Source organism: Rhipicephalus microplus, chromosome 4 (genome assembly GCF_043290135.1).
Source record: "Rhipicephalus microplus isolate Deutch F79 chromosome 4, USDA_Rmic, whole genome shotgun sequence".
NCBI classification, from domain to species: Eukaryota; Metazoa; Arthropoda; class Arachnida; order Ixodida; family Ixodidae; genus Rhipicephalus; species Rhipicephalus microplus.
In genome coordinates this window covers 77,793,478-77,865,566 of record NC_134703.1, presented here as the reverse complement: position 1 = coordinate 77,865,566, position 72,089 = coordinate 77,793,478, and the positions used below count along the sequence as shown (strand labels likewise).

At 43.2% G+C, this 72,089-nt stretch overlaps 2 protein-coding genes across 4 annotated transcripts; both read right to left on the bottom strand.

The window, feature by feature from the left end:
- Nucleotides 1-13,972: 13,972 nt before the first annotated feature.
- GPHR (Golgi pH regulator) lies at nucleotides 13,973-49,640 on the bottom strand. Of its 3 annotated transcripts, none has more exons than XM_037423177.2 (16): nucleotides 49,461-49,640; nucleotides 48,691-48,750; nucleotides 47,412-47,515; nucleotides 44,310-44,416; nucleotides 43,654-43,758; nucleotides 38,480-38,600; nucleotides 37,336-37,416; nucleotides 36,114-36,226; nucleotides 31,697-31,785; nucleotides 29,560-29,652; nucleotides 28,429-28,524; nucleotides 24,079-24,168; nucleotides 22,692-22,757; nucleotides 21,021-21,079; nucleotides 18,288-18,483; nucleotides 13,973-14,180 (listed from the first exon to the last, which is right to left on the bottom strand). In XM_037423177.2, the coding sequence occupies exons 1-15, from the start codon at nucleotides 49,500-49,502 to the stop codon at nucleotides 18,336-18,338; spliced, it is 1,374 nt and encodes a 457-aa protein (XP_037279074.1). In that variant the 5' UTR covers nucleotides 49,503-49,640; the 3' UTR covers nucleotides 13,973-14,180; nucleotides 18,288-18,335. The 3 variants fall into 3 exon arrangements, with proteins under 3 accessions (XP_037279074.1, XP_037279075.1, XP_075749100.1); XM_037423178.2 differs by having other exon boundaries at nucleotides 13,973-14,176; XM_075892985.1 differs by lacking the exon at nucleotides 13,973-14,180 and adding an exon at nucleotides 14,339-14,458.
- A 1,264-nt stretch (nucleotides 49,641-50,904) lies between these two features.
- or (AP-3 complex subunit sigma-2 or) lies at nucleotides 50,905-64,914 on the bottom strand. Its single transcript, XM_037423179.2, has 7 exons — nucleotides 64,725-64,914; nucleotides 64,337-64,428; nucleotides 63,923-64,034; nucleotides 62,127-62,198; nucleotides 58,037-58,144; nucleotides 57,030-57,161; nucleotides 50,905-51,042 (listed from the first exon to the last, which is right to left on the bottom strand). The coding sequence occupies exons 1-6, from the start codon at nucleotides 64,791-64,793 to the stop codon at nucleotides 57,042-57,044; spliced, it is 573 nt and encodes a 190-aa protein (XP_037279076.2). The 5' UTR covers nucleotides 64,794-64,914; the 3' UTR covers nucleotides 50,905-51,042; nucleotides 57,030-57,041.
- Between the last annotated feature and the right edge of the window lie 7,175 nt (nucleotides 64,915-72,089).

The following is a 72,089-nucleotide window of genomic DNA, read 5'->3' as shown; positions in this document are numbered from 1 at the left end:
TATATATATATATATATATATATATATATATATATATATATATATATATATATATATATATATATATATCGCTTTTAAGACGCTGTCATTCACACCTGCGACTTTCGTCCGGGAGAAGTGAAACGTACCGTATGGAATGACAGCATACTCGACGACGGTTGCATTAAACAGGCGCTGCACGGCAAGCGCAAATGTGAATGCATGCATATGCTAAATTCACACCGTCTCACTTTCTCACGTGACCCTTTCTAGATGTGTCAATTAAGTTTGTCTTTTTATATAGACTGTTTTGTATGGCTTTGCATGAAAAGGTCTTTGATTTATAAGGCGAGCATTGATTTTAAGTGTCCTGAAGCGGCAAAGTGTTAGAACAGAGCGTGCATGTTTTATCGTTTCGTGTAGCCTGTATCGACAGTTTAGAAAACAAGAGAATGCACTTATGCACCCGGTGTTCGCCTACACCTCTAATGCGCTAAGGTCCCTTCATAGAAGTTTTCAGTTTAAAGGCACCGAGGTTGCAAAAAGGCCATCACTGAGTATAGTGTCGGATAACGAGATTGATTCGATCACGATGCGAGGTGCACATAAATGCGTCCATGCAACACTGCAATGGTTTCTTCCAGAAAAGCACGAGGGCCGTAGAAGTGGCGTCAGCTTGAATATTACCAGAAATACTCATGCTGGTGTTTTAATACCTGGGGTTGAACGTCCCAAAACCACAATGTGGTTATGAGAGACACCTATGCTGGAGAGATTCATAGTCTTTATCAATTGTCGGCAGATTGCTGGGCTGGGCTCCCACCTATAGGAGCTGACGGAGAGACCGTGTTTCCCGGCAGCTTCCTTGGCCTGCTGGATCGCCCAGAATTACTTGTCCAGGCCCGAACTGAGCAGCGCAGTCCGCCCACGCAACCGAAGGTCTTCATTGGAGGCCGCGACTCCAGAATGCCTTACCAATGCTGGACATGCCCATATGTGGTATGGTCAAGAGTGGCTGTGGTGCTACAGTACCGGCCTAAATTAGTGGTATAGACCTCGGAATATATGTGGTATATGATGACGGGTTTCGTGTATGTGCGTATTTGGAGCTGCCGCCATTGAACGGACTGGCCCCGATTTATCTTGGGGTGAGGCGGAGGTTACTCCTGCCTCTGCATTCAACAGTGTTGAGTTATTCTCCGGAAAATCTCTACTATCTGGTGTTCTGTCACGTGCACTGACATTGCACAGCACACGAACCTCAAACTTTTAGCCTCCATCGGGTGTTTGTAAAAATAATCATACTAATGGCTCAATTTACAAGCACTCAACTATATCCGGCGATTATCTACGGAGATAATATAGGCGTGGCAAGTTATAAGCTAATACTTGTGGGCAGCAAAGGCAGACATAATATTGCCAGAGCTTAAAAAAAAACAAAAAATGTCGTCATAAAGACCTGCATGTTTCTTTATATAAAAAGCCGTTTCTTTATTTTCATCATCACTATCATAATTTATTTCAAATTCACTTATTTTCCTTTGGCTATTCGTCATATCTATTACAAATATACATAACATTGGGCCAAATAGTTGTGGAATTTTTGCAAAATGACTTGATATATTTCATAGCGACATTACCAATGATCAATTAATAAGTGGTACGTCACATGAATAATTATTCACTTTCTAACAGACTGGAGTCAATATGCCATCACAGAAAACAATCGCAATGCTCTTTGATGCGCTTCCTTACGTATTCATCCCCATGTATCTTGTGTCTGTTTATCGTGAGCGTGGCCACTTAATGACATACCCGAGAGAGATCCTTAGCGAGTAGCCCACTCATTTTCAATGCTTTTCTTTCCATTAAAGGCCAAATATTTCAAATACCTTTTCTTCTAGGCTACAAACAACATTACATGAGGTAATTCATCACTTTCAGCAACTTACTTTTAGCTGAGAGAAAAAAGTTTTTCTTTACTCTGCCACACCATAAAAAAAAAATGGCAGCATTTCCACGGAGTGAATGATGGAGAGTGGGGCGAAGCATTCGTCCGTCCATTCGTTCTTGCTTCCGTCTGTCCATGCGTCCGTCTGTGTGACCGTCCATGCGTCCATCCGCCCGTCCGTGCGTGCGTCTGTTCGTGCGTCCGTCCCCGCGTTCATCCATCCATCTGACACTGCGTCCGTTCATGCGTCCATCCATGCATCTGTCTGTGTGTCTGTTCGTCCACCTATTCAACACTCCAAGTACCACTATCTCGCATCTTTTCATCATATATTCCTCATATAGAAGCACCAACATCCAGCGGACATTCCAAGGACTAAACGAGAGGTGGCCCACGCACACTTTCTTACGGCTTGCGCTTCGGGTTTACTTCCCACCTTTAACCACCTCGAGTTCATGGTATTGTTATGACCGGCACAGCAAGGAGGTGGCTTGCGAGGGACGCTCATCGGCGTGACGGTCAAACGCTGTCCGCGTCCTGCAGGAACGCGGGAGGCGTCTGTGTGCGCCGCAGGAAACGCACATCAGCGTCGCTGGGACACACAGCCTGCGTCTGAGAAGATGCACGTGCACGGACGAGGAATATAAAAAGGGCGTCGCGTGTGCGGTCGGGGCTCTCTCTCTGGACTTCGCTGGCCGCTCGTCTCGAGTGCGCTCTGGGCCCTTGTGATGGAAAGACGCGTCTGTACGCTCTCGCTGCAATGTACTTCTCTTGCAAACATGTAAATTAAACGCATCTTTCACTTGTTCGTGAGACGCGTCGCAAGAGTCGTCCTTCGCCGGATCCTGGGTGGCAGCCTCAACCCCTCCCCGGGCATATCATATACTAGTTCACTGTATTCATGGAACTGCGGCTCAACGCTCGCTAAACCTTTCTAAAACCAAGGAGGTTACGCCCAGCGAGTATAACGTAGCAACCTTTTCCTGTCAGATAGTGCTCAATGTACATGCAAGTGGCTGCTAATGTGAAATGAGAGACAGGAAAATTCAGCTTGTAATTTCTTACGGCTTGCGCTTCGTATCTGCTTCCCCCCTTTCACCACATCGAATTCATTCATGGTATATACAAGTTCACTGTATTCATGGCACTGCGGCTCAACGCTCGCTAAACCTTTCTAAAACTAAGGAGGTTACACCCAGCGAGTATAACGTAGCAACCCTTTCTTGTCAGATAGTGCTCAATGTACATGCCAATGGCTGCTAATGGGGATCGCAGCGTGCGCGTTAACTAAAAGTCGAATGCTCCTGTCTCTCATTTCCCATGAGCAGCCATTGGCATGTACATTAAGCACTATTTTTTTATTGTTCAACAACGCACAGAAGAAATCTCTCACCGGCACCATTAAAAGTCAAATGTTATACTTGTTACACACTACAACGGCTACGAGGGACGAACGGGTGCCGCTATAAGGGGCTTCGCCCCTAAATTGTACTGACTTGTACAGAATACTCCAATATTCTTAGCGGGACGGCTCAGTGCTCTCCCATAGTTGAGTACGAAGTACTCAAAATCGTTAAACATTTTTTCTAAACACAACAACCCTCTTTGCTCACATCTGCTCCTTGTGTCACGAAATACCAGCACATGATCGTCAGTACCTACACTAACATGGACGTTCGGGATCTGAGCGTAATGTCGCAACAGCTGTAGAAGACAAGGTGTCTAAAGAATATAAATATTTCGGGGGCGACTCGAACGAAGTGACCTATATTCTACATCCTCAGTTCCTGCTGCTATGGAGGAGGTCGACGAACGGTAAATCGAGTGCGCGTCTTCCGTGTACGAATGAGCTTACGGTGTACGAGCAAACGCGCACAATAGAGGGCCGACGGGGTAGAAGGGAGGCCATTTGGCTCACCTTTCTTCCACAAAGGGGGAGCAACGCAGTGCGTGCGAAGACCCCGCACAAAGGACGCTGCCGTATATCCCGTGTCCAGGTCACGGTAACAAAGAACTACACAGCCTCAGTGGCGCAAGCTGCTGCTCCCTTTACGGTCACACCTTCTCTACAGACACCGTTACCCGGCCCACTCCCACAGAAATCTTCCTCCGCTCTTTTAAATGTATGTTCGTGTGGTGCACATACATTGACGCGCATGCCATTGTTGGCGCGCAAGCCGTCAGCTTTTCCTTCGAGTTTCGTTTCATCTTCCAAGCGCGTTAGCTTACGTCCTCCCGTGGCACCCTCTGAGCCCGGTGCATCGAAATCGGGAGAAGCACAGTCTCTAAAAATAAGAAAACCATAATCGCATACGCATCTCCTCCCGCTTCCGCTTACCGAACAAAGATATGAAGCGTACACTCCATATGCGCGGTCATCACGGAATCTTAAGGCTTGACACAACAGGAGATACTGCACTGATGCATAGGTAAATAAATACTCACACAAAATACCGAAGATGAGGTAAGTAGTAGGATATATTTGTGTGGGCACACACGTACGCATGCATCGTCTACGAAATATCAACGGCTGTGACAGCCTTATCTTAATGCCGGTGCCATGCAACTATAAGCGCAAACCACTGCACTTCTGACCAACTTTGTTCTATTGTAAGCAACCAACAGCCACCTGAAAGAAAGGCAAAAAGGCGAAGATAATAATTTGCTAGCACGTAAAAAGAGTTTGTAATGGAGCAACAACATGAACTCATGCTGGCTCCTTTGTGGACTTGCACCTGCTTTCAGGGCCTGCAGGAATGTGCAAAGGTTCACGTCCTCGCTTCGGGAGTGCTTTTTTTTTGGAGGGGGGGAATGGAGGGAAGGGGGTCACACATATTCACATTCCAGAGTGAAATATTGCGGCACTGCATGTAACCTGCGTTAAAAAGACTGTCAAAGCGATGTTCACGACCACGCGGTTTTGTGTACCCACGTGGTACAGTATTCTAGGCACAGTAAACGTAGTCAGCTATGTTTACAGGAAAATCACTCTGGATCTCGGCTTACTCGGCACGCTTTGAAAGCGGAACTGCAACTGCTCTCCGTAAAACCACCTGCAAATAATTATAACCACCGCGCGATCATGCAAGTGAGGTATCCAGCCGTAATAAGTGAGCCGTCACAACATGCAGAATTTTTGTGTCTGGAATCTTAACATTGTTACATTATTTAAAAAACAAAAAAACTACAACTTCGCTCTAGAGGTACCAAGCTTGAAGGAAGGGTGGAACTGGGTGTCCTTCCCTGTCACTTTTTTTTTTCTTTAGGAGCTTGCTTGTCAACCTCCGATGCTCGCGCCTTGTGCGTTTTCTTCGGCGTGAGCGCTTGTTCTCATTGGTCCCGTTAGAGGCGCTGCTGTGAGCAAGCCGCTCACATCAACTTGCTCACGGACCGAGGTTCGCTCACATCGGCTTGCTCACTGAACCGATGTTCGGTTCGGACTGTCACGGTGAATGGACGTGTTTTTTGAGCACTCCCGATCGACTGCGCAGAGAAGTAGTTTTGCATGTTTTGAGCTTGTATTTATAATTATAAGGCAGTAGTTGAAATCTCTGTAGCACTTGTTTTATTGTACGGCTTTTTCGGGGGTCAGTCACCAGGTATTAGTTTGTGCACGTGTGTTAGACTTTTTTGTTTTTTTTTTTCTTTCACCACCTCATGGGGGAGGCGCATGTACATTGAGCACGCAAATTTTCGTAGTAGAGCTTAGACTTTCTCTTCTTTGTAGGGCAGGGCTCGAGTTTTGTAATTATCGAGTGAGACATGTCATAGGGACAATCGGTGTGAGAAAGACGTGGTTAAAAAGACCGTAAAGTGTTCAGGAAGTGGGGTGGGTTTGAAGGTGGACCCAAGTGTAGAAGCGGATGGAGAAGAGGCTGACGCGAAGTGTAGGCATTGTGAGGTCGAGGAAAAAATGGAGAAAATTATGGTTGCCCAGAGTGACCTGCTGATGAGAATCACCGAGCTCGAGACTGCGTTGGCGACAGAGCAAGAGAAAACGAGGGCTATAGGAAAAAGGCTGAAGTCTGCCGAGGAAGCACTAGCCAAGGTGAACAGAGGAGCGGCCTACGGAGAGACCAGTAGGGAACCGGCAACCAGAACGGCGGAGAAGAAAGAGCTAGCAAGGTTGGAAAAAACAGGTTCAGCCGGTTCAAATGTCGCAACGCCCAGCTTCAGCGAAGTAGTGGTGGGGCTGGGAGGGGACAAAGCAGCCGGCGTCACAGGTGCAAGTAACCCCCAGGTGCAGGACGCTCCAGCTCAAAAGTCACAGCATGTGATAATCACCGGGAACTCGAATTTATATCGATGCACAGAAGCCACCAAAGAGAGGGTAAGAGGTGACAAGAGGGTTGCAGTGTTCCCAGGACGCAAGCTGGAAGCAGTCATGAGGCAAGCGAGCGCAAAACTCAAAACTACAGCTGATAGACGAAACCTCGTGATAATTTCAGGCGGTTTAAACGATGTCTTAAATGAAGATACAGCAGGACTGGCAACCACACTGGCGAAAGGCGTCAATGACATGCCCGCCACTTCTCAGGTACAGGTAGTGATGCACGATACCGGAGGTATGTCAAAGCAAACCAAGAGATATGGCGGATGAGTCGAGAGAAAGGCTTTGAGGTGGTCGAAATACACAGAGAGGTGCATAGGTGGGGTGGTTTTCAACGAGACAGAATTCACTTCGATGGGCGGCTAGGTCATGAGGTGGGTTGCCGATACGCAGGACGCGCAGCAGCTTTTTTGGAGGGCAAGCGGGCCCTTCGGTGTGCAGGATAGCTAGTAACGAGGAAAACAATTGAGGAGACTCTTTGACAGGTGGTATGGACAGATACGATTCCAAAGTGGCACCAGTATCTAAGATAGGTAGAGTCTGGTGCAGAAATAGACGTAGCCACAAGCGCCGAGCCAATTCAGACATAAGGTATATTAACATGCAGGGTGGTAGGAACAGGCTGAAGTGCGAAAAGATAGAACAGCTAATGGAGGAGAGGCCGATGATATACGGTTTTGTAGAAACACATCTCAGGGACATGGAACAACCTCCTAACAATCCGGACTACGCGTGGGAATATTGTAATAGAACAGAAGGCAGCGGAAAAGGGGGTGGTATTGGGGCATTCATTCATAAAAGTACAGACTGGCAAAGGGTCAAGCAGGAGTGCAAGGAACATTTATGACTAAAAGGGAAAGGGGCAGGGCAAATGACACTCTTTGGTTTCGTGTACTTGAGGACGGCAGCAAAGACCAGAGAGGAAAACCAGGCCATGGTAGAGTGTATATCAAAGGACATTCAGGAGTTAGGAGGAGAGTGCGAGATAATTATACTAGGAGATATGAATGCGCACATGGAAGATATAGATAGGTATATCGACCCGACAGGCAAAATGATCATGGATATGTGTGAAAGGCTTGATTTGATCATTTGCAACAGTACCGAGAAATGTGAAGGGCAAATAACATGGGAGGTAGGAAGGCAGCAGTCGATGATAGATTACCTACTGATGTCACATAGGATGTATGATAAGCTCAGGGGAATGTACATAGATGAAGGTGGCTCCAGAAGTCTGGGTAGTGATCAAAAACGTATCAAGCTAAGTTTTGAAAGAGCAGTAAAAGTGGGAAAGAGACAAGATGAGCAACTACAGGAAAATTTTCATTCACAAAGGCAATTTGAAATAGCCACTAAACAAATTGAGAAATTAATCACTGAGGATATTACTGAGGATAATAAAACAGTGTGGACATGCACGAATCTAATTAGACTGTTTGAGCTAGAGCTTGCTAAGGCACGTGACAAGTCACCCCAGAAAAAAAGACACAAACACAAAAGTTGGTGGGATGAGGAAGTTAAGAGAGCCATAACAAAACGTCAGGAAGCTTCTAGGGAACACAGACATGCTAAGCAGCAGGGTGAACCGACAGATGATGTTGAAAGAAAATGGGAAATCTTCCTAAGCTGTAGAAGGGATGCATCCCTTCTGATCAATGAAAAGATTAGAAGAAAGGGAGCTCAGTGGCTGGCAGAACTACATAAACAAGATAGAAAGGCAGCTGCGAAATTATGGAACCATTTAAACTCCCTAAGAAATGACACAAGCCTAGAGCAGAGGTTTATAACTACAGCTCAAGGATCTAGGCTAGAAGGGGACGAAGCTACTGAATATATAAGAACAAGGGTGAAAGGAAAATTTCAACAAAGAAGTACTTTATGCACCACAATAGACAAGGATGAATCAAGTGGTGCAATAGCTCTATTTTCACAATGAGAGTGGGAAAGGGCTGAGAAAAGGGTTCCTAGTAGTACATCAACAGGCCCAGATGGCATTCCAATTATGCTGATGAAGACATTAGGTCCGAAGTCTAAGCAGGCTTTGATAGAGGCAGTGAGAAAATAATAATCGATGGTGAAGTTCCCGATGGATGGAAACTTAGCAGGATGAGCATGATCTATATAAGAAAGGGGGACAAAGCTGACATAAACAACTACCATCCTATAACAGTGACATCAGGGGTCTACAGGCTGGCGATGCAGATTATAAAGGAAAGACTGCAGGCATGGATAGAGGATGAGGGGGTGCTGGGAGAACTGCAGAATGGGTTTCGGAAACACGGGAGGTTCGAAGACAATCTCAGTGCATGGAAATGGCAGAAAAGGAACACAGGCCCCTGTGGCTAGCATTCTTGAATATCAAGGAAGCATATGATAGCGTGGTTCAAGAGGAATTATGGGGAATACTGGAGACACTAAGCGTGGAGAATGTAGTCACTAATCTCTTAAAGGATATCTATTAAGGTAACAAGGTAGTTCTAAATTGGGAAAGACAGGTACCCAAGCCTGCAGAGGTAAAATAGGGGCTTAGGCAGTGGTGTCCCCTGTCACCCTTATTATTCATGATGTACCTACAAGGATTAGATGCCAAATTAGAGGAAAGTGGACTGGGCTTCAACCTCTCTTTCTTCAAACAAGGAAAACTCATTGAACAGGCACTACCAGCATTGATGTTCGCAGATGATATAAAGCTAATGGCCGACAACAAGGAAGATTTGCAGAGATTGGTGGACATCTGCGGTAATGAGGGAGATAGGTTAGATTTCAGATTCAGTAAGGAATAATCAGCAGTCATAATTTTTAATGACAATGAAGGTAGATAGCTTAGAATACAGGAGGTTACGCTAGAGATAACAGATAAATACAAATATCTGGGCGTATGGATAAGCAATGGGGCCGAGTACCTAGGGAACACGAAATATACGAGACGACTAAAGGTAACAGGAATGCAGCGGTAATGAAAAACAGGGCGCTGTGGAATTACAATAGGTATAATGTTGTGAGAGGAATATGGAAAGGGGTCATGGTTCCTGGTCTGATGTTCGGCAATGCAGTCTTGTGCATGAGATCAGAAGTTCAAGCAAGATTAGAAATTAAGCAACATGGAATAGGTAGGCTTGCCTTAGGAGCTCACGGGAATACACCAAGTCAGGGAGTACAAGGTGATATGGGATGGACATCACTTGAGGGCAGGGAAGCTAGCAGCAAGATAAAATTTGAGAAGCGTTTGAGAGGAATGGGGGAAGAGCGTGGGGCTAGGAAGGTATTCAGCTACTTGTACATGAAGAGTGTCAATACAACATGGAGGAAGCGAACCAAAAAATTGACTGGTAAATACTTAGAAAACAGCAGGGGCCCAAACCAAAAAGAATTATCGGTTAAGAAGAAGGTGAAGGAAGCTGAGACCGATATATGAAGAATTGGCATGATTAAGAAGTCCGCACTAGAGATCTATCGAACATTTAAGCAGGAAATTTCCAAGGAAAGAATCTATGATAATACTCGGGGTAGTTCTCTACTGTTTGAGCCAAGACGGGAGTATTGCGAACCAAGACATATCGGGCCAAATACGAAGGGGTAGACACGGTAAGCAGTGCGTGTGGAGAGAAAGAAACTGCCGCACACTTGATAATGTTCTGTAAAGGGCTTCACCCTATAGTTCAGGATGATGGCGCAGAGTTTTTCAAAGCAATGGGGTTTAGAGACAGGGAGGGAAAAATAGACTTTAAGCGTGTAGAATTAACTAGAAAGAGGTTATTTGATTGGTGGCTAAAGTCAAGGCACGAGTGAAAACTAAATTCTTCACTGAAAAGTACGAGTCCTCAACCTCACTATTTAAAGGAGAAAAAAATAAATCTAGTTTTTGGTTCTTAAGTATTTTGGCTTGGTGGCGTTAGCCATCGCCCGATCTAAAGGGTACAGCCGTAGCAATCTATCCATCTATCCGTCCTAAAAATTTCTACATCCTGATAGATATAACTTGGCTGTCATAGATATAGTGTATATGGTCGTGCCACGCATGAACGTGATATATGAGGCGGCAAAGTTCAACAGCCGGAAGCAAGAAGCACATGCACCCGTCGACATGTTTGTAACCGAACTCTACAGACCTGCCGAAACTGCGAGTTCGGAGATCTGAAAGAAGAATTTATCCGCGATTGGCTCGCCGTCGGTCTGTAAGACACGCAACTAAGCGAGAAGCTGCAACTCAATGCCGAGCTGACTCGAAGCTGCCGTCACCGCTGCACGCAACTCGGAAACAATCAAGCAGCAACAAAAGGACCTATGGCACCAGCAACAGACACCTGCAGCTATAGACACTACGTGTGGATTGTCAAAAAGCAAAGGAAAGCCAAATAAACACTCTCAGAAAACACAGCGCGACCAAACTGCAAGTGGTGTGGCTCCACAACGCACCCACCATCACACACCATGTGCCCTGCGAACGGGAAAATATGCAGTGCCTGCGGCAAAAAGGGACATTATGCCGCCATGTGTTTATCTGCCTCTACAAAGATGAAAAACAGCGCCCACCAAGCCGTTTTTGAAGAAGTATACTCGGGTCAACTCACTGACCAACAGGACTCTAGGCTCTGGAGAGCAGATGTTACAGTAAATGGCTCGCCAATGAAGTTTAAGGTAGACACCGGTGCGGATGTAATTGCTATACCTACAAGTCTATACAACAAACAAGCCATGGGCAACCTGAAGGAGGCCGAGAAACAACTGCTGGGACTTAGTCGGACCAAAATCGCAACTGCAGGACTGTTTAGGGCAACGCTGTGCTGGAATGGCCTTGTGTGCCAGGAAGATGTCTACATGATTGACAAGTTACTCGATGCACTTCTCAGCCGGCCAGCAATCAAAACATTGGATATCCTCCCAAGCCTCCTCGAGGTAACAGCGCCAACAGGCAAGCAGGCAAGGTCAGTGATCCAGCTAACATTCTCTGCCAATACCCCAACTTCACAACAGGCCTGCGCTTTCTCAAAACAGTATACACGATAACATTACTGCCCGATGCCAAGCCCAGTGCTATTACGTATCCATGGCGAGTACCCCTGCCCATGCTGCCCAGCATCAAGCGCGAGTTAAAATGGAGAAACTTGGTGTCATCAGAAAGGTCGACGGAGCCATAGAGTGGTGCGCACCTATGGTAGTCGCCAAAAAAGAGAGGAGGTGAGCTTCGAATCTGCGTCGACTTTGGAGGGTTGAACAAGAACATCCTGGGGGAACGAGTCGTAATGCCCCCCGTCGACGAATGTTCGGCCAGACTGGCTGGAGCTACATGGCTCAACAAGTTCGATGAAAGAGCTGGTTATTGGCAAGCTCCGCTAGCACCAGAATCCCAGAAGTACACAACTTTCCTGATGCCATTCGGCTGGTTTCAGTTTCTCCGATGGCCTTACAGAATTTCGGCAGCACTTGAGTTTTTCCAGAGAGAAGTGCTAAGGGTTCTAGAAGGCCTTAAGGGCCAAGCGTGTCTACAGGATGACATTATAGTGTTCGGCTCCTCAAGGAAAGAACATCATGCAGGGCTGCACAATATACTCCAGCGCCTGAAAGAAGCTGGCATGACCTTGAATGCAGAAAAATGTGTGCTACACCAGCAGTCAGTGAGGTTTCTGGGACACATCGTGTCAGCTAACAGTATCAGTGCCAACCCTGAAAAGGTCAACGCACTGTGTCACCTAGCAGAGCCAACAGATGTAACAGAAGTGAGGTCCTTCTTGGGAATGGCCAGTCACTTGGCCAAGTTTCTCCCTGGGTTCTCACAGCTAACAAAACCGTTACATGACCTGCTTCACAGGGACGCTGAATTGTGTTAGGACAAGCTTCAGCAAGTAAGCTTCAACGCTGTCAAGAAAGCTTTCACTGCAATTCTTGTGCTGACTCACTGTGACCCCTGTAGTCATCACACTGTGTCGGTGAACGGATCGTCGTACGGTCTCGGAGCAGTTCTTCTTCAAGAGACAGATGGTCGGAGATTTCCAGTTGCCTATGCCTCAAGGTCCCTCTCCAAAACGGAGACGCGATATGCACAAATAGAGAAAGAAGCACTGGCAGTAATACGGGCCTGCGAGCGTCTCCGCTCCTATCTGCTTGGTCTCCAGTTTGATATGGAAACTGATCACAAGCCACTGGTGCCAGTGTTGTCATCAAGCCACCTGGACAACTCAGTGGAGATCAAGTCACATAACTAGCAGCAGCCTTCCCTCAGAGTAACGGCGCAGCATAAAGAACAGTTCAGACCGCTAAACAGCTGGTCATGAAATCGCCAAACATCTACAAGGCTCTGCTTGCGCACAGAGACAACCCAGGAAAAGAAGGATTTATACCAGCGGAACTCCTCATGGGCAGGCGCCGACGAACCAACGTGCCCGTGGCACCACACAGGCTGAAGCCATGGTGGAGCACGGTAGAATTTAGGAAACTAAACAAAGGCTATAAGGCCAAACAGGGCCAACGGTGTAACCGGAGACAGAGGACCTTGGCAAGAGATCCCATTCAACTGCAAACAGCTGTCTGCATTCTGTCAGGTACTCCAACAACAGAGACTGTCATCGGGCCGGCTCACACGCCTCACTCATACATTGTGAGCACAGCTGTTGGAGGTCTCACGAAATGTACTAGCAAGCATCTGCAGCCTCTACAACCAGTGGCGACGACAAGAAGTGGGCGATTGGCTAAAGCACCAAGTACGCTCAACCTGCGACGAGCAGGAGGGCTACTTCAAACAACAGGAGGTGTCGTGGGTGCTACGAGAGGACGGCAAGTGTACGGCGTCACGTGGACATCAATCGGCAGGACTGTGAGCGAGAGACCAGGTTCCTTGTCGTTGAGATAATGTAGCCACGCGAGCCTGTGTGCTTACAACTCACAGTGTATTAAACAGTTGTTGTATTTCACTCCTCTGTGCACTCCATCTACAGTCACGACATTTATACGATATCTTTCCTTTTATTTATTTTCCTCTTAAGTAATCAAATAACAAAATTCAAATGAATGAGTCTCCTAACTTTTTTTCACGAGTTAAACCAGAAGTGAATTGTCCTTGCTGAACACAAATAAAAGAATTAGTGGTTCAACACTGTGAAAAGTTGACTAGCCATACATTGCAGAGTGTGTGGATGACAGGCTCTATTCCATAGGCATACAGTAATCACACAAAAAAAAAAACATGTTCACATCATTGACAATGTGAGATCAAGCAGTCAGCTGAAGACTTATTATTCCCAAAAGTCAACGCACAATTATAAAAAAATTATTAATCAGCATGTGTTGCATCAGTGAAAGTAAGTGTTAAGAGATTTATCATTATTATTTCTAGTTCCTCTCACCCATATCATTCAATGCGATTATAGTGCCATTGAATTGGAAGTGGCACAGCTTCGGGAGCAGCATATGTTTTTTTCTCGCTTGTAGCTGCTCGCGCTGCCTTGAAACATTTGCCACAGACATTAGTAAGTTGTTATTAGAATGACTGCATGCTATTAAAATAAAAAGTTTGGCTATTTCAAACTTCATAAAATTTCAACCACAGGGCCATTCAAACCTGGAAGCCATTATTAATACATAACAGTTAACTCATGCACTCAACCCTGCATAAACTATTGGCATTATGCTCTAATGACTTATCTCTAATACGTGCACCCATTCACTTTTCCAGATCCCTAACAGACACGTCTGACATGGCCTACTTTGAGCCTGAGTGAATATAAAAATATAGATGAATAGTTTATTAGAACACAATATGAGCGGTGTTTTATCATCGCAGGCTCTGGAGTCTTCTTTTCAGTGAAAATTTCGCAGCCTCAGCCTTCGATCCTGTCAGTATTATCATGGCAGTATGGCTGATCAGTGTGTGCCAGGACTTGACACTGTTTTATAAGCACTGCTCAGCCAGGCGTGAACGTCTATCTAGAATAACAGAGATATAGTATTATGAAATGTAAGGACCCACTTTACTCACAAGTGGGTTCATAAATTCTGAAGCAGGCACCTGACATACAAATCACACTAATTAACACCAATATTGAGTACAAACTAGCAATCAATACTGCATTACCAGTAACCAGTTACTTTGTATAATATTGTTTTATTGATGAAAGAGAAATAAAGCAAAATTGAGGTTGATCACACTCATTTGCCTTATTTACCGTAGAAATGCAATAAAGCTTTGCCAATATGAGCCAGAACTGAAAAAAAAAAAAATAGAATGGTTTTGTTACGACACATTTTAATCACTGCAATGTGTGTGTTCTTATAATAGGACACACGCTAGGCTTGTCCGAGTATTCGAATGCTTCGAATATTCGAATGAATATTACAGCGTTCAAATTCGCCTCGATTAAACTTAAATTATCGAAGTATTCAAAATTAAAAAATAGGTGTATATTAGCCCGCAAGCACTCCCTTGCGAAGATGGTTTCACTGCAGTGGAGGGGTGCCAAGCCGTGAAAGCATTTATTCAAATGTATATTAGTTTGCACGTAAACCCCCTCTAAAAATGGTTTTGCTGTAGTGCTAAGCTGTGAAACCACTCATCCAAAGAAAATCTACCCTGCTGTGAAGCCCCACTTCAAGATTAACTGAACATATTGCCCTTAAATCGATTCGTCATTTTTGAAGTTTAGAAGATTGTTATGCTTGTTTGTATGCTTTAAGTATGGTAAATTTCAAAATGTAGCATATTTTACAGGTTATCACTTGCACTCTGATGAAAGTCAAATCTTGCTACTATACAATGCTGTTTCCATTTCCTGCGGACCAAAAAAAAAAAAAAGGCATTAGCACATACGTTATTTCTATTTTTAAAAATTGTTGTACACATTGGTTAGCTCATGACGAATATGACCATTTTTCTATATAAAATGTGATTTATACCATTCAAATTCGGTTAAGAATTATTCGGTCAAAATCACTATTGACTTTGAACTCACTTCGAACCTAAAATTCACTATTCGCAGAAGCCTAAAAAACATATGTATACTGGACTGGTAGTAACTGTAGAAGGTTACTGATAGTTGGAACTGTAACTAGATTACTTTCCCGCTCCAGGTTACTGCAACAATTCTACTTCTGGCTGGTAACTTGACCATGACTGTTAAAAACCAGCATGCTATGTTCAGCTAGAGCAATCGTCAACCCCATTAGGTGTATATTAAACATTTTCTTTCAGATGCTGCCTTGCAACAGAATGTTTTGCATGATGGCTTTGCTAATGAAGACTATAATCGTCCCAAGTAAGATCACAGCTACAACAAGTTTAGAAGTGACACAATGCACCAGCCAGAGTGTACAAAATATAACATTTTATGTTTCTGCATGGCTCTGTGGTTGGAAGATAGAAACTTCCGAGCCATAGAAGGATCTGTCCATGCCAAGGGAACATGATTGTCATTTATAGTTGCGAAGTTAGTGCTCAAAACATCGTCTTTCACAAAGCTAGCGGAGAGAGATCTCTGCACATTGAAAGCATTCAAGATCTGTGCACATTGATAACGTTACTGTAGAGCATTCTGAGCACAGAAATGTAATGGGTGCCGAACTCAGTGCAAAAATGTACACATTGCAGCAACCTTCTTGGCAACCTCGGCTCAAAACATCTGACGTTATTTTCAGCTCCTATTATTATAGACTGCCTTGCTTCCACTTTAGCCAGCAGCAATGGTTGATTATAGATCATGCAAAATTTGGATATTCATTGATCATCACACTTCATTAAATAGGAGTATAGTTTGACCAGCATATGCTATGTGTTTCGGTCACCACCACAGCACGGCCATATGGCCATTTTACAGTTCCAAATACGTGTACCGATGCTGATGTACAGCACGTTGCGAAAAAACATGGAAAAAAGCTTTCTATTTCACTTAAATTAGTTATCCCTGACTACGTAAATCAAAGTACTCTTCTCTGTCATACTCTCCAAAGGTAAGATGATGCAAAGAAAGTGCAATTTACTAAAGTGTAATCGACTAACATGGATGCCATTTTAAAAATTTGTATCGTTTAAAGAACTCAGTGGCACAGGGGTGTCCTGGTTGTAGTGAATATGAGTACTACAGTTGGACACCATTAATTTGATGTTGAAGGAACTTCTGAGATATCGGCTGCTTTATTCGTCGATTTGGCAGTATGTACCAGCAAAATTTTACCACATTCTGGAATCCTGTACCAACACAGCTTTCATTATATTAAAGAAGGAAACTGCATACACCCAACTAAAATGAACATTCGATGCTATAAAAAAATATTGTAGCATGGCTTCTATAGTGGTGGTCGAAAAAAAGACAAGTAAAACCTGCAGTGCGAACATTTATAGAATGAAAATGTATGCATCGAATACGGCCATTACCGCCTCTTGTTAGCAGCTCTTCATTGCTGTGCCTAATAGAAAATCATTTGCTTTTTGGTCAAGCACACATTATAGTCCACGCTTTTTAGATGACCATGCTACAATTGGTGATGGTTACCCAAACTTAGACTAATCAGCTTGTCATGAGTCACAAGACTCACTGAACACATGAACCACATTTGTATAACCATGGTCGTGCAAGTAAACAGGACACCAGAAGGCAATATGCACACACATAGCTGTACTTTGTGGTAGGCCGCGTGAGCATAGGTAAATGACAGCTTGCTAGAGCATAAGAACGAAGTGAACTAGACACCGCCAGACGGACCCCTGTCTCTGCATTGCAGGAAGTGCAAATGCAATCCACAATTTAAAGATATCGCCATATTTAGTAGCGGTGGGTGCGAAGTCACACCTTTCAAAACTGGATAGATATACATAGCGGGTATTGCGTGAGCAGCCCATCTATTGCGCTCTCAAGAGAGGAGTTTCAATACATGTGCACGAGTTGAAGGGTGAAATGAACGAATTTTCTTCTTCCTTGTCTGATGTGTTTCTCTCGCACGATTAGTGGTTCAAAAATTTCTGATGAACTATTATTTGTGCTCCTCCATGTGTTAGTTGCAGCTGTGTGCAAAGAAGTGTATGAGGATCATGTAATGCTCGATAATAAAACATTTTGTCTAAGTGTGGCGCTATCTGTGTGCTTCTGTTGCCTTCCTGTTTCCCGATTGTTTGCACTACCATTGTTGTCCAAGTGTGCCAAACCAGCAAGCCTGCCTGGCAACTTCAAACGAAAAAAAAAAAAAAAAACTATGGACCATCTCACTGAACGGAACCCTGATGGGATGCGAAGCAGCAACGGTGCGCACGATGTTGACCCGGTTGAAAGGGACATCGACGCGAGTGCTGGAAGAACGGTTTGAAGTGAAACTCAGTGTAGCGTTTACTGGAGTAAACGTTTGTTTGAAATGCAAAGACACGGGAGGAGGAACGTGTCGAATACCCTTGCACTTGGCTTCCTCGGCTCGCGTCTCGTCGGTGTTACCTGTGCGTCGTCTCTATTCTCAAATGTGATTGGCGCTCTTGACTCGCGCCTCGTTGGTATCGTTGGTCTTCTACTGCTGACGCGTGCATTCGGCTGCCCTGGCTTGCGCCTTGTCGGTGTTCCAGAATCTGATCACGTCGCCACTCGCGAACGTGATCAGATTCACTGACCCGCAACAACGGCGAAGGCCGGGAAATGTACGCGCACACTAGCGGTAAGCACACCCTGGTGGCGTCCCGTCCGTCGGTGTGATCACGTGGCAAGCAGCGGCGTGCTGTCCACATTGCCAGTGCCACAGGACCACAACGGGCCTAGACGACGGCGCGTGAGCACGTCTACCTGTGGCTTCTTCTCACCAACAGATGGAGAGACATGGAGATGGTGCCGACGTGAGGAGTGGGCTTCAGCGTCGCAAGCGGTGGAGAGTGACGTCACGCGCGCGCACTGCGAAGGAAGACGTGGTCTACTTGACACCACCTTGGTGCAGAGTGACAGCGCTACACAGGCTAGTCAAAGAGCTGCTTTGCATCTAAAAGAACTTGGTATCATGTAAAATAATATATCTAGTAAAAAAATATCGCACTGCAATTATTGTACACTGACAAAAACAGTACATCACCTAGTATGCCCATGTGAAACAAGTGTTGTCAATCATCAAGCAGCCGAGTTACTGCACAGTGTCGCGTTCAGGGCCCTGCTTGTGGGCCAAATAAAGAAAGCCGATGCTCGTGAGCGCACTGACAAGAAATATTACATCAAACCACCGGTGGTAGAAGTTGAACTGTAGCTCGCCCAGTACTTCTGTGATGATAGACCTGGAAATTGAGAATGACAAGACATCATTACAAAGGACCTCTTTTTTCGACTGTAATGTTATGCCAGCAAGCAGGATCCAACCAGTGCATTTACTAGCATGAAAAACAATATCTAGGAAAGAAGTACTCATGACAGAAGGCGTGTTTCGCTTTAGTGGGAAATCCCCAGCTTTTGCCCTTGCATCGCACCTCAACCTGTCAGTTTTTCAGCAGCGACACTCCAGTGGGGAAACAGGGAAGACTTGTTCGAGAGCAGCCAAAAGTTCCTTCTGTAGCACCAAGACAGATGTTTTGGAGCAGGCTTGGAGCAGCCAAAAATACTTTTTCATGCAAGCCTGGAGTAGTCAGAAATACCGTTCAGAGTGATTTACAGCACTTGTCCAATGCTGCATTTCTAAATACTATGCTAATTCTTAAAACAGCTTTATTTAGTCTAGATTTATGTACACACGTTTGTGCTGTTGCTTTCATTCTGTTTTATACAGTTCATCTCCCAATGACCGCAGTGATGCTAGGTAGTACAAAACCTCCTGAAATATGCTCGCATCCTGGTAGTTTTTCTTCTGCATTAATCTTCTCTATAACTACAAAATAATTTTGGCATTTTGTTGTTTCAGTACTACAGTTAAACCTACTTATAACAAACACCTCCATAATTAATTCCTCATTATTAGGAAGTTTTTCTATTCACCATCTTTACTCCATAGAAGCACATGTATTTGGGACCTTATGTAATGAGATTGCAGTGGGAAAAACCCCTGCTATAACGAATTTCTGCCGCTGTCAAACTAAGAATTTTGCCCTCAATTTTGTCATTTTGGCACAAGCATGCATCTTCTGTGGTTGCCCTGCCGCTGACAAAGCTCGAAGCAGCAGCGTCATGCACAGCGTGCTCAGATCCCCGCAAACTGCAAGGTCACAGCGAGCGCTCAATAGTGCGCGTGGTTGTGTGCGAGAAAGTTGTCTAAGACAACAGTGACAACGATGAATCTTTGGAGGTCGCCTCATTATGGACTTAACAACAAGTCTTGCACCTAGCCACGGATTTACTAGACTGTGGCTTTCGCAACTGGCGCCAACAATGCGAGGGCGCATTGCCAGAGCCAATCTCGGAAGCCATGACTAAACAATGTGAGCATTATTGTATTGATGTCCTACGAATGTTAGTTGGAGAGAAAAAAAAATCAAAGTTTCACCGCAGAAACGAAGTAATGAATGCGACAGCAACAAATTGTGATGTTATACGAAGTAAGGCTGCCCGCTAACTTCTTGGATTTGATATTGTGCTTTTACAAAATGCTGTTTGAAGAGAAAATGGCTGCTTCAGAGAGAAATGCTTTTTCGGCAGTCTCTTTGCATTGCAAGATAAGCACGTAGAATGATAACGATTGATTTGTGGGGTTTAACGTCCCAAAACCACCATATGATTATGAGAGACGCCGTAGTGGAGGGCTCCGGAAATTTTGACCACCTGGGGTTCTTTAACGTGCACCCAAATCTGAGTACACGGGCCTACAACATTTCCGCCTCCATAGGAAATGCAGTCGCCACAGCCGGGATTCGAACCCGCGACCTGCGGGTCAGCAGCCGAGTACCTTAGCCACTAGACCACCGTGGCGGGGCCACGTAGAATGGTATACGAGATGTACGCTGATGCTTGCCGAGATAGTGCGTGCGCCAGCTATCGCTACAGCACACTTAGAACCCAAGTTCACGGTTCCTGCTCAAGACCTTTTTATGCTCATTCAAGACAAACGGGGTGTTTCTTTTTTGCTTGAGCATTTGATGGCAGGTCTAACCGGCAAGGGGATGTTATCGTGTGCACCCTACCAGCAACGGAGATGGGCCAGTTTATCTGATCTAAACTTCAGCATCCCTCGTCATTTCCGCTCATGCACTCTTTTACATGATGAGTAGAACTTACAATGCACGGGGGATGTTGTTAACTTGAACTTTATATAGAACATGACGACAAAAACTCATCAAGAGTGTCTATACAAGTGCTGCCGTAATACTAACGCAGTTTTTTACCACTTGAAAAATGTTGTGTTCAGTTCACCCTTTGTTAAATTTGTGTATTTCGTTTTTTGAATTTTTGCATATAACAAAAACCTGTTTGTAACGAACTCTGTCAATCTTGTTATATCCAAGTTTAACTGTACTAATGGTGAGTAGGCAATTGCTAGCAATGCCTATATAGTCCGTATTGACACAGGGTACATCATATATTAATTTTCTTAATGCTCTTTCAGTGGGTAAAGTAGCTTGTTAATTAACATTATCTGCATATGAAGTTTCACAGAGAAGACAACATTGTTTAATTAATAATTATACAGCTTAACTCACCAACATCATTAAGTAAGAAGGCATGTAAAGGGAAGTACAGCCAATAGAAAGTAAGAAAACAGTTTCACAATGCATAAAGTTGATAATGCAATGCAAAAAAATACTAGATTAGGTGTAATATAAACAGGCAAGACATTGCAAGGACAAAGCATGCAAAAAGGGACATCATAAATGGTAGTTTGTGTTGTCACCTATATTCTGCAGGCATATTCATTCTTATCAACAGCACTGATGAAACAAAGTACATTCCCTGCAAGAAAAGAAAAAAAAAGAAAAATGAATGTTATCAAGTTCTAAAAGCTCTTCTGGCTTACTCAAAATGTTTAGACAAAAGGAGAAGCGGTACAATAAAAGGAGGAGATGTACAAATTGCCTTTTCAGCCTAGGGGATGTTGATTCTACTATATTCTGTCAATAATTCTAAATAGTGAAAACTGAACTAAACTAAAAGATTACTTTCTCATGCAATCCACAATACATATACAGTAAAAGCTTGTTATTTCGAACTCTGAAGAGACTATAGATTGTTTGAATTTGCAGACAGGTGCTATAACAGACATCTTACCACACTGTGCAGGCAGAACCTAAATAGCCTCCTCGGGATTCGATATTGCAAACTAGGGGCTAGTACACGTTTGTGGCAGGTGATTTCATAAATTGAGTTCATGCAGTTCAAATGGTGAACCGAATTTTTAGATCAGTCAGCGATATACCAGAAACAAGCACCAAAATAAAATGCATTTGTGTGAGTAATGAGCCCAAATGTAAAACACACTTACAATAGACTCTCAGTAAACGTAAATCTGGTAGACGGAATTCCTGTTTAATGGAACACATTTTCCCGGTCCCTTTAGGTTCTGAGAGGTTTACTGAGAGTCTACTGTATTTACGTAGTTGAGGTAATACATTGAAAAATTAAAAGTAATTAGTAGTTTGCATTTCCTTGTGTTTCTTCCATCGCGACTTCATTAGCATCATTCGTAGTTCGCTCAAGAGCTGCAACAGCGCAGTGTCTGAATTCTCGTCTGCTGAGAAATGCTGAAGTTTCGTTGTGTCACATATATATAGTAAATTTTTGATGGTATGGTTTTGCAACACATTGTCACTTATTTATTCATTTATTCATTTAATACTGCTAGCCTCCAGCTGAGACTGTCAGCAGGAGCAGGATAAGCAAGTACAAAATGAAGTGAACAAATCAAGAACAGAAATCGTGTCACAAGGACAAGAAAAAAAAAAAAGCAAGGAGCACTTCAGAAGATCAAAATTCAAACCGCATACGCACTCCTCAAGCACTGGCATGCGAAAACCAACTGCAGAACAACAAGACAGTACTTGTCGCATAAAAAATAAATACATAAATAAATAAGGCACGAAAAAATACAACAACAAAAAAGATCACTCGTGGCAGACTTTTGTGAGGAGCAAGGAAAACTAGGGACTCTCTATTCGAATTAACCACTGTGCTTACTGAGTGTTTGAACTATCGGGAGTTTTTTGCCATAGAAATACATAGGGCTGTTCCTGGATTACGGCGTCAGTTTGAATTAACTGTAAATTAAAATTCAGCGAGTTGAAGCTAACGAGCTTTCACTGTATATACACAAGCAGCAGTGAATCTAAGGCTACATGGCTATGGCATTTCACAAATGAGCATGGCGTATTGCATTGCGTTTATGACCGCAGTCGTAGCTTTATGATGTAGTGAATGCTAACATGCTTAGTTACTGTACTGCGGGTGCACGTTACCGAATTCCAGGTGATTGAAATGAATTTAGAGCAATAACGAAGTTCCGCACCTGTCATTTAAGCTATTCATAGAAAAACTACCCCGATGACAAAATATTTAGACAAAAACTCACCATGACTTGAGCAAGAGCCAAGACAATTATGTTGGAGGACTTGCTGCTTGAAATTGCATAGAAAAACTGCAGATAGAGTAATGTGAGAAAAAAGGATTATTCACATAGCGATGCACATGAGTAACCCACCAAGCGGGAAAATCTACAATTAATAACAGGACAGAAGCAAGAAACAAGAACCCCTCTAATAGTTGATAGGCTCACTTATTATGCAGACAAGCACAATACCGGAGATGTATCCAATGACGTACTGTTACTTTTTTACATATAACTCGCACCCATTAACTTTAACCCAACAAAAAGAAAGAAATCAACGTGCATAAAATTTCCCCTTATGACCTTCTCACCGAATTTTGAAACAATTTTTTTATTCAAATTATGCGCGTGATAATTTGCTATACCTTTCAAAAATCGAATTACCCAGGCAGCAATGGTGTAGGCAGGAATGAGGACGAAGGGTTCAGTTCGTTCAAGTGCCTCATCTTCCACCGAATTCTTATTGTGCCATTGTAAGCATAATACGTACAGGACTCGAATGCAACATGAATTTTTTTAGTGTAGCGACTGCCATGCACAACTGCTCAAGATAACCACGTCATGTCGTGAATAATCTTGTCTGTATAGATGATGTTGGCACTAATTTACACGTTCAAGTTAAAACTACACCGATATGATCCAAAGTAAAGATGGTGGAAATGAAAGTATGCCCATTAATTAGCCCTAAATTGTCCTACTTCAATCTGTGAGTACTGACATGCGTGCAAACATGCACACATAGCTGGTGGACTGTGGTAGCCTCTTGAGCTTGACTACGCACCATGAGTTGACCTTCTTTATAACCTTTTTCATTGTGTTCTACATATTGGTTGACTTTACAACTTAAAAATGTGGAATTTGCAAAACTCTATATCTATATATTACGACTGAACAGACACCAAAATAATGAATGAACCTGTTTCTTTCGGGCCACGAATAGCACTGGCTAACACTCTCAGCGAGAAAACTTGGAAGCATATAAAAATAACGCCCACTCACCATGCACCAAAAAAGAAGGGGATCTGAAAATGGCCAAAATGGCCATCGAACGTACAGTGCAGGAGATGAGATTTTAGCTCTCACAGGTGTATGTAATTAATTAATCACTTTCAAGTTTTAATGAAACCAGCAGGTAATTCTCTTTCCAGTTTTCTTGGCTCTGGGTGGCTGTGTCTAACAAAAAAATGAAGTCCATCATTTTCCGTTTTTTCCCTCCTTCAAGCACCAAGCTGTAACTTTCAACTGTAGAAATGACATTTTCTATAGTAGTACGATTTAAAAACAAGCAGTAAGGTTCCAAATGGCACACACGCAGCAGTGACCATTGAGATATACAACAGCTGCAGCTTACCTTAGTGAGCGTTATCAAGAGGCCCCGTATAGAAGTAATGACGATGATGCCAACCAGAATAAAAGATATATGCTGCGACCAAAACTTCACCTATGGGGAAAATAACATTGTGTCGTCACATATTAGAGAAACACAATATCGAAAAAAAAATAAATGCTACAAAAAGCATGAGCTAGGTGCTCAATATTGGGAGAGCTTGCGGCCAAAAAAACAAAACAAAAAAACATGCAACACTAATATCATAACTGCCGCAAGCACAGTCAGTTACTGCAACTGATGCAGTAACTGACTGCATCAGTTGAACAATAATGGGGAGTTGCATCTGTATTTATGATGTACAGGTTAACACTTAAGAATAATTGTTGTACCGTATTTTTCAAATCTAGGTCGATAGTTTCTTGCTTTTTTTTTTTCAAATTTCTTTGCATCAAACTTCAGGGTTGGCTTAAGGTTCGAGGATTTTGAAAAACCCTCCAATTTTCATTGAAAAAGGTGGTGCACAACTAGGGCCATCTAGATGGTATTATAGCAGTTAGTAGCCAACCCAACACCTGGCTTAAGTACAGAGTTTATTCAATCATATGAATTGCAAAGAGAGAGAGAGAGAGAGAGATAAATAGAGAGGAAAGGCAAGGAGGTTAACCAAGCTTGGCTCGGTTGGCTACCCTACACTTGGGGTGGGGGAAAAGGGGAATAATAGAACGAAAAGAGACAGAAAAGAAGAGGAGTAAGAAAGAGAAGCATAAATAGTCAGCTCGAAACTACACAGCACGGCCTCGCATAGTTCTTTCACAAGCGGTCGTGAAGTTTGGTGTTCCTTAAATAGCACAAGAGGGCTTTCGTGGCTTTGCGCGTATGGGAAGCCGTCGGCCAAGGTCCCAGGATCTTCTCTTCTGTAAGCGGCCGTGAATCCAGCTGACAGAGCTTGGCAACTCTCCATAATTTCCATGTATTGAAATCCGGACACATCATTGGCCCAGATGGCAGGAGTGAGCAGATTGTCGCACCACGTGTAGGTCAGCATGCCTGCTATTAAATACATTAGTATTTATGTTTTGTGTTGCCTCTCCCTAGTGGCGTGACAGTCGGCTAACTTCTGAAAGTCGGGCCAACTGCGTGTCTGGGTTTTGAAACACAGTGTCGCAAATGATTGAATAACTCTGGCTTTTAAGTACACACATGCATAGTCCCCTATAAAGTACACTAGAGGGAACTATGACCCTAGTGTCTATAGGAGCTGCCATGCACAGCGCTTCAGCGAGCACGAGAATGATGGGTAGTACACGAATTTGTCTAATTTTTGTACTTTCAGCTCGATTTCGCTTTGCATGGCTTGGAGCTGCTTCCTTATAAAAGAAAAATCAGCAATCGTGCAGCAACTACACTTCACTACCTTAATCTTTTAGGCTTGCCATTTCAAGTCGGGTGACGAAGTTCAAAAGGATTTGTTCTTTCCTTCAAAACAAAACCAAAACACAGCAATAAACGAAGCCACAAGTGCGATTCGAGACCCACAAATGCGAAGACTGGTCAAATCTGTGTGCTACCCATCAGATTCCGATCACGGAGGAATGATTCCCGTGGTTGCTAAACGATCCCAGCGCCAGAGTCGCCTCCAGTTATTTTAGCAGCACATGTGAGGCCGCCATTTCGATCTTGGTGGGGAGTGTTGAGGCGAACCGTTTGTCATGTCGAGTCGCGCTTCGAGTGGTCTGTGTATGGTGTAGCTCAATGGTGCTATACAGGCGGTGCCATTATAGTACTGCTTATAAAAAGGAAGTTATCTTAGCCACGAAATCCTCGTCCCACGTTCAAGCTGGGCAAGACTTTGGAGTGCACAAAAAAAATGTGCATTGCTGGAGAGGCTGCAGCGTGGGACGTCAACCCGGGAACTTTGTGCGCTCTCTTTAAGATGGCAGAATGGTCTTAGACATTTTTTGTTTATTTCTTCAGTGATCTTAATCAAACTGCACAGGATTATGCAGTTTTTTCTGCTGATTTCAAATATTTAATTAGTTTTCCTGTCACTCATCTTGTTCCTGAGATAACTTAAGTTCAGCCCATATTGTTTAAGGACGCCATTGAAAAAAAAAGTGCTTAATTAAAAGTGATATTTAAGATATGCCAACATAGACTAATAACTATAGATTGAAAGTATGCGAGCTTTTGTTTTCGGGGCTTTTTTGGTTATTTTACAGCAAAACGAACTATCCATTTTCAAAAGCAGTTGGAAAAGTATTACAATTTTGATGAGTAATTAATTAAGAATGCTTGTGCTTTAAATTATGCTCCCATGCTTGCATTCTACACACATACAGGTTTCCATTGCAACAAGAATCATTGTTGTACCTGCCATAGCTACAGAGATATTGAGGCCTCAAAATTAAACAGTCGTAAATTTACTTTTTTGAGAAAAAATGGAAAAATCTGAAAACACACAGCTGCTTCAAAAAGCAACAATCATGGTGCACACATTTTGCAATACTCAAAAAGGTGCTCATAAATTCAATGCAGAGCTTTCAATATAGGTCCCGGCAAATTATAAAGAAGTCTTACAGTCGGTTCCCCCCCCTTTTTTTTTTTGCAGGTTATGCATGTTCTGGACAGTTAGAATGACATTACAAAAAAATTACCACTTCCGGGTGTATTAAAATTGGCAGAGATATAGAAAAATACTTGCAGCCCCGCCGCGGTGGTCTAGTGGCTAAGGTACTCAGCTACTGACCCGCAGGTCGCGGGTTCGAATCCCTGCTGCGGCGGCTGCATTTCCGATGGAGGCGGAAATGTTTAGGCCCGTGTGCTCAGATTTGGGTGCACGTTAAAGAACCCCTGGTGGTCGAAATTTCCGGAGCCCTCCACTATGGCGTCTCTCATAATCATATGGTGGTTTTGGGATGTTAAACCCCACATATCAATCAATCAAAAATACTTGCAGAAACCAAATATGTCAATTTTAAAAAATGATTTTTTTTTTGTGTTTTTGTGGTCCCAAAGATCAGTCTGCCCCCTTAAGAGCGGCATATTCAGTGCGCTTGATGGCACCGAGGATTGCGCACTGCTTGAAGTCAGCTATGGGGGAGGCAGTGACGACTGAAAATGAGCATGACACAATTCGTTAGCTCGTAATTCGATGTAAACTCTTGTTTTTGCCTTGTACAGTTTTGTAAACGGGGTGCTAGCCATTAGAGGCTTTTTGCTAGCCCCCGTAGCCTCACCAGTGTTGCATTTCTTCCGGTTGGTGCTGAAATAAAGTTGTTAGTATTATTAGTATTATCTTAATTATGCAAAATACTAGAAGCAGCGCAAAAAAAAAATGACAATGAAAAAATGCACCCAACAGGACTACTGTTTGTTCCTTGAGTTTGCATCATGAACCAACTGCTTTGTTTCATCTTCATGTTCAACAAATGTTTTCTTTTTGTGAACGCTATCTTCGCTGTTTTGATCGACCTACGTTCAAAATAAGTGCACCCCCACCCCTAGAATATAGTAGATACAGTAGCTCCCATTGATTTCACTATGAACAACATGTTCAATCTAATCAGACATTCCTACTTACCCAGAAAATTGGCTGATCGTAAATATGGCAGCTGTGAATATCTTATAGCAGTGACACCTGGTAATGCTCCCCAACTTTTTCTAGTACGCCCAGTCCAAGCCTGCTTTCTTCAAACTTATTTCATAATACAGTTAAGCTTAATGAATACTTAATAAATTAAAATTCAGTCTTTTATGCAAAGTATGGTGCCTGAAGGCTTTCTTTTTACACTCAAATGCCATCAGAATGCGTAAATAATACAATGATACAGCAGTCAGTAAACACAAATATTTTTGACATTAAAAAAATGAATTTAGGTTCAACCTGAGGCCTGAGTGACGCTGTTAGATGCTGCACCGGCGAAGCCTTCTTCACAATGCCTGTTCATCATGCATAAAGCCAAAGGAATAACAGGTTTAACGCACCGAGAAAGTAAAACTATTTATGCCTGTTCTGCAAACCTTGACTTGTCACCAAAACCTTGGGATGTGCACAGATGTGCCTATACTGCCATTGCAACTTTTAATCAAAACCTTGGGTGTTCCCCGGAGTGGCATGGTACTATTAGTATCTAGAACTGAACGATCAAATAGCGCTGATTTGGCCAACATTGCAGGAGAATATGTTCCACAATATTTGGTGAGGTTAGTGCAGATACAAGATCAGCACGCTGCTTCACACTCCATAAAGGCACTACTGAGCTGCAGCACATACGAATACTGGTTGTGGATTGCGCTAACTCAGCAAAAAAATCATTGCAACCAAGCAAACTCTGAACACGAGACAGTAGCCAGGTAGAAAAGGTGACTCACATCAACGTCGAATCCCATGTAATGGACAGCAATCTGCATTCCCCTTGTCACGGGGTCAACCTTCCCGACGCGATCAAAGACAATGTTGATAGTGCACTGCAAAATATTTTAAAGATTATATGCACTACCAGAAACTGCAGTTGAGGCGATAGAAAATTACTACTATTTAAACCATTTTTAAGAGACACTGATGTAAAAGACAACTGGATATCAGAGACATTGATGTGCCAACACTGAAACAGAAAAAAATGCAAGCACAGGCACAGTCTGGGTCGATCGCATTTTCGAGCACATCAATTGCAGTGGCTGGCGATTAGCTGAATGAGTTATTTGTATTCCGCATGCATTAAACAGGCTAACAGAGAGACACAATACCTAAAAAAAGCCAACAGCGCGTCTTATCGGTGTCGACTAGCTTGACTGGAAAAGGCACAGCATTGTTGTAACATGTAAGTATTCCCGTAACTGTGGGGAAGTCATTACAATAACTGCTTGCCTAAAGCTTAGAAAGTGTATGCACGTATTGCAGGAAAGCAAAGTTACTAATTCCGACGCTTACAACTTAGAATTTAAACATGCAGTGTGTACCACCCTTTTAAGTAGGAGCTTACGCATACTAAATGCTAGTATATTTTGAATGTCCTGAAGACATTAGGAGTGGGCAAATGTCACTAAATAAATCACTGGTATGTTTTGGGGTTTTTTGTGTCTCTTGTTCAATTAGGCCCCCTGCTTACTTCGATCAAGCGTGCAGTTCCACTAAGCTTGCTAGAGATAATAAAAGCCAATCGCACATGCGAACAAGATGTCCTTAGTAGCTACACAGAGGGCTGAGTAATTAATGTTCATACTTTTATTTCCAGCATGTGGTTTGGAGTCGTACATAGCAGCGTAATTTTGACTCAAATACTTTGATTAGAGCGGACATTACTTTTAGCGGCCAGATTTCTAGCGATGTAACACGTTTATTGCGAGCAACCGCTCATAGCATTCCTTATATGTACTGAAACAAATACAACATTTCAATCAGTGAATATTGTACATGAAGTGCGATAAAATTTAAACACAGTACTTTTCCTGCTCACTCCAGGTCACAATAAAAATGATAGAATCATAGCGAAAGTCACTCACAATAAATATCTTCCATATGCAGTACAATGAGAAGAAGTAGCCGATAAAGTTGAAGTATTTCCCTTTGAAGGTTTTGGACCACTCTATTCTTTCCTGGAAAAAAAAAATTTTAACCTCAGGTTAAAGATTTTTTTTTTCAAAATGACCATTTCAAACATCCCTCTTCAAATGTTCATTGGTTTAGTGTTTCACTACTTATAATTTCAGAATACCAATTGCCTCAGAATAAAATATAAAACTTTTTTGCCCTTGCACGTCAACAACACTTCAAAATAACGAAATGTGAATTTAAAATATTATTCACGGCACTGTAAATGATGCCCAGCTCTGTTCGTGACACTGTTATCATCATCAAAACATCCATTTATTCTTCTATGCTCTTGTCCTATTCTAAATGTGCGACAGCCAGTCGACTTCACTGTTGCCTGTACAGTTGCCGATGGATTTTTCGGACTCTAAAAATTCTGAGTTGTTGGATATTTTGGTCTTCAAAAATGCACCATCACGGTTCCCATTGCACTAATGCACTTTCGCGACCAATTTTTCAGACAAATTTATGTTCCAAAGTTCGATTTTCCAGACTGAAGCCACCATGTTAGATTTTTGGCTTTGTCGAGTTCGGCTTGCAGTGGCTAGTTGTGTGGCCTCCAAGATTGGAAGCATGCACAATCTTCCAATTTCAGAGGCCACGTCCAATCTTTTTCGCGAGCAAAACAGCAAAACTATTCTTTTTCAGTCTGCCTTATCATCATCATTAGTATGCCGGTAGGTTGTTTTTATTTTCTGGTTGTCATTGCGCACGTCATTGCTGCTGTTCGCGATTGCTCAGCAGCACTTCACGTGGTCACGGTGCTCGCCTACTGACCAAAGACAAGCAGGTTTTGTTGCGGCCACACGGACAGCATTCTGATGGTTCCAAAATGCTGCAGGCTCTCATACTGTTTGGTGTCAGTGCAGGTTAAAGAAGCCCATACCATGTTGTTAAATCCCACCAAAAAGGCGAGAAGTTACACGCATCTTTTTGAGACAGGCATCAAGTTTTGTTTGCTTCGTTCCATAGAGCCACCAACTTTGCTGCCAGCAATGGTCGGCAACAGTAATTGCCAACACGTTTCCCAGCGATGTTACCGTGGCTCAAATAAAACCAAATTTGCTCGTCCCCAAGAACAGCATAAAGCATGACATTATTAGATATTTTTTAAGGCTTTTTCTAATCCAAATAAACTTGATTTTCATGGCGTGACCATTACTTGGACTGCTCAATTTTTTGGATTATGTCGCGGTCCCCACCAAGTCCGGAAAATCGGTCGGCAGCAGAACTTGTTTTCCCCATCACGCTTTGCCTTGTAGGGCTGAATGGCTTTGTTCCGCATGCTTCTTGCGTGGCACTTTCGCTCGCCCTTAGCTTAGTGGATCTATATTCCCGATGAGCTCCGCAAGCAGCGACAGTGAAAAATGCTACATCATAAGAGACGTATAGGACGAAGTCGCTGAAGACGTGCTTGACAAATGTGCGTGCTTGACAAACATTTCAACACTATGTGCAGCGAGACGACAAAGCATGCACATCGGCTGAGCTGACGATCAGTAAGACCCATGTTAAATACATTTGTTGATGTTGCAACAGCTTGTGCAAACTAACGCAAAGAATCGGCACCTAACAGTGATGTTTCAAACAGCAAAAAAAGGATGCACACTTTGAAGAGTTAGTCTGGCAGCAGTTAAGCCGCAACATTCAGGCAAAAACTATGCTCGTCTTCCCATAAACATGCACTTGCTCCATAACATTTCGTGTTTGCTTTGTTGGCGTTTATTATAGAATAACCTGATCGTGGATGTATAGCAAGTAAAGGAAGGTGAAGCATTAGGTAGCATTTACAGTTTTAGCATGAATTTTTTATTTTTTCTCGACAGCTTTTCACAATAACAAATGATTTTTAGTAGTCTTTTAAGAATCATATCGTTGTTTGACTGTTTGAGTGAGCGCATGAGTGTCATAATGAGCTGCATGCACTTTGTCCCCTCCTTCAGTGTGACAGCTTTTAAGAAGCCAGTGCCACAGAAAATGCATTGTCAGTGCCAACGTTCCTAAGACTGAGCAATCAATCATGTGCTACACAAGGGAGACTTCACTCACCATCATGTTGTGTATCTCTACCGTCTCCAGAAACAACTGTCGGCTGAACTCCTCCAGGGCTTCTACACTCTGCTTCAGCTGGCCAATGTCTGAAACAAAAAAAAGTACATTCGAGCATGCCCTTGAAAAATGTGATTTTTTCTATGAAATGCAAGAGTTCAATCGCTCACTTGCAGAGTCTCGCACACGCATACAGAGGAGCACCCTCCCACACATGAAGGAGGCAGAGATGAATTAAACTGGAGTTGGAGCACCTGTTTTCATGTAGTGTACAGTAATGAATTGCATCACCAATACATTCCCAGTTGCACTGTTCTTATCGCTACATAAAATTTCTGTGATCTCAGAGCAATGCCGACATAGGCTGCAATGAATTTTCTTCTTACTAAGTTTATTGCTATTCAGCGCCACTTGTTCAAGCAGGCTACAAAGTCAATTCACAGTGCCAGAACAAAGCTTATTAAGGTGACGGCATGTAAACCGCCACAACATTAATGTGTCTATTTAGGGTCGAAGAGGTCATCACTAAGGCTGTGAAAATATTCTATCTTCACAATATTTTTTTAATACTGCCGCCTATTCTATTTGATTTTCACAGGAATTTTGCAATTTGAAGCATTCAAAGTTCTAGATAATGAATAGAACAGTTTAATTCAGTAGAAATCAAATCACACCACTTTTAAAAAACGACGTGTATAAACCCAATTTCATCTGTGCATAGTGCTACAAGACTTTTTGAAACTGTGACATGCTGTTATTTGACAATTGGAGGAAAAAAAGGCAAACACAATGCACCCTCACGGACAGTAAAACTTATTCTGCTGGCAGTTCCTCTCATTTAGTGATACATTTTTGCTGGCTTTGAGGCCATTTCTGGATATATCTCGATCACGTGCCTATTCAAGGGCTGTTACCTTGACAAGCTCCATCTACACGAAGTTGCCTGGGAATGCCTGCAAGCTTCTCATCGATGTTAAGATATTTTAGCATTTTTGGCCAGTAGAAACTTCCCCTTGTCGAGAGGTTTCGGGCACCAAAATAGACGCAAGATAGCTGTTCACAGAATGCAAATTAACTTTCCTTGCATATGAATTTTCATAGCAAACGGGTGCATCCCCATTGGGAAAAAATTTCATGCAGACAGGCCACAGTGGAGCACCAAATGAGAGTGCGAACTCTACAAATGTGTTCTATCACCATTTTACGATGTAAAAGTCGCCACATCTGCCACTGATGCTCCATGGTTGCTAATGCCACAAACCTGGCTTCGGCTCTCAACTTGACCGACGACAAGTGTTTGTTGCCTCTGTACATAATATAAAATTTCGGTAAAATGCTTCTTCTTCTTCTTGACCAACCCGCTTTAACGTGCAACGTATAGCCCAAGCATGAAATATACAATAAAAAAGAGGATAGTATATCCCAATGCAAATGAATGTTACTTGGTTGTTTACACAGCGCGTACTTGCACCAGCTATATTTGGTGGTGGTCTATAGTCGGTGATAAGCTAAGAATAAAAAGTAAAGTGTACCATGGTGCATTAGTAGTATGCGTGTCCAACTGCGTCTGCTCATTACTATGATGTAAGAGTCACGATGAACCAATGACAAATTCAGCATGGCACCGTTCGCGACAAGAAGCAATTTGCCGCTGCACCAAGATCGTCAGGCGTCCATTCGGTTTTCTATGGTGTTTTCTTCTTCAAGAAGCTATTTCACCCACACGCCCTCAGCATTGTCACCGTCAGCCATCATACGATGCTGGCGTTTATGATTTCGCAGCGTTTCAAGTGCACTAAAGTGGCAGAGCTTCACTGCGTTCCGTCGGTTCGGCAGCTTGAAGTACCAACGCGGCGTCTATTCTCTGCGTCTCTAGGATGACCACTCTCGACGATTGTCGTCGTGGTCATTCATGTGCAGTAAGGTGGAAGTGAAGGATGAATGTGCGTATGCGTGTTCTGTGGAATGTGCACGTCTGTGATTTACCGCCAGCAAAAGGTGTGCAATCAGCGTTGCCGCATGTGCATGTGTGAATGTGTTACTTGGGCGTCGCAACGTGAGAACCTTGGTGATCGTTTGCGATATGCACTGTGTTGCGCACCAATATGACTGTTGTAAGTGCGGGTGAGGTGTGATAAAAAGCAACCGGGAGGACCTGCCAGCGTCACACAGTACGAGAGTAAACAATCCAGGTGGGGAGAATATGCATTGGTGTATGCATTAAAAAGCGAATTGTGGCCATCAAGTGTGTGTGTGTGCAACTATTTTGATGTGTGCCAATTTGCACAGCTGTGTCATTTTAACGGAATCTATCACCACTGGCTCATGATTATGCCATATTGAAGTGTTCGTTGCGTAAGCGCTTGTCTCATGCTCGAAGTACGAACTCCTTGCATGAAAAATGCCGCGCGAGGTTCTTCAAACTGGGAAATGACACAAGCTATGTAATATTACTGCAACGATCGTTATCGAAGCAGCAATCACGATCAATCACGATCAGTTACATCGATCGTGATCATCACAGAAGCGACGCCACTAGAACTATTGTTGAGCAAAAAAAAAAAAAAGAACAAACATTTCGTTTCCAAGACATTGTATCGTCCTTAATGATATTATATTAAGAAGTCTTACTTTTTGTATATTTTCAAAATTTTGCTTGTATTGCGTGCATGTGTTATGCATTGAGATAACTTTTAGCGCTTTTATTTCGATGAAACAAGACGTCGAATGAAACACTAGCGTTTAGCTCAAACACAATGACAAGCACAGCGACGCGAAACACACATTCGGTATTTAAGGCAGCACAAGAATCAAAATTCGCGAATTCGGTCTCAGATCACTTCTCCATCTTTCGCTTCGAGTCATAGTTGCCGTAGTTACAGAAGACAGTGAAGAAAACTGGCAGCGAAATTTTCGTAAAAAAATTGCAACCTAATGAAATGTCATTTTGCAAAACTGCAAAAGAACAATTTTTTAGTTTTATACATTACGTTAAAAGTTACACTGTTTGTTTACAGCTTTAGGTACCGCACAGAAACATCGCCTTCGAGAGATGTGCATTGCTTCTTCATGGATTCTGAGATGAGTGCAGTGTGGGTTGCGATTTAAACAAGAGACATATTGCTAAGCTGATGCGGAGGTCCGCAGCTTCTCACGTTTATTTACCGAGCTTCGGATTATGTATTTCAACATCAATCAAATATTGTAAGGTAATGACTGCATGCGTGAAAATCACGGGCACTATTTGGGAACTGCTTCCTTTGTAGCACGGAGGCATGGAAAATAAGGGCAATGAGGCCTCATGGGTGGAGCCTATATTTATTCTTAGGTTGTCACCGACTATAGTTGGAATCACTGGCTGTGAAGTCCGACTTTGAACTGATGTCGCAGCCTTTCACCAGCCTACCAAAGTGCACCATTCTTGGTACTGCTGAGTGCGTTCGATGACTTCGTATACTTGCAATATTTTTTTACATTACTGGGAAAGACCATGTTCTAGGAAAGAGTATCCACGCATGTTTCCCTTAGCGGGACTGCTTTGCACTATTCATTCATTCAACGTACATGTGGTGCACGTGGTCCTTGGGTCTGCAGAATAGATTTGAGGCCGCCATGGATAACAGTCACATTGGTCCTCATGTCCTGAAACTTTTTCCTTCACACTGTCCATGAGATGTTTTTTAAAACTGTTGAGTACAAACAGTGATGGCATTCACAGCAAAGACCTCGATTGATTTGTGGGGTTTAACGTCCCAAAACCACCATATGATTATGAGAGACGCCGTAGTGGAGGGCTCCGGAAATTTTGACCACCTGGGGTTCTTTAACGTGCACCCAAATCTGAGTACACGGGCCTACAACATTTCCGCCTCCATCGGAAATGCAGCCGCCACAGCCGGGATTTGATCCCGCGACCTGCGGGTCAGCAGCCGAGTACCTTAGCCACTAGACCACCGTGGCGGGGCTCACAGCAAAGACCTCAGCTGCTTACTTCAGACCGTGTCAAGCCAGTCCTTCTTCAATGCTTCATTCATGCAAATAACTATGCACTCGTAACCCATTTGGTGTATCACAGCACATGCCTGCAATGCCATCTGAACTCTGTTTGTTCATGTGTGCTCATGGCTAGCTTGAGCAGAAAGGGGAGTGCAAAATATAAGGGTAAACGTTTTCCCCGTGAGCCGAAATGGTGGGTAAGTACAGCCCACTCAGTATGTACATTGCAGCTGTTTAAATCAGCATTCCAGATTACTTATTCAAGTAATCACGCCTAAAAGGCCTCTTGGTTGGCTTTTGTACAATCTATCATACTTGGCAACCAACTAATCCGACTAGGAACTGCATCTCGTAGAAGCTTTTCTAAATACAGTGCAACCAACACTTGTACACAAATGCTAGCCTCATAATGTCAACACACCTTCAGTACCGCTGGCCGCAGATGAGGTGACGCTCTGCAGCATGCCCCAGATGCCGGTGGTTTGACGACCCGATGCCGACAGTTTCTGCTTCTCCCTCATGGCCAGGGCGATCCTGTGGTAAGACATGACAGAAATGACTACACCTTTCTTAATGTACAACGAACATTGCACTCAAAATTTGCAAGACAACGCAGCTCGATTCACATATTCCGACATGTGTAACCTGTGTCCTGAGCTACAAATTCAAAAATAATTTGGTAGCAAACTACTCACCTGCAGCAGTGCTCAAATTTTAAAATGAAGAAATCAGGGCAACTGTCGACCAAAAAAGCGAAGCTTACTAAGAATGTGTTTTTTTTTTGTGCTTAGCCCCGAAAGCTTTGACCATTTCTCGCTCTAAACATAGTGGACCTTCACAAGGGTTTAGGAGATATTTTTTACACACGGAATTTTTACATACTTTATGCAGAAATGTATACACATAAACGAGACAAACACGGACAAATTATCACCAGTGTGTCTCAAGTTCACTGCTCATTTCCAGGAGTCCATAGCCCGCTGTGACCGTGAGCCATGGTGGTCCTCAAAATACCAGCAATTAAGAATCTTTACAATTGGTGGAGTGTGTGTGGTATTAACCCTTGTTCGACTGTTTATTTGTTGAAACTTGGCAAAGTGCTAGGACCAACTACCAGAACAACAGCAAGTTTTATGTAGAGTGCTCTCAATACCTCATTGGCGTTCTACTAAAATTGAAGTAAACTTTTCCATGACAGAAGTCTGTGGCCTCAAGTGCAGCACAGTTACAGGCATTATCAAGTGTTATAATTTTCCTGGATATACTTTCTTTTTCTGGGGCCCAGTAGAAAGATTGTGAATGGTATCTTTTGTACCCCTGGTATACAAATGAAATGAGGACTTCATTAAAAAAAATAAACTCTCAACACAACAACATGCAAGAACAATGTAGCTTTCTTATTTCGCCTGACTGCAACATCAACCAAAGCTAAAGACATTTTTTTTCCTTTTTTTGGCAGCAATCAATACAACCAGGTTTTGCATGCTGAATTTTTAGTGCCACCTCTAATTTTAATTTTTTTGTGTGTAATGCACATAGTCAAGATATAATGATAGGAAAGCACTAATAAGATCACTGTCTCTGAAAATGCCATTATAACATAACTTAAAAAAAATAAGAGAAAGAACACAAGCAGCCCCAACCTTTTCTTCTTCATGATGATCACATCAAGTGTCTGAAGGAGTTTCTTCTCCATGTTTTGCACATCAGTGAGAGTAACTACCCTGTAAAATTTGAAATCACACAATACATAAGAGCATATACCAATATACGTGTCATTGTAGAAGTAACAAAAATAGTGTTGTGAGTCCTGAAGCAATAACTGGCACAATCCAAGAGAAAATTTTCAGAACTAGCGGTGCCTAATCACCTATAATCAAGTTTCTTGCAAAGTGTAGCACAAAGAAAATTGACAAAAGAAAAAATACACCGTGTTTTATATGAGCCATTATTAGGAATGTAATGCAAGGTAGACTTAACAAAGGTCGAATTATTGACCTTTCTCAGGTCAATAATTTTAAAACAAAAACATTTCTATAGTTTAACAAGGCATAATAATTAATCATAATAATTTTGTTAGATGAAAACAAATACACATGAACATGAGTATATCAGGTTGTTATCTTAATTGAACCGCTGTTTAATTTTCGTAGAAACAATGCAAAAGTACAGCACTATGAGTGCACTGAGATGATTCACCGCCATATCGCATGCCTGCCTTCATTCGCACATAGAACATACAACTTGAACTTGATAAAAACCTTACTGCAACCTAAACGCCAACGCAATAAATGCGTCTGGAATGTCCATATAATTGCTATTCAAATAAAAATGGTCTGCGACGTGTTTTACAATACCAATGACTTATACAGCAAGGGCCATACTTACATGACACCATATTCCCTTTAGCAAGCTTCACCACTATACAAGGTATTTACTTCTTAAAATTCGCATAGTGTTTTTCGGAGTTCAATATTACTTTTTCGGAGAAAATAAGCATTTTATCGTAGTTTATATATTACTAATCCCCAAATTTGCACAAATTCACGCCTGCTTTCTCAGTTTCTATGCGGTTAGGTGTACTAGCAGTGAACAAAATTATAACTGCTCTACAGTTAAGTGGGTCCTACGTGGTCCAACACCTATCATATGAATTACCAATATACTAAATTATCTTGCGATCCCCTTCAGATTCCATATATTCAGGTTAGACCGTACACTTAATGCCATTTCTAACAACGTGCATGCTCATGTTCAGCCCTATGCACGATTTTAGCTGCCACTCACCTCATAAAGTAGGCCATGGAGGTGTATGGGTAGTTGACTGCACCAAATCCGGAGAGCACAGCCATAAGCGTGACACCCACAACACCCACACGGCTGATGACTTGCTCAATCGAGAGTATGCCTGAAAAGAGATTGCACCTGAAACCATGCTCAGCAACAGGCTTGTTACAGCAGTCGCACCATATACGGTATTATCCCCATGCCATCTGTGAATCAAGAAACCTAATGAACCCATCAGCGTACACAGAAACTGGCAGCCTCTAGTCCGTTCGCAGTACCAAATTACAGCATGAAAGAGTGCAAGGCTTGTCCACAAAATAACAAGATTGGGTCTGGCTAAAAAGAAAAGTATAGATATGATTGGTACACATTACAGTCGAACACGGATATATTGAACTCGAAGGAGGTCGCAAATTAGTTTGATATATTAAAAAGTTCAATGTAAAAAATATAATTCTCGAGAGCTAGCCTGTAGCCGATCATCGCCTTCAATAGGTGCATTCAAGAACGGCAACTAATTCCGCACAAACGCCGCAACAGAACGATTTATTTGCATGAAAAAAAGATTGATAATCTTGGCCTGCTTCTTCATTTTTTAAATGTTAGAGACACTAATCATGATTTTATCAAGGCTGTCCAGGTGCGACAGCCAGATTTTTTTCATGTGGCCGATACAACGGCGAATGAGGCCGAATGCTGCTGCCACTTCAGGGGCAAAGTACGCGCGTATAGCCAGCACCTCGTCCACACGATCCTCCTCATCACATGAGCTGTCAGCCTGGACATTGCAGTCCGCTTCCACGAAGTCCTCCGCAGACACTTGGTGTGAAACTGCTGCCGGGGGGGGGGGGGGGGGGGGGGACTACAACTCGCGAAACTCGTCCTCTATGCACTCATCGTCATCATCTTCACAGGTTTCTGCAAGTTTTATTGTCTCAAAGCCTGCTTTGTGGAAGCAGTTGACCACTGTGTCCATCTTCACGTCTCGCTAAGCATTGAAGTTCTCCGCGGGAGAGACTTTCCATAGATTTCCGGCTACTCCGTCATCCACTGGTTCTAGCAGCGTTCGATATATCCGAAGGTAGGTAATAATACCCATCAATATATACATGCGAATTTCTATGCTTTTTACAAAGGAACTTCAAGGGGATAATTTGTGAGTTTCCTATACCCGAAAATTCGACATATGTAAGTTCGATATAACCGAGTTCGACAGTATTAAAATTATCCAAAATAGTCTACTCGGTTGTCGACACACTGCTGCCATTGTGGTTCCCGTGTAGCAAAGGCTCCGGAAAGTCAGCGTACATGACCTTTCTTGGAGACTACGTTAGAGCTTAGTGGAAGGCAGGAATACCGTCGCAAAAATGACATTTCATGCTTCTCCCGAGCAATGAAAACAGGGACAAAGTCAGCCAGGCTCACATCAGGGCTGATGCAGTCCTGATAAAGACCTGGTATAAGCCTTGGCCGACATCTTCCTGTTCCCAAAGCTCAAAAGAAGCCACAAAGGTCACTGTTCCAAAGGTATTCCTGCTACCCAACGAGCTGTCTCAGTGTCTGTGAAAAATGTCACGACAGTTGACTTTGATATATGGGGTTTAACGTCCCAAAACCACTCTATGATTATGAGAGACGCCCGACAGTTGACTTTGAGAGACCCTTTGCAGCACGGGAATCACATTGGCAGCGATGTATCAATGCCCAAGTTGAGTACTTTGAAGAATTTTAACTACCTGTACCAATTGAAGCAATACTGAGAAATGAATTTGGTTGTAACCCACGGCAACCTTTCAGAACTCTAAAAAGAAATTTTAATAACTGCACATGTCTAATTCTTCTGGCAGCACCATATTAATTTTTTGGTTCACAACCTCAGCCATAAGACTCGCGGGTGTACCATGATTCATAACTTCACTTTTATGCGACAGCACTACAGTTCCCCAGAAAATGTTAACGACTTCACAGTGCTTTTATTCATGCACAAGGATTGCCATAGATATGCCATTACATATAATTAGGGTTGTTCGTTTTCGGGTAAAACCCGATTTTACCCGATTCTTGCACCCCGAACAAGTTTCAGGAGAATTGGGTTAAACCCGATTTCTCCCCGAATAAACCTCCCTGTAGCGATCTGCACAATCGTGAGTTGCTGCTAACTCGTGTTGATGCTCTTCCCCTTCTCTTCTCACCACTACCTGTCTCCTTTGTCACCCCTTTCTCCTCTCTAATCTTTACATCCCCTCTCTCCTCTACACGCACATGCGTTAGAGCGTACATGCACCCCCCCCCCCCCCGTAAAAAAATGCTTGCAGAAGAAAGTGGGAAACACGTTTGAGGCCGGCCACGCTTCGAGTACATTATGAACAAATTTAGGGTGAAAGAAAAGCAAAGAAATCTGCCCCTTTGCCCACTGCAGATTAGTCTCGGGTATGTGCACCTGCTTCCAAGAATTTCACGCAGAAGGGACGGGTGACCAGTCGGTGGGGGAGAGATTGAGCGACGAAGAAGCCAGCCATACCCTCCCCCAGCGTCCAACCCCGCGCGAACGCCCCTCACTCTCTCGCGCGACACGAGACGAGACGCATATCGCCATCCTCACTTAGCATTACCAAGCGCGTCTTGTGAGCGCAAAGCCACCGTCGCGGACATAAGGCGGCACCGGAAACTTCAGCGTGGAGATGGGAAGAAAACGAAAGACACTGGATGACTGGTGTAAAAAACATGAAGATCTCCAGATCACAACGAAAGACAGTGAAGGCACCCGCACTTTAGTGTGCAAATATTGCAACACCAAGATGGTCACCGATCCAGCGAAGAAGCCCTACGACCAAATTCGTGAGCATCTAATGTCATCTCGTCATAAGAAGTTCAAGACGGCTTCCAAGGAAGCTGAGACTGCGGGAACGTCTCAGCAGACGCTTTTTGATATGTCCTGTAGACAGCGTGCGAAAGAAACTGAAGCGGATGACGTTATCCATGACTTTGTTCGTGCCCTAGCGTACAGCGGAATAAGCATGCACCAGGCGGACGGACCGCTGGGAGACTTCGCACACAAATACTGCAAGGCCGCGAAGACCATGCCAACAGGACAAAGACTTCGGCTGAAATACCTGAAAGAAGCTTTTGACAAGGACATGGAGAAAATCCGCGATGATATGCAAGATGTGAAAGTGAGCGTCATCGTCGATGAATCCCCAGACATCACTGGTGTGCCTACCATCAACACTCTCCTGTGCTACTATAGCCAGAAAAACGTGAAGAAGCACGTTGTTCTGGTCGACGTCGACAGGGTAAATGCATCGAACAGTTACACGGTGGCCAGCGCAGTCAGCAAGGCACTCCTGACGGTTGGCAAGACGTGGAAAGACGTTGTGGCAGTAGCCACATACTCAGCGGAGTACATGCGAAAGATGGCTCGAGAAATCTGTCAGGCTGAAGGGATCCAAATCTTGCATGTGAAAGATATAGCACACCTTATTCATGTGAGTGTTGACAATGCCATTTCTTTACCATGCATGTCTGATGTTCGATCCGTAGTGATCAAGTTTGGAGCGTTATTTAAGCACGCTAACAAGCTTTACCAAAAGTACACTGAAATTTGCTCTTCTAATGGCCTCTTTGGACCTGACATTAAGAAGCCACATTCTGTTGTCCCGAATCGATGGCAAAGCTTCTACAAGGCACTTGTGGTAGTCGTAGAAATGTGGAGCTCGTTAACAGAACTTGCTGAAAGCTCGCATGATAGCAGCAAAGTGGAAGCTATTCGAGGGATACTTTCTGAAAAAGAAGTTGTTTATGCGAAGGCAATCTTGATGAGAGATGCACTCGGCCCACTTTTGGAAGCCCAGAAAACGCTTGAAAGTGGGAAGCTTTTGATGCCCAGCTTTGATCACCTGGTAAACGTGAAGCTGCAGCAGATTGTCGAGGAGCTTTCGGCGATGATCGGTAAAAGCGATCAGGCCAAAGCTGTTTTGTCTATGTTACCCAAGCGCAGCGCTAATTTAGTAAAAACATGTTCTGAAGAGTTCTGCACGAAACTCGCCACAAAATGGCGCTGCACTCTTGGACGGAACGTCTCAGAAAAAGAGGAAAACCAGCTAACTTTTTGGAAGTTGGGAGCCGCCCTTGATCCGTTTCAGAAGCGTCTGCTGGGGCAGTCATTTGAGGACTACCGACCTCTGTTCATGTCCGTAACCGACAATGTAGATTCCCTTAATGACGAGTTCAACCAGTATTTGCTGGAAGCGAGCCCCACAAACCCAGCTGTCGAACTAATCGAGTATTGGCATGACTCTACTTCTCGCTACCCAAGGCTTGCAAAAGCTGCACTGACATTGTTGTGCCTAGCTAATGGTAGCTGTGATGCGGAGAGAACTTTCTCCCAGCTGAGATATGTTCAACGACCGGACAGATCTCGAATGGAGACTGACATGTTGCGCATGCAGATGATAATGTATGTCAACAAGGACGTGTAAAAAATCGATGACCAGATTTTCGAGAATAAAATGTATAATTTTTAAGAGTCAATGTTTACTGATTCATTCATTTTCAAACACCACTGATTCATTTTCAAACAAACACAAAACTTCGGGTAGTATACTGTATTTGCTATAATACTCTGGTGTCTGTCCCAATTACCAGCTTGAAACACCAAATTTAACGTGTTATACTTAAAAAGCCCGTGATACGTTTTGATAAGCTCAGTGTAAGTTCTGATAAGTACAACCGTATATTTAACCCGAAAAAACCCGAAGGAATGGTTTCGCAAAAAAACCGATTTTTCCCCGAATATCAGTTTGAAAAATACCGCCCGATTTTTACCCCCCGAATTTGAAAAAATATAAAACCCGAAAACGAACAACCCTACATATAATGCAAAACAGTGCACCACTTTTATTGTTTTCAAGAACTTGCTTGGCAGATTGCATGCAACATGATTTTATTATGAGCGATGTACTTCTCACACTTTTGCTTTTCTGTGAATGTTGTCATGGTACAAATTGTGTGAGTGCAAATGCGGACCTGACATTTCGAGCTTCACGGAAAAATACAAGTCGCAATTTTTACCATGTAGTGTTCTCATGACCCTATGAAATGTATCGTCATGTGCAATGCCTTAATTGCAGTCAGAAACAAAGTGAGAAGACAAAGTTAAACAAGAAGAAGCATACCATGTTTTGGGCTTAGGATTGGGAACGGGTCTCCAATCTTCCAGAATAAATAGACGAACACGAGCCACGCACCAAGTGCAAGTGGCTTGACGAGCCTTGCACGCACTGCACATAAACATATGTAAGGAATAGATGAACAGCAGCAATGACTCACTGTCAAGATATTTACTAAATACAACGTAAGAATGAACAATCTAAAGGCTAAATTTATATCAAAGCCAGCTATACCACTTGCCATGGTGCAGTTAGCTGTACCATCATCCATAGGCCAGCGAACTCACTCATGAGTAGACTCGCACAGACTCAGATTTATTAGACACAGTATTTATTGTTAAGCAGCAACTAGAAAAGTTTCTGGCGTAATGTCGAGTGCGAATATTTGTGTATGTGATAACTGGTAAACAAAAATTGTCTATTGAGTCCCAGACTGAGCGACTGATTGATTTACTCATTGACAAAATACACTGTTAAAAATGACTTTTTGCCTGGATTACAGTAGTTTCTTGTTGCTCCCTTTTTTCTGCATCTATAGCTACTGCAGAATCTAGATAAGTAGCCTTTACCAGATTCCCGCATGAGCATGATAGGAGTAATAACTCTTACATACACAGGTGAGCGAAAAAAAACCACAAATAAGTTCGAACCTGCATACTCACCAAAACGTGCATTGCTGATTATAAGATAGCCAATATAAAATGGAAGGAACACTATCAGCATAAACAAAATGGCGTACAATCCAAGCTTCCAGTGGAGATATCGAGAACTGAAAAAACAGATAGTAATACATAATGATGAATACACATTCATGTATGACCGCTATAGCTAGTACATGTGCTATAACACTATCACAATGCAGAAACGAAAAATTGGCTCCTTTAGGATACAGAAAGCTTGACAAATCAAAAAGCAAGTTTAGTAACTAACGACATAAGGCCATAAGTTAGGAATAGAAAACATAAATAAAAGAATGAAAGAATGAACTCTCTCCCACAGACATACACACAGAAACACACAAACGTGCTTCAAGTGACATATTTTTTACAGTGTTACACGAAGTGTCTAAACTAATTGGAACCAAGATAATAAAAACTTGATGTGAAATGTGACAACAAGAACAACATGACTCTCAGGTCATGTGTTACATAAACTACAGTGTTTTATTGTGATAGCAATTATAGAAACACCATCAGAGGTTTTTCGCCATTACCATCATGTCTTGGATATATATATATATATATATATATACACACATATATATACTTTTATAAAAGGTTCGAAGAAAAATAAAAATAAGTTTGAAAAAAACATTAAAGTACCCGATTCTGAATTTAAACCACAACCCATCGCTCCACCATGCTCTTCATTAGACCACTCTATCATGTGTCATGCGTGCGTCAGTGAAATAACAGCGAGCTATTTATATACACCATTTACCGACGGCGGTACACGGACTTCAGTGGAGCTTGAGCGAGTTTTCAATCGTGCAACGCTGCAACATTTCCTCTCAATTTGAAAACTGCCCTAGAGACGTGCATGCAAAAGGGGCCTTTTTCTGTACGCACTTGTGATGTGCAGCAGAGAAGAAGAAAAGAAACATGTTTTATCCCTCAATCATAGGAATCTGTAGACAACGAAAGCAAAGACTGTCCTTACAGAAGTAGTTTATTGTTTAATGTACATTCATATAAGAAAGCTTGCACTATGTTTATTGGTGTTTGACAGCTATAACACTCCTTAAGGTGAATGCATCTTATTTAAAACTTAGTCCCATATCTCCATTCCAATGACTAACATTCACGAATAATGATTAAACAAACCCTTGCGGTGATAGGTGTGTGTAGGACCAGAGAAAGCGATGTGACAGCCAGAATAACGGGTTTGATTGTACGCCGAACTTGGGCTAGGGTTACCTACTCGCGACATGGAGTTATTGAATGCCACAGCCCAACCAGAGAGAAAAGTAATGGGCGTTGTGTCTTGTCTATTGACCAGCCACGATTTTTTGGCAGGACGGCGACGAAATTGAAGTTAAATCCAGACGAAGCAAGTGCATAGCAGTGCTATTTTTTGCTATGAATGAATGCTATGAGCCACACTGACACTTCAGGTAAGATCACCACCTGGGAGTGTATTTGGCATTGACAAAACCACACATGCTCCTATTAGAAGCGCGCCGAACGGGTCGGACGCTTAAAAATGACGCTTTAAAGGAACTAATTGCGAATGCCACAGTCATGATGTATTACTGCTCTTTAACAGGAATGCTGATAGGACTGTGGTAGATATAAAAGAGGTATATTTTGAAGGGTACAAATTATGTTACCGTGGTGCAGCGGATACCGTGCCTGGCATCTGTTGCCGCACTCAGATGTCACAAGCCCAACTTCTGATGGCGGAACATTTTTGTTTGTCTTTTGATCGTGCGTATTTTTTCGTCGTCACTTCCGCGATGGAAATACGTCATTGAAGTCTTGGTGGGCCGCGGCACAAAACACTTTCGTTTAAAAAAAAAACAACAGCAACAACACCGGGAGCACCTTGGGTCAGGCGCCACTGCGTGGCAAGAGACGCAGAGGGGTCTCTCTACTTGCCACAGTTTAATAGAAAAATTAATATCCAAGAGCATTAGGCTCTGCATCGTTGCAGCGCCTTGCTCAAACACAAAGACGTAACAACTGTGAGAGTTTTTAGTTTACGCTTGCCCTGGTGTATACCTGCTCGTTCTTGTTGAGTATTCTTTGTGCTTCAGCAGTATGCTAAAGGTATAAAACTCCTTGTCCTTATTCGTGCGACATTCCAGTTTCTTGCTATCACAAACATTGCTTTGCCCTCCCAGCGAAACTGCGACTTCCTAAATAGGAGCCACGCAAATTTTTTTTTGACAAATAAAAGCTAAATAAATGGCTCTACAATTACTAACAAAAATCACTGATTGATTAACTGATCAAGTGATTAAATGCAAAGGTGCTCGAAAATTTCAACTTGTGTGAGTTGGGTTAACAGATCAAGGAGGCATCAATATCATGCAGGCACCTTCCCTATTGGTCCACGCAGATTGAACAACTCGGTATCAGTAAATGAGGATGATGTCACCTCTCGAACATAGTTTACAATGCTATTAATTTGCACATCACACCAAATAAAGAGGCACTGCATGGCTTTTGAAGCAGCAAAAAATGAAAATTGTGCAGTGGAAATTTATTCATTGTGATAAAATATAAAGTTAAACAATAACAACAACAAAAAGAAGCTTAAAGAAAAATGCTTTCATGAGTGCTAGTTCAATATCATTATGCACTTCCACACATTGCTTCGATCATCCAAACACCACTTGGTGAATGAAGTGGGCTGGGGAGTACTGAATATGTTTTCTCAATGAAAAGCTTTCACTTTTAAATTGATTTCGTCAGACCAACAGGTATCACACTATTCATTCAGTTTGAGCTAATCAGCTAATAACAAAAACTGTTTGTGGAAGATTTCCGATGACTTTTTGTTAACAACTTGTGTCACGTTAGCTAGGATACCATGCATGACAGTTTTATTTGTAAAACTGTAACAGTAGATAGTGTACACCATTTCTGCCAATTTCTGCCATCGTACGTAGTACCACCGTCATGGATTGTATATTCCGAAGGCTTCAAACTTATCTTTCTCCCCAATTCAGACATTTTTTATTTAGTTTTTTACAATTTTACATAGGTGTGCTATGTTGAAGCGCATAAACAGGAATGGCAAACAAAAAACTCAGTACTTACCTTGTGTCAAGGAAGCCCAGGATCTCAAATATGATCAACTCAAACATCGTGCAAGACAATGAGAAAGTTATAGAAAATAGTAGCTGTACAGAGAGGTGATGAACCTGCATAGAACAGAGAGAAGTCAATGTTTTACAAAATATCCTGTAGAAGACGATTACCTTGGTTCAATATTAATATAATACCTGGGTTTTTACATCCCAAAACCACCATATGATTATGAGAGACATCGTAGTGGAGGGCTACGAAAATTTTGACTATTTGGTGTTCTTTAGCGTGCACTGACCTCGCACAGTACACGGGCCTCTACCATTTTGCCTTCATCGAAATGAGAACGCCGTGGCCGGGATCAAACCTGCAATCTTTGGGTCAGCAGCCAAGTACTGTAGCCACTGTTTCACTTAGGCGGATGATGGCAATGGTTTCTTGCAAGACACTGTGCACACTGCTTCAAATGAAGATTTAGAAACTATGTGCTAAGCTACAAGTAGAAATTCTGTTGTATTACACTTGAATCTGCTACAAATGACACAAGATGAGGAGAAAGGTTGATCAAAATGATGAAGTTTAAACATGCAAAGCTTTAATCATTCAAACGTAAAAGCTATGAAAGCTTGCATCACATAAAACTGTAGATTCATCTTGACTCGCTGTCATTTTTCAATACTCATGGAAAGCTTGCTAGAGAGGAGTTTCGGTACTTTAACGCGCTTGAAATATTTATCGGCAGAACCTGAGCCCTTGCTCACCGCACCAGAACGGCCGTAGCAACTCAATTACCACAGCGGGTAAAGGCAGACAGGAAACATCATTTGAATGCTGCCTAGAAGCAGAACTTATTACCTTCAACTCTATCTTGCTTTGAAAAAACTTAGCAAAAGTAGCTTGGCACGCAGCTGGGTTTTTATCAGCAGCACTAAAATGAACTGAGCAGCATTAAACTAGTCATTTCGTAGGTACAACTTTCCAGCACAGTAGCCGATCACAAAGATACGATCAAACTTTTAAGATGATGCAACAGAAATGGACAAAGGTGAATGTAGGTAAGCACCAAGGCGAACCCCAAGTCACCCAGACGTTTACTTTCGAAGTTCAGTGCGTTGTTTTGCTAATAATATAATCAGGCGACATAGAGCCACCTTAAGGGAACCTGCTGATACAGTGGTACACGTAAACAATTAGAATCAGCTTTATTCTGATGTGCTGCGACCATGTTTTAAAACACCCATTCTGGCATTTCTACTAGTAGTAGTTTCTATTGTACACATGCGTAAGTTACCTCATAGTCTTTGAATAGCTTCTTCATAAAGAATACCCAGCCGCCCGCGAAGAACACCACCTGAAAGGTAAGGTTGAAGTTATGAACGTGAAACGTAATGCACTAGTTAAGCATCAAAACCAATACTCAGCTAATACAGAGGACAATCAAGCAGGTAATAAATCGACTTATGATGACCGATTTTATGTTGAAAGGGCTAGAGCAGCAAAGGGCTAAGTTTTTTTTTTTTTTTTACCGCAGCTATTACTCGCCTCCCATAAAATTTCGCACATAGGAGTCGCCCTTATTTAGGTAAAAGCCGTAATGAAAAATCGACATCGACACATTACAAGCCTGCGTCGGCATATTGGAACTAAAACCTCTCGACAGTTACAGAACCAGAGTTGACTCATCTTCACTGAAGCAGCTGCCATTGAACTCGGCACGACTTACGTCGAACTGTAATAGTTTACTCAATCATGACGGACACGTCTGATTTTTTTTCCCTTTTCTTGAATAGCCGCTATAAAAGCTACGTGCACTTGAGCTGCCTGGGTTGCTGTCTGCACAAAGAAAAGCCTTCTTGTCGAGGCGCTGGCTCCAGCAATAATCCCGGTTCAACTTTTCTTAAAAATAATTATACAAAAAGCAGTAAAAGAAATGAGAGCAAATCAGACGTAACTATAACTTCTGATTTAGACTTTCATGGAGTAGACAACGTTGAGGGAAAACATATTACGTAAACTCGATCGCGATGCCCAATTTCGCGACACGTAGGAACGCTGACGTACTTGCGACACGGTCACAACGACAAAATCCGCTAATAGCGACATGGTTCTTCGTCGAATCCCCCTGCAACTTGGCGAAGGGCAGTCGTATCTCGTCTTTCAAAGGCGTAAATGTTTGCTTAACCTTCGACACCTCATTTTGACGGACGTTCTTCCGCACGTCAAAACCGCCAGCCTAAATGCAGACAGCCGAATCTCGGCAATGTTGACACCAGTGTCGCCAGGCGACGGCTCCTCTTACGACGTTTTTAGACGACGTTTCTGGTTTCGGTTTCCTCGCTGCTACGTCATGCATCGTAAGGATCACTCCGTGGTAAGGATTCATCGGTTCTTTTTTTCTCTACGTTTTTCCTCCTTTGCCGCGCTGATATGACCTAGAGTTACTGTATATGCTACCTTTAGGTAAGGTAGCATATGCAGTAACTCTAATATGACATTTTGACTGACCCCTTGATAAATCCTATAACTCTGCCACAAGAATTATGCAGCCCTATCTTACAACAAGTTTAAAACTAGAGTGAACTATATTCTAGTTCACTATACTTAAAACTATGTGACAACAGTTCGGAAAGCGAACCGTTCGCTTGCCCTCGCGCAATTGGCCAGAACCGATAATCTTGCGACGCAAGCCGTGACTTTGGCCAATCACGCGAAGGCGAGCCAACAGGTTTGCACGTCCAAGTAAACTGCTTAATCCGTCCTTGTGCATATGATAATTTGTTTGCCTCTTTCCCCAAACAGCTGGCCAGCATTCCTGCCTGCTAATATCATTTAGTATTTTCACTAGAAAGAAAAAGAACAAAGTGTTGCATTTCGTATCACACAACAATAAATTATTTTTACAGTCAACAATGCTCAAGACATCACCCACAATCTTGTGCCACAGATGCCTAGCAGACCATACAGCATCGCATGAGGCCTTTTAGTAACTACTCATCGCAGCATTGAACAATTTTAATTGCTATCTAGTGTCCCTTTTACAGACTTATTTGCTGAAAAAGACATTTACCAGTTACATGAATGCTTGCACTGACAGAAAGTTTGAATGAAAAATGTAGGTTGTCATTACAGATTGTTGGTAATTCATTTCAAGCTAATGCAGTGAATTTTATCTCATTTTCTACAAAGACATCACAGGTTTTCAAATCCCACATGCTTCTCTAACAATTTACTTAAATCCTCTTATCAATTGGCGGTGTTTAAAGAAGTAGGAAATTGAAATATATAAAGTGAAGCACTCGTAGATACTCATACCTTTTCTGAATTTATATTTTCTAACAATAGCACAACCTCTATCAGAATTTTACACTGCAAGGCTACCATACTGTTCCAACATAATCATCAGATACTGTTGAGTTGTATTTCCTATTAAAAGCGTTTGCCACCTTCTCTAATCATGCTCTAAAGTCCGGCCACCTACACAAACTGCAGACAAAATAAAGTCAAATTATACACGTTTGTTAATGCTTTATTTACAGAAAACAAGAGAAAAAACGAACACATAGGACGTCACAGTGTAAGAGCAAAATGCAGTGGCAGGGTGCCCCATAGAGCAAGAAAAGCCTCCTCCATACTTCAACATAACCTGCAAGTAAAAAAAAAAGTATGCGAACATTATGACGATCAAGCTTTTTCATAAACTATAAAATATACTGGAAAAATTGGAACTCATGCAAGGCACTGTTTTAAATGTAAAAGAAAAGTTTCTATTAAAAGGTACCTGGACCATGTCTCAGAAGACAGGAGCATAAATATCTCCGCCAAGTCTCATAGTCATGTAGGGCACATGGATTTCAAAAGCAGAGTGTAAAGTAGATGTTATAAATGTTTTCGCTTTCGAGAAAAAAATTACACCACCTGCCGCTAAAAGGAACCATGTGTGAATGCGAAGCAGAGGGGAGATGGTTTCGCTTGAGTAGGAGATGGTGTACTTTATTGAGAGCTTGTGCTGGCGCTAATACTGACATTGGCGACGGCGTTGACGATGGCGCTCATCGCAGTGTTGCACAGGAAAAAAACCTGGGCAGGCGCAAAGCACACAGTGATGAACTGGTGTTTCCTACTGGAACATGCCGATCGCTGCTCATGGGCAATGAGAGACAGAAGACGCTGATTGTACACATGAACCCGCAGTCCGCTTTTAGATAACGCGCACTCTGCAAATATTATTGTTCAACAATGCAGCGGTGAAATCTTCCACCAGCATTAGCTTGGGGGTCAATATCTAGTGCCTATATATACGAGGTGGCCAATGAAGGGTTGAACAGCACAAGCAGTTTGTTTTTTCCACCAAGAAACTCACCAGTAGACGCTATTAGCGTTGCGAGGCAAGAGAGGAGAGAGCATAGAGAAGCAAGAGAGGGAGAGGGCACATGCATGTGCAGTGGGGGGGTGGGTGGCAGCACATGACTTGGCAAAAGACACAGCCCCCGGCATAAGATGCTTCTCATCTAAAACATGTTGCCAGCAGCTATCGCCTGATAACATCAAGCAAGATACCATAGAGCATAGTTTCCTATAGATACACTAGGGGAACTCTGGTGCTAATGTTTATGGGAGCTGCAACACACGGTGCTTCAGTGAGCATGGCAATGATGGGTAGTACACACGGATTTGATAATCTTGATACTTTCAGCTCCGATTGGCTTTGCATGACCTGAAGCTGCTTTGTCACGAAACGACAATAAGCGGACTGCTAAGCAGTTACGCTTCACTACTTTAACCTTTTAGGCACACCGATTCAAATTGGGTCACCAAGTTGAAAACGGTTTGTTCTTTCCCTCGAAACAAAATGAAAACACAGAAATAAACAGAGCCACAAGTACAGCAGAGTCTTGTTAAACAGAACCTGAAGGGACCAGGAAAATGTGTTTCGATCAACAGGAGTTCTGTTTACTGAGAGATGAGCAGGGGTGCAAAATTCAGGTATGAAACCAATTGTGCTGGAGGCAGCTGTTCCGTTTAAGCAGATTCGTTTAACAGATTTCCATTTACTGAAAGTGCACTGTACGTTCGTAGCCCGCAAGCATGAAGACTAGGCAAATCTATGTGCTACCCATCATTCCCATGGTCGCTAAACGATCACAGCGCCAGAGTCCCATCTAGATAATTTTAGGAAACTCTGTGCATAGAATGCCATCATTCAGTGAAACCTGACAGGACACAGTTCGCATTAGTTGATTCCTTCACACTATTACTGTGTGAGTATTATACGATTCAGCTGACTGCTGTTCGCTTTGCACTCGGTCATGCCCACCCAATAGAAATGAAATGCTGCATCCGTGATGAAACAAGGCTCAACCCTTTCGTACATTAAGGAATCAAAAGAAAAGCGAACATTAGACTTCTATCTCTGCTCATAATAGCACTTGAAAATAAGTTTGATGACACCGCATTTGCGTGCACAAAAACCAGATTAAAAAAAAATGAATGCAAATTTAGGAATGCAACCCCTGCGTAGGGCAACAATACATGTTCTGCCTGGTGCATTCCAGTTATTCCGGATCAGCAAAAAGCATTTCCTTTAGCAAATGAATGTAGCAACTTTTTAATCTAGTGCTGCTGCAACCGGTGGTTCCCCAACTCCTCCTAAGTGCTCGCTTTTGCCGATATTTTTGTGAGACCACCTCTGGATGCATTGGTGTCATTCGTGAACTGGCCAATTAGCATGGCTGTCAGGAGTGCGAAACCGTCGTGGCCCGTAGACAGCCACACAACACCTTGCAAAAGTCCCCCTGAAAGTGATCCTTTGAAAGTAACCTCTACGTTTTAGCTCCGCCTCAACTTCAGCACTGCACTCAGGACCTTGCAGCCACACACACTGGTAGACTGAGCCAAGATAAAAACCTGGAGATACTCACAGACATAAAAAAACTAAGGGTGAGTTAATTTTCAGAATTTCAAATATCTTTCAAACAGTTTTTGCTATTTGATTCGATTTGCACTGGACTTTTACTATCCGAACTTCCCGAAGACAAATACTATCAATGTCCGATTGGCAGTGCTCCCTTCAGACTAATAAGCTTCACCCCCATCACACCCCGTATTCCAGCAAAGCTGCCTTTCAAGCTCTGTTACGATTGCAAATGTATTGACTCAAGAAAATGCCAGTTCCAACATAGAGATGATAGATGTGGCAGAGGTGGGGCCCTAATCGATGTCGCTTTGGACCTAAAATTTCTGTAGGCACGAAAACCAGGACTCTGAAAATATTAGCATCCAAAATTTCAGATGTTCTTATATAGTAGTGATGTCTGCGAGACATTTGGAACTTCGCATTCTAAGGGAGCCCACCCTTGTCCACCCACACCAATCGGGCTCTCGCAGAAGTTGAAAGAGGAAGAGACGCTGAGAAAAAAGCATTTTTGCCTTCCATGTATAAAGTGTTGTAGTGAAGTGCTTCATGTATAAAGTGTTTTGCCTTTACACATGAAAGGCAAAAATGTCATTTGTTATACTAACACTTCCATTGGAATAAATCACACGGATAAGTACAATTTCGCCTGCTCCAATTATAAGCAAGCTATACCGTGCTGTACCTTTTCACTCTGTCTGGCTGTGGATGCTACAAGCAGTTGAAGTTTCATGCCTTCCCACTTGTGTAACAGGAGGCTGTTCATTTAGCTTCTATTGGGTAGCCCCCACCAAGCACGGCTCACCAGACTACCACTAGATGGCGCAGGTGCCACTACGGTCTCTCTAACCCTTAGCAGCTCAAAATTCACTGAATCCATGCTGTAACATAGTGGTGTGCCACGAGGATAGAGTCAGTGTCCAGTGGAGAACATCAGAGCTGTATGTCAGGCTTTGGAGAAAAAAAATGAAGGCATATCTACAAAGTGGATGATGATGAGTGGGCAAAGCAGCGGGATCGTTCGATATTAACGTAAATCACCCGCGACATTTACCACTTACGCATGTAACTGAGTGCCAAGTGATGTCTAGCCATATAAAATGTTTCTTTAATGTACCTAACTACCGTATTTACGTATTTACTCAATTCTACCGCGCCCTCGATTCTAACCCGCACACGATTTCCACCACGAAAAAAAAAAAAAAAAACAACGTAAGACACTGATTGCAACGCGCACCCCATTTTTCTCGCTGGCCCGCACGATCACAGCACTCGAAAAAACGACTCCTTCCGGGAGCGCCTTCCTTATAAATATGAGGTACGGGGGAAGCTTGTGCCCATCTGACGTGTAACAGAGCATTGCCGTCACTGTAGTTTTACCGTGGACCGATGCCAGCAAGCGAACTTGCTTCGCCCCCTTCTTCTCGACGGTTGTGGTACCAGGCATGTCAAAGTAAAGAGGCGTCTGATCGGCATTCCAGATTTGCCCAAGCAGGTAGCCGTTGTTGCGCCGCAAGTTTAGGACGAACCTCTGAAAACTGTGAAGCTTTTCATCGTACTCTTCCGCAAAACTTTTCGCATATGCATGTTCCCCTTCTGAGGGAAAAGCCTTCCCTCTTCATAAAGTTAGTTAGCCAGCACCTGCTAGCTTTAAACTGGCTTCGCATTAGACCTTTTTCTAAGAGTAATTGCATAGCCCGCACTTGGAGCAGTTCTGTCACGGGTCGCTGTGCCACTCGCTGCTCAAGCACATACTCGTCGAGCGGAAAACGACCCTGCTGTGGTCCACTGAAGCCTTTGCGTGAAGCTTTGCTGTCAACAATCTTCTGCTTTTGTTTCCGCCGGTCCCGCACGCACGTTTCAGGAACTCCGAACGACCGCGATGCGGCCCGATTTCTGTCCGTTTCCGCACACGCGATGACTTTTCTTTTAAAAGCGGCATCGTGGTGCACTCGAGTTTTTGGAGTCGGCCCTTCCACGCCGTCGATGCTAATGCACTACTAGATGACAAACTCCTCAGCACACGTACGAAGTGCCGCACATGGGAAACACATAGGCAGAAATGGCCGACGCGCCATGCCGACGCACACGGAGGAAGGAAAGGTGCCGACGCACGTAGGGGGTGGCCATTTTGGATTTGCCGATGGCAATAGATTGACCGAAATTTTTTTTGTTCGTACTCGATTCTAACGCGCATGCGATTTATGAACTCGCTTAACCGGAAAAAAGGTGCGCGTTAGATTCGAGTAATTACGGTAGTATGCTGTGTTTGGAGCAAGGTGTGAATTTTGTTTTGCCTTCATTATTATGACTTGTACAGGGATCTTGCATGAAGTTAGCAAAGATTAGGTCTGAGTACTGTATTTACTTGCGTAATGAATCCACTTGCATAATGAACCTACACCCACTTTTACCTTGAAAAAAAGAGAAAAAAAAAAGACTTTTTTGTAATGTATCTGTTCATTTTATTTCGATATGATAGCCAGTGCCATTGACGATCAAAACAGTGTTAAATCAAGCAATTACATCACAAAATAACAATGCAATAAAACTCAAAACACAGTATTGCAACCATGCTATACAGTTGTGAGCAGTGAGAGTGCGTAAGACGTCAATCAAAATTTGAAAGCCACGCCTTTTACGGCACAGTGCCATCTGTTGAAAGCAGGAGAAAACTCTGCTGACAGCCCCACACAAGCACATTTCGCTCCCATATCTGTACCTGTGATTACGTTTACTACGTCGTTTTTGTTTAAACAGGGCGCTACGTGCCGTGCCATAAACGTTAGTTCGCTCTCGTCTCGTGTGTGTTGTTTCGTGCGTCATGTGTATGTGAGCAGCGTGCTGCACGTTTCGATCTGCTAATGTTCTCAGCGTTACATTCCGAGTTGTTGCTATCGTATTCATTGCTTCACCCTTGCGGCGAAGCTGCCACTTTTTTATTGTCAGGTTTGTCGTTGTGAACTTAGTTGAAACACCTGCTGCGCAGGGCGCGTTTGGCCGGTACGCTAGCTCCATGGCTGGTTACAAACAGCAAGCGATGGAGCATTTAAACCGAGCGGGTGGACGACACTTCGGCGTTGATCTGTGCGCTTTCATTACGAGAGGAAACAAAAAGATCTTCAGGCTACAAAAAAGATTTGTCGCGCATTTCATGGGCCCAAACAAGCAAAGCTGTCACGCGAAATTTTCGCTGTTGTGACTCCCCTGATTTTTTTTTCCCGCGTAATGAACCCTCCCACCAAATTGGCGTGAACTTTTCTGAAAAAAAAAAAAAAGGTGGGTTCATTACGCGAGTAAATACGGTACGTTTCCCTGGTGGTTGTTGGTTGTTTTTCAGCCATAAGAAATGAATCGTAGAGCATATAAGGACGTCATCAACTGCACGAGCCAGCCGTTGCCCGTGATCATTGTCATCAGTGTTATCTTCATGGCATATAGTGGGTACCTTGCATGTGCTGTGTTGTTATGGCAGAAAAAGAATGTATTGTCTGGAACACGCTTGTTTTTTGTCCCCATCAGCATCATTGTCATCATCAGCGGCGGCTACGGCGTGACAGAGGACAGGCCTTGTTCATAAGCACCTTCGCATCTAAAAAGTGACTAGCATTGAACATACCCTAGAATGACAGCTGCTTGCAACAAACCAGCTTTGTGTGCTTGAGAGACATACTAGATGATGGTCCAATGAATTTTTGCAAAAAGGCCGAGGAACTAACCAGTTGTTAAATCTAGAACTTGAGATTTCCAATGGACGGCAGGTCAGGTAGCTTGATGTCCTTGATCTGCTGGGGTAGGTTCATGTTTTTCACGGCTGACACAGCTCTTGCAGGTGCTGCCGAGAGGCCAGCCTGTTGAGAAGATGCAAAGTGGGCCGTTGAATAAATTTTCTTAGCATTATCCCATCACAGCACCGCAGTACACAAACCCTGTTTTAAAAACATGCTCTTTCATTCGTAAGCATATCGTTATAAGCATACATTGATGTCTATGGGGCTTGTTACGGTGCCGTAAAAGTGAAGTATGTCCAAAAAATCGAAACCTGAAAAATCGGCAGTCGACTGTATAGTGTGCTGCATAGATAGATCCTAGATTTAGAATGTAAAAAAGTAAAGAAGAAATAATTTTAGAAATGATTTGACTAGCTCATTCAATCAATGTCGTGGATTCATTGCATCTCAAAACAGCAAGGAGGGCAAACGTAACTTTGTTAAGTATCGCATGGCATGCACACTTGAACTCAAGAGCTTTGCTTTTTGCCCAGTGGTTGCAGATATGACACGATGATTTGCAGCCTCAAATGATACACTTATGCCCTTCAATGTACGAACTGGATGCTGAGTCACTAAGGCTCTGTAATGGCCAAGGCTTTGAATGACTGCTGAAAAATTCATTACCTTGGCTCATGTAAAGCAGTAATAATTTTGCACACATTATAAAGTAGTGCATAATTTACACTTTCAAATGTTTGCAAACAGTGTCAATGACTAGTATCACACATATGCAGAATATTTGAAAACTCCATCACTAGAAGGACTGAAACGGCAAGAATACCTAGGCTTCAAATACAATAAAACTATACTAATATTCTTGCCACTTCAGCCAGCCAATGTAATTTGTTAGAACTGCCACAGAAGCTACAGTTTAAATGCGAGCGCTCGCTTGCGTTAGTGAGCCGAAGGCTTTTCCTTGTACGTGTGCATGTGCAAGCTCCTGTTTAAATTACCTCCTGCTTCTCAATCTTATTCTGCTCTTCAATCCGTGTGATGATCTCAGTCATGCTCGTTTCCAGAACCATGCCCCCCATGACAAGCTCGTTGAGAATGTAGTGAACCTGCACAAGAAAGAGGGCAATTTTTAAATCCCACGCATGCCACAAGCCAATCCAGCGGAGAGCAGAAGACAATAGTACTGAAAGCCTACTACTTTAGTGATCCAAAGAATATGCACACTCTTAATGCTGGTAAGCAGAGATTAACAATAACTGCTCAGATTTTACTTGCCAAAACTGCAGTATGATTATGAGTACGTTGTAGTGGAGGGTTCCACTAATTTTGACCCTCTGGTTGTCTTTTAACGTGGTGTTCTGAATCTAAGCCTCAAGCATTCTGCCTCCATCAAAATGACACCGCCGAGGCCAAAATCAAACCTGCGTCTCTCCGATAAGCAGTCAAACACCGTAACAGCAGTAACACTGCGGCAGCAGGTTAGCAGAGAGTCATCAATATTTTAATGGGTCATTAAATGACCCCACGTCCAAAATACCTGATAAAGTGTGACTGTGCACTTGTACAATGGAAACATGCTGCCGCAAGATTTTTGTGAATAAGAACAGTAATAAGTGAGTTACAGGGTATAGGACAACCCACTTAGGCTAATTGAGATAGCCTTGGTTTTCCTATTCCTCACAGCAGCCAAGTGGGTTGGCATAGCCCGCTGCTGTGATTACAACTGCTTCGGCAACGTAAAGCGACGTCAGCAATCATGTCAATAGCACATAAACAACGACCGAGCAAGGCTTCCTTCACGCTTTGCCCTTGTCAGAGGGGCAGTGCAGTAAAGAAGCACGGTAAATGCACGGCAAGAACCATATCACCCCTTGGCGAAGGTGCCATTTCATAGTATGGAGGACCAATCAATGAAGTTGGGGCAACGTCATGTGATTACCTAATTTTACGTGTGAAGCAGATTGGAGAAGCGCTGAACAGGAACATGAGAATTGGTTTCAAAACGGACCATCTGAGCAGTGTGCAGTGCTGTGCTATTCGCAAAATATGGCCACAATGGCTGTATGGATAAATTTGCGAGCTTGCTAAGGAGATTAAAAAAAAAAAAGGCAGAGCCTTTTTATTCGCTATTTAAGGCAAAGAACAGATACCTCGTCAAATGTGAAAATTGACCGTCAACATCAACATTTATGATGAGGAAAAGTCATCATAATCATCACCCATGATGACGTTGCCCTATGACATCATCATGACATCACTATAACATCACAAACGTGATGCCACATAACAACACCACACGCTATTGTCACTTTGCCAAAGGTGGGCGGAACCCTGAGAGAGAGAAATGTTAAGTGAACAGGAGGGTGGTTAACCTGAAGATTTTCAGTTTGCTACACTGCACTGAGGAACAGAAAAGAAAGGAAAGAAATAAATAAAGAGACAAATGGATGAAAGAAATTATTGAGAAGACATGCAGTGAAAAATGAGTGTAGAAAGTTTTTTTGGCAGAAAGGTAGGGCATAGATCTTGACAACTACATTGATGGCCTTTGCCTTCCTGTTGTCTTAGACGAATGCACAAGGGACAGTGCAAGTTTTAGAGTCATGGCTTACACATAAGCCCAGAGAAGGCAAACGCACAAAATGGAGAGAGAAAGTTAGGTGGGCCGATGAGATTAAAAAGTTTGAAAGCGAGCCGCTTCTAGGGCCTATTTTGCCATGCAATATTCTTTTGTAGTCCATCTTTCATTTATCTACAAGACCGTCTACCGATATTTAAAAAAAAAAAAAACTACAATTTGGTGACTGACCGCACCATGGGCCCTTATATTGACAGAAAATAAAGTGGACGAAAAATCACCCTTTCAGTCGATGGTACACAATCTCACAACCTTCGAGTTACGCGTCCGATACTCTACCGTTTGAGCTAGAACAGAGGGTGCTCCCTGTCCACTTTTTTGAAAGGTATTGACCGTATATACTTGCTTAATGATCGCACTCGCATAATGATCGATTCTAAATCGATTTAAAATCGATCTAAATTCGATTTTTTTCCCCCTGCGTAATGATCGCACCCCGAACTTGCCGCATCGATATGTCATGTGCCAAGTCTAGCCGATGATCATCGCCTTTATTATCTGCCGAATATTGCGTTAATAACTCTTTTTAGGATTGCAGTAAGGGTAAATGCCGCAGTTTTCACAGAATGCCCGCCATGTGTTTTTATGTCTTTGGCAGCTGAACGCGCCTATCATTGTTCCTGTGATCTGAAAGCAGGCATCACTATGCTAATGCCGTAAATTTACTGATTTAAATGAAAGTATTCCTTATTTAGATGGAAGAAACTGTTTTGACGCGCGCGACGTACTCGCAACCTCCATAACCGACGAAAAGAAGAAAAAAAAAATGCGGTCGTTTAGCTCCTCCGTGCTTCCCTCCGTCAGCCACCATGTTTGTTTTGACATCCCGCACTGTTACAGCGGCGGCCGCCTGTTCGTCGACCTGTGTTCATCCGGCGGCAATGTTTTTTTTTTTTTCCTGAGACCACTTTTTTTTTATGTGCTTTGTGATCGTCTGTTGAAGCCCCATTTCACCATAGGGCGGTATGCGAGCTTTACTGCTGCGTTCAAGCTGAAAGCGCTCGATTACAGGCTAGAGCACGGCAACCGCGCTGCCGGTAGACATTTCAGCGTCGACGAAATCCGGATCCGATATTGGAAAAAACAGCGCGACAAGCTCATGGCTACTAACAGCACACGACGCGCTTTCCGCGGACCCAAATCTGGCAAGTTCCCTGACATTGGAAACGCAGTCCTCGTATACGTGAAGGACACGTGCAAGAATAGTTGTGCAGTGTCGTTGTGCAGTGGGACAGTGATGACACTGCCGGTTTCGACAGGGAATAGTGCGGCGACGACACTGACGCCAGTGACACTTCGAAGTCTGAATGAACGTTAGGGGGTCAGTGAGGTAAAAAATAAAAGGGCAGTGTGCCATGCATGTAGCTCCTGCGTAATGCGTGCATTTTATTACAAAGGTAAGCCTTAATTTACTTTTATATTTGGTTATGTTCATGATAGCTATCGTAAGAATTCTGATTAGCGTCATTTTTTGCGTTTTTGGTGCTCGGAATAATTTTTCATGGAAAATTTACCCCGCGTAATGATCGGATACCTAAGTTGGAGTCAATATTTTTGAAAAAAAAAGTGCGATCATTATGCGAGTATATACGGTATGCATGCTTACTACCTGGGAGTGTTAGCAAAGTAATTAGAAGGTTGTAGATTCGGATCCCACCAATGAGAAGGTCGATTTTTCATCCACCTTAATATTTTGTCTGTCTGTTGGTTTCATTAACTGTGCATGATGCAGAGAAACAAGCCTCTCCGAGCATTCCCTTGTTTACATATTATAATGAAATAAAAGCAGCACCGATTCTGCTGTATTTTTTATAATTAAGTATGCTCTTAATCTATCAAAAAACATCACAAGCATGTGAGGAAGTCATATTTTTTGCACGAGTGCACTAGAGCTAGCTTTCATGCTGCCATATAGTACCAGTAAAGATTTCACGTGTTGCCACCGCGAAATAATGGGCTGCATGGTAAGTAGATATCCAAACGTTTTCAAGGCTGACAGAAGCATTTCATGAATAACAGTGTCATAAAGAACGAATTATTGAATTAATAACAGCAAAACATCACTGGCACAATGTCCTCATTGCAAGATGAAAAGAAGCAAAGGCTTTGCAACTTACTTCTAACTATCACTGTGAATAACAAGTAGCTAGAGTGAATCAGCATCCATGTGGGCAGCACAACAGCTGCCACACAGTTCTGCAATCATAAGGCAGCTAGTGGAAGCTGCTTGGTGGAGTTCCATTAAATAATGTTTCTGCTGGCCAGACACCAGCAATGGGCTACACTTTCGTTTGTTTAGGTAATCATTGACAAGTACTGTTCCAATAAACATCCACACTCTTTTCAGGTACTACGGGACTGCAAGGCTACTAGGAAATAGCCTGCAGGCCTAATGTAGCCCAGTGCCTGCACATTAAAAATTTTTTGCCAAGTGGCACACAGATGCATACCTTGTCCACGTGAAATATCAGGTCCAATTCACACACATTCTCAAAGCACTTGTCCAGTGTTTCAACAAACACCTGTGGAATAGAGCAGCATACCACAACGTCAAGCGATTCCTTCATAAAAGAAATGCAGGGCACAGTTTAACCTTCACCGCAATCATAACATGGTTACATGCAGCTTTTTTAGATAGCTTTAAAGGTTTCGTCCAATAAGGACCCCATAGTTTGCGAGTTATTATTTAGCAGATCTAAACTACGCCCAAATTCCATGCACTATTGATTTTATTGCAGTATAATAAAATCCAATGAGTCCCCTTGAATAATGCTGCTAATGAGGAGCACGGATTGGCTTGGGCTGAGTTGATACAAATATCAAGTGAACAAAAAACAACAGGTCTGTCCAGAATGTGCAAACTACGTGAAATGACAACAAAATGATGACCATGATGATCACAATGATGACAGCAGCATAACACCACATTCAATAATGCAAGCAGACAATACAATATTTCAGATTATAGCTGTTACAATAAACTGAATGTTATATATTGCAGATCCCATGAATATTGGATTGGCAAAGCTTCCTACTGCATAACACAGCATCAAAATGATGATGATAAAATAATCTTTAAATTTCCCATAACAGTGTTCCTGAGCACGTAAGCTTGGGGTCCCCCTAGGCAGGAGGGCCCCTAATTTCAGGAATCCTCTGGGTTCCTGAACTCAATCGACGAGTCCTCGTTGGTTGTCGAGATCCCATGTAAAGATCTTGACCTCTGATGTTTCGGCCAGGGGGTTGATGTGTGGGGTCGTTGCAGGCTTGCTATTGCCATCTTCATGGAACCATAGGCACTAAAGTATCAGGTGTGCCAGTTTGTTTGGCAGGTAGCATATTGGGTAATAACATAAAGCATTGGGTAGATTTGACAAATGTAGATACTGTGCTTGTATGTGTTAATTTGCAGTTCCTCGGAACGCCGTGGTTTCTTCCTTAAAGGTGGCGGGTACACCCTGCGAGCTTGGTGATGGTATTGCACTGTGGCCTTAGGTCGATGGCACGGTCTCCACTTCTGTTTCGGCGTTGGCTCACCGCGGGTTGAGCAAAGATGCGTGGGAGGTCTGGTTGACACGACCGTTGCCTGAGATGCTTCATTTTCCTCATGTCATTGAATGTGGGGTACGAAAGTCATTATAAAGCACACCCTAGTGGGTACTTCGGATTAGTTTTGAAGTTGCAGTTCTTAAGCAAGACCCCTCAATCAAAGTACAACACAAAGCATTTACTCTGCCTCTGTTGAAATATGGACGCAATGCCCAGGATAAAATGCACTACGCTGTGCTCAGCGAACCAAACTGTAGTGAGATGACGAGTTGAAAAAAAAGATCAGATTTTGTTTTGAGCACGCAACTGCTCCAGAAATAAAACATAGCACTTCAGTGATGTGTTTCAACCCTTCTTTCAAACCATTTTACATGGCAGGACCAACCATTTAGATATATTATCAAACTAAGTTCACTCAAAGCACTGTATAGTCGGCAATTCCTCAAGTTTGACTTACACACTTACTGGTATAATTAAAAAGAGACCGCAAATTAAGAAAAAAATAATTAAGCAAAGATAATGAAAAATGGTGCGCAATATTCCTTGTAGTCATCTTAAGTTTCTTTTTCGAACTGTGCACAGCATAACTAATTTTTCTAGTAAGTACAATAAGACTGCATACTGAACACTTAATTGTGTAAAAGTTTCTCCACAACTCTAAAACAAATTCCTCTCACAGAGAAATCAACTGCTTTACCTGAATCAGGTCTAAGATACCAAGCTCACTTTCCGACGAGTCCACACAGAACACAAAATACAGGGTTGCATAATGTCTGTAAATAATCTTGTAATCAGACCCTCCTATGAGCCTGCAACATTAAAAAAACAACGTCAACGTTGATTACAACACAATTGATGGAGTAGGTTACTCGTGTGAAAGGCATAATAAAACCGAAACATTCGAGCCTTAGTCTGTGACGGTTACCGACGCAATCACTACGGTAACCCGCCATATAATGCACAAACAAAAACACGTGACAAGCCTGCGGGTCACTTACACCGAGGGCTGGCTTACTTCTTGTCTAAATACGTATGTGCGCTACCCATATGAGCCAGTACTAACAACCACTGGTACTAAAAAAAAAAAAAGCAGTCGCAACAGTCAACTTACGTTCCACCCTCCAAGAAGTTGCACACATTGTCGTCTCTTTTAGAGACTAACTGGAATGTTTCTCGAATGATCTGCTGCTGCGATTCTTCAGGCTGGAAGTCATGAAGTAATCGTCATTAGAAGCGAACGAAACTACAAAGCACAACATACAGTAGCAACTACGCAGACTTCATAGCGTAACACCATCTAAACTGAATGACACGCCAAATGCGCCTAGGAATGTCGCACATCTGAGGGACAAAGTATTACGTTCACCGAAGTTGCTGAGATGCGTAAGGCGTTTCGCCCCAATCCACCGAGCTACGGAACGGTCTATAACAGTATTAACTAACTTTTACGAGTACTTTTACAACGGAGTACCGCGAGCTTGTAGAAAACGCGTACTCACGTAATACTGGTAAAACTTCGAAAGCCTCGGCTTTCCATGGTTATTGAAGACTAAGATGGCTTTTATCATTGTCGCTCAGCACGAACTAACTTTGCATTGTTAATGAAGTAAAGGACTTTTGCGGGGCACGACACAAGCTGCAGGAAGGAGCGACATGCAGCAGACAGGGCAAGACGCATCCATAGCCTGCTCGTCAGAGCCGTAACAAAATCCATTTAAATCCATATGTGTTTGAACGTGGTTGCCAGCTGTGTGTCGAAGGGATCTAAGCTTGGCCATCACTGTATAGGTGTTAGTCAAGTTTTGTACTCTGACGCTCACGCCTCACTGTGCAGCTTTTTTAATAGCTTTAAGTAATAAAAATAGCAGAAAAGGTTACGCTATCAGTCCTAAATGTCCGGCACGTGTATTATGAGGTCACCTGAATTCCTGCACTAGCCTCAAAGGAACGACAAACGTCGGTTCAGTTTGACAAAGGAGCACTGCAGAGATTTCAAAACAAGGCTTCTTATTTATAAAAAAAAGTCAAGTACAGAATTTTGTTTTCTTGAACTCTGTGCAAAAATGCTTGCGTCAGTGTGACGTGACTCGTTTTAAGTTTTGTAGCGGGAAATGTGAACTTCTAGTTGACACATCGTTACCGTTGTCTCCGTGGTCTTCGTCACTGTTGCCTCAGCGAAAAGCGGACAAATGTGTGTAAAAAAGTGAAAAAAAAACGAAAAGCAGTTTACGATCTTTTAACACCCGCGTGGGCGCCGAATCTTTCCGTTGTCCAACGAAGTACCCGGCGGGACCCCCCCCCCCCCCCACACACACGTCTCCCAGTCATCATAGCGTCACACATATATATATATCACACGCTCGCGCCAAAGAGAATTCCTCTTCCTTTTGTTCATCGAGCACCTTAATGATTATATAAATTGCGGTGATTATTACTATGGCTAGGGAAACAGGACAACACAAACCACGCGTGTAGAAATTGGAAGAGGAAGAAAGCGAGAAATAAAAATACAGAAAAACAAACAAACGAAGTAAGAAAATATTATTAATAGAACTAAAGAGAGAGAAACACAGAAAACAGGAAAGAAAAAGAAAACTGAACAGAAACAAGGAAGGCTGCCCAAGTCCAAACTTCCATCAGGCTTGGCACCATAAGTGCTAGGCTGCTTTCATTTTCTTAAAGCTTAGTTTCAAATTTCTTCATCGCGTTTATCCTGGGAGGCCCTATCTCCCCAACCCACCTTAACCCACCTTAATGTTAACCATTAAGGAAGAGAATCGCATGCTTAAAGAGCAGCTAGCAATGATCAGTCGGCAAATAGAGGAGATTCAAATAGCTATTAAGTCGTCTAACCCAACACCGGTTTCCCTACCACGAATGCCACAGAATCAAAATATAAAAAGGCCGGAGGAGCAGAGCGCTACTCCGCCTCCAGCGAAAAAGAGGGCAAAAGAAGCGGAAAAGCCCGTAATAGATGAGAACGTAGAGACAGTGATAGACATGAAAATAGCGCAACTGGAGGCAAACATTGAAGCCAAATCTACCCAGGATGATGAATGGCGTAAGGCTTTCGAGAAACGAATGTTCGAGATGTTTCAAAATCTGACACAGCAGTTGCATCAGCGGGATAATAAACTTACCGAGGAACTTAAAACAGAATTCGCGAAGAGGGATAGGGCGTATGAACAGCTTGCCCAAGAAGTATTAGGCAGGCCGATTAATCACCTTAGTGGCAATCATGGCTCACAGATTCAGTAAGAACACCGTTTGGCAATGGAACTGCAGAGGCTTCACGCGCAAGCGTGCGGTTCTGCAGGAATTCCTGAGGAAAGGGGATCGACCGGATGTTATAGCTTTACAGGAATGTGGGAGAAAGGCGACATTGCCGGGTTATAAATCCTATGCAAGCGAAGGCACGAGTACGCAGGTAGCCACCCTGGTCAGGTGAAACGTTACGGCGGTGCAGCATGACATTGGTAATGCACACATCGACCATGTTCTCATAGAACTAATACACCAAAAAAAGAAAAACGCTAGCTTGTTCGTATTAAATATATACAGCTCTCCCAGACAAAGGCGATGCGACTTTGGGGATCTCTTCGCTTCTACGTGACGTAAGAGTAAGAACAACCCATTGCTGATCGTCGGTGACTTTTACGCTCACCACACAGCATGGGGATATAAGCAGGCTTCAATTAAGGGCAGGAAATTGTGGGATGACATGCAAACTCATACTCTGGAACTAATAACCGACCCGTTGCAGCCAACGAGGAAGGGAAATAGTGTCGCGGTTGACACCACACCCGACCTTACTCTGACGGGGAGCGGCACTAGCGCCACGTGATGCAACACAAACGAGGTCCTAGGCAGTGATCACATGATCATAGAAATAGTGGTAGAGGGAGGCCCGGCAACACCTCGGAAACGAAGGGTAGAGGCCGTAAATTGGGACTCTTTCAGGGACCTGGGGCGACCCGACTCCCATTTCCGACATTGCCGAGTGGTGCGATGGGGTGTTACGAACTGTTAAGGTAGCCACTGAAGTGGTGGAAACCGAGGAGGACAACGAAGTGGTAGACACGAGATTAGTAAATCTTTGGAAGAAAAAGAAAGCTTTGGAAAACCGACTCCAACAGAGGAGATGGGATCGGAGTATCAGGAAACAAATAGCGGCTTTAAACAGGCAAATTAAAGAGCACGCCATCACGCTCACGAAGCAAAGGTGGGGGAACGTCTGTCAGGAGATGGATAGGAATATGTACGTCCGGGACGTGGCGACATCTTCGTCACCTTTTAGATGGGGAGAGCACGAAGACAGCGTCTAAACAGCAATTGGAACGGATGACGCACCAATTTGAAGGCACTAGGAAGGAACTCTTAGAAGAAGTTCGGAGCAGATACATTAATCCCGCCGGATCCGAACCTCGCCCAGATTATGGAGGACGGGAAAACGCAGCCTTAGACGCCCCTATCTCCCTGGCTGAGGTGCGAGCGGAGATTAATCGGCTAAGGACTAGATCAGCGGCAGGGCCAGACAGAATGACTAACAAAATTCTCCGTAATTTAGACGACAGGTCTATCGCTAACCTGGCAACGTACATGCAGGAGTGTTGGGAAAAAGGGACGATACCGCAGGAGTGGAAACTCGCAAATGTAATTTTCATTCCTAAACCGGGTAAAAAACTCCATTTCGAGAAACTTAGGCCGATATCGTTAACGTCTTGCGTAGGTAAGCTCATGGAGCATGTCGTTCAGGCGCGGCTCAATAGGTACATGGAAGACAATGGTATGTATCCGGACACCATGATCAGTTTTCGACCCTGACTATCAACGTGCGACGTGATGCTACAGCTCAAGGACGAAATTATCGACAAGCCAACGCGAGACACAAATGTTATCGTGGGGTCAGATGTGGCAAAAGCATTTGACAACGTGAGGCACGTATCGATCTTGGAGAATCTGAGCTCCCTGAACGTCGGAAAGCGAGTTTATGACTACGTCAAGGACTTCCTTTCGAACAGGACAGCCACTTCAAAAATCGGGGAAGAATCCATCGAGGACATTAAATTAGGCAACAGGGGGACACCTCAGGGCTCGGTGTTATCACCCACCCTCTTCAACATTGTGATGTTGAAACTGCCTGAACAGTTAAAGAATATTGAGAATTTAAATCACACCATTTACGCGGATTACATAACATTATGGATGAACAAGGGCAGTGACGGCCAAATTGAAGGCTCTCTGCAAATCGCCATTGATAAAATCGTGGAGTATAAAGCCCAAAGGACTTAAATGCTCGGCCGAAAAGTCGGAAGCACTCTTCCTCATGCCCGCCGGAAAACGGCGGCTCCACAACAGGCCTGAAGTGGACATCCACTTGTATGTTAACGGCGCAGATATCCCCGCGGTCGACAGTATCCGTGTCCTTGGACTAAGGATTCAGGTGAACCGTAAGAATTCTGAAACTCTTGCTAGGTTGGAAGCAGTTCTAATCAGACATGTCGTCTCATCAGACGAATAGCAAACAGGCATGCTGGAATGAAGGAGGCGAACCTTCTTAGATTAGTGCAGACCTTCATAATAAGTAGGATAGTGTACGTGGCACCTTATTTAAAATTAAACCAAGCGGAGCGTGGCAAACTCGACACCATTATCAGGAAAAGTGTGAAAGTCGCGCTCGGACTTCCCCCAAACACGTCAACTGACAGACTTATGAAGTTGGGGGTATCTAACACACTCGATGAGCTAATTGAGGCTACTGTGACTGCACAACATCAAAGACTACTCAGATCTAAAACGGGGAGAGCAGTATTAAAGAGATTGGGCTATGAGCCCACGCGTGAGCAGGCGCGTTCAAAAGACATACCGATATAGATTAGGGACAGGATAAAGATACCTCCGCTACCCAGAAATACGAACCCTACCTTTCACGAAGGCAGGCGTAAAGCCAGGTCAGGGGCTTTACAATCCAGGTACACCGGTCGACAGGACGTCGCGTATACAGACGCTGCGGAATATGAAAGCAAAGCGGCACACACGGCAGTGGCGGTCAGAGAAAATGGTGGCCTGATTGCGCGCTGCACAGTACTTGATGTCGAGACTGTAGAGGCCGAGGAAGTGGCTATAGCTTTGGCCATCAGCCAAAAGGGAATCAGCGACTCCAAAAACGCTGTGAGAAATTATGAATCGGGAAGGGTGACGGAGACTGCCGTCCGTATATTAAACATGGTAGGAGTACCCAAAGAGCAGGTTCTGCTTGTCTGGGCTCCAGCTCACCAAGGACTTAGAGGGAACGAGGAGGCTCATTCCGTCGCCCGAGGTCTCACCTACCGGTCGACCTCTGGAACCTCCCAAGTTACCGAACAAAGAAGCGAGTATATGCACACATACCATGAAATCGTTGCACACTACAGGCTGAATCGGCAAGTATACAAGAGAGCGGACAACTCACTAAGTAAAAAAACGAGGTTTTGTCGCGAAAGTTACAGACCGGGGTTTTTCCAAACCCTGCACTTTACAGCAAGTGGCACCCCGCAGTTTTCCAGTCCCAGTGTAAATTTTGTGATGAGGTAGAGAATTTGGTCCACATGGTGTGAACATGTCGAAGTCAAAACGATGGTTCTCACACTGTAGAATCCTGGGAGGCCCTGCTCTGCAGCCCAGATCCCAACGTCCAGCGCGACATCATCAGTCAAGCCCTTGCTGCTGCCGCGTCCCAAGGGATTCCGGCCGACAGCTAGGGGCAACGGGCCATGCCTGAACAATTGACTGACTTTTTAATAAAGTTTTTTTTTCTCTCTCTCTCTCTTAGTTTCAAATAAATTACGCAATGAATTCCCTGTGTATCACTTTAAAATCAGTGCAAGCATGCATTTCTACTTGGATCGCATCACTGTGCTGTCTTGATAACATGAGTCATTTCAAACATTGTTCAATGTTTGCACCCATACCTGTTTGAAATTGTTCGTTCGTCGGGCTCAATACATTTTGTCGCCCACTACTTAGCCATGTGTAACGTAGTTGTATTGTGTTTGTGTAATTGTCAATTTCTAAATCAAACATAATCCAAATAGGCCCGTAATCAACAAATTGATTCACCATAAAGCATATCGCGAAAGAGGATAAGAAGGCACCACTATATTTTTCCAGCAAAAAGCTATGATTCGAGGTGTTCCGTGTAGTATTGTACTTCTGGGGATGTTTCATAATGACTAATGTTTCACCCACCACAAAATTCAAATACCGTGAAAGGCAGAAAAAGATATTCTGTTGAAAATACTGCAGGAGGGTGAAGAGTGCACTAAAATTATTAGCGAAATTTATTTTAGAACAGCATGTGAGAAGGTTGAGCGGGAAGGTTTGGCAGATGTGAAAAGAAGCGACCATCAAAGAAAAACCTCGAGACTGGGATAGTCACTCCACGATCAATTTTATTCTACGAAGGAATATGAAGTGGCTTTCCAAACAAAAAAAAAAGGGGGGGGGGTAAAAGGAGGTATCAAATGTGGAAGGCGGTCGTGGTGAAAGTATGGGCACGCGAGGGTTGCTTAAATTGTATAACAGAGAGAGTAAAAAAAAATAGCCACCATGGGATCATGCAGCTATACTACGCGATCTTGTCAATTTGCACTTACCGCTGTTCACAGAGACTTGTAGCCAGAAAGCTGCGCAATTCTGCTCAATTTTGCAACACCTTGTCGAGCGTATACAGATCGATCTTCCTTTGACAATCAAGATTACGGAGCACACAATAACTGCACAGCGCCATAGTCGTCAAGGTTCGGGAAATCCTATACGTACCATTAACAGCAAATGTTTGCAGGTCGCGAAATGTTCGATAAAGCTGAATTCCCGCTTTGCCTGAGAATGCAATTTCGAAATGAATGTTCCACACTGCACTTGGCATTCCGACCTATACACTCGTCAGCTTGATTACAAGCGTTAGGCTCTGATATAGCATAAATTCGCATTTGTTCTGGATCCAACGTCCCGCAAAACTCTTGCTACTGGTAGTACGTAAACGAATCGCCTGCCGGAGTTTCGCAGAATCCTTTGGAGGCCGCTTGCTACACTTTTTGTCTATCGATGCGAGGCCTCGATACACATTGCAGTCACGAAGCGAACGAAGAGCTCCACGTTCGTTCGCGCGCTGTGCCACACTGGTTGTGAGCACTGACCTTTCCAGGTTTGTACGCACTTGGCTCTCCGGGACGTCCCGTGTGCGTAAGCAGATGCCCATTTAATTTGCATATACGCAAGGCCTTCGATCTTACATCAACACCTGTGCGTCCTCAGAGCTGGGCGACGACGGGAGTTGCCGTGTGCTACTTTTACGTTTCTTTCTTGACTTTACTTTCACTGGAAAGCCCGTAACTGTTCGATAAGACGTCGGGGACGGAAGAACGGGCGAAAATTGCGCTACCTTTCTTGTTTTTACATTATGGCTGCAACGGGCCGGTACGTTGTAAGTCGCACACGAAAATCAGGTGTAACCTAAGATTAAACGCTCTCCGGAAGCACAAGTGACGCCCGAAAGGAGTATTACAGAGAAAAAAAAAGAACAGCCACAGAATCAGCAACAACAACACAATGACTTTTTTATTTTGACGATATCTTGTTCTGCCGGAATGAAACATTCGTGAAAACATTCATGAACGCCGACCAAATAAAGATATATATTTTCTTTGATGTTTGGGCTCCATCGCAGGAACCTGGTTCACCATGAACAAGGCTCCCATGTAGAAGCCGCAAGTTCAATAAATATTTTGCATGTGGGTCATGACGGCAGAAACCATTCTGGAAGGTTGACCTGAGAGGTCATCGCGTGCGAAGGTGACGATCGAAGATGGCGCTCAACTACCTGA

Bases quoted from the DNA above. Each gene is read 5' to 3' on its own strand.
- or (XM_037423179.2), bottom strand. From the start codon at position 64,793: ATGATAAAAGCCATCTTAGTCTTCAATAACCATGGAAAGCCGAGGCTT. The intron at 64,035-64,336 runs GTAAGTTGACTG...TTAATGTTGCAG, and splicing joins AACTTCTTGGAGGGTGGAAC to GCTCATAGGAGGGTCTGATT. The intron at 58,145-62,126 runs GTATGCATCTGT...TTTCTTGTGCAG, and splicing joins TGATATTTCACGTGGACAAG to GTTCACTACATTCTCAACGA.
- GPHR (XM_037423177.2), bottom strand. From the start codon at position 49,502: ATGTCGCTATTAGCGGATTTTGTCGTTGTGACCGTGTCGCAA. The intron at 48,751-49,460 runs GTACGTCAGCGT...CTTACCTTTCAG, and splicing joins TCGTTGTGACCGTGTCGCAA to GTGGTGTTCTTCGCGGGCGG. The intron at 22,758-24,078 runs GTAAGCTGCAGC...CTCTATCTGCAG, and splicing joins TCTTGATAACGCTCACTAAG to TTTTTCTATGCAATTTCAAG.